This window comes from Bos taurus, chromosome 6, assembly GCF_002263795.3.
Source record: "Bos taurus isolate L1 Dominette 01449 registration number 42190680 breed Hereford chromosome 6, ARS-UCD2.0, whole genome shotgun sequence".
Classification (NCBI taxonomy): domain Eukaryota; kingdom Metazoa; phylum Chordata; class Mammalia; order Artiodactyla; family Bovidae; genus Bos; species Bos taurus.
The window spans coordinates 62,381,101-62,453,189 of NC_037333.1; the positions used below are offsets into that span (position 1 = coordinate 62,381,101).

The 72,089-nt window shown below is 38.1% G+C and overlaps 1 long non-coding RNA gene across 1 annotated transcript; it reads left to right on the forward strand.

Annotated features, from left to right (window-relative positions):
- Positions 1-40,345: 40,345 nt before the first annotated feature.
- LOC132345511 (uncharacterized) lies at positions 40,346-57,557 on the forward strand. The gene is made up of 3 exons (XR_009494887.1): positions 40,346-42,224; positions 42,605-45,552; positions 56,430-57,557. It is a non-coding gene; the product is annotated as an uncharacterized lncRNA (long non-coding RNA).
- Positions 57,558-72,089: the final 14,532 nt, after the last annotated feature.

The window sequence follows — 72,089 nt, forward strand, 5'->3', positions numbered from 1 at the left end:
GTGGGAAATGATAGAGCTGAAGGATTGTCAGCAATAGGAGCAGGGGTAGGGGATGCACCTGTTGAAAAACTGGTTTCACCCATGCCTGATCTTGATGGAACACACATCCCTATCTTTGAAAGTTCACAAATTGAAGGTTGGCATGTAAGGGACTTACATGCCAACATAAGATATAGTCTTATATCAATGTTCATTTTCTGGTATTGATAATTACACTGTGATTATGTCGATTGTTAATGTTCTCATTAAGAGAAGCTGAGTGAAGAGCAAATCAAAACTATAATTCCTTGTAACTTGTCTTTAAGTCTAAAAATACTTTAAAGTGAAAAGTTAATGAAAGTATATCTCAGGAATAAATACATAAATATGATATGTAATCTACTGCTAAGCTATTCCTGACCTTCCTACAAGTTATATTCATTGAAACTACTTTCATTCTTAAGGCTATTTACCAAATTCACTTATTTTTCAATGTGAACAAATGCTGAATCACATGGTACTTTTAAAATATTGGAATATTTTTTCTGAAATTTTTGTGTTTTTACAATGGAATAGCTAGACAAACATCAAACTTTTAAATAAAATATGTATTATTAATATTTTTCCATCACTCAGGTAAAAAATCCACAACAAAAACAATCAAACCCTAATTGGTAGCTTTGATTGGTTTCCACTAGGCAACTATTCTTCCACAATGGCCAGTTTTAAGCTGCTGCTGCTGCTAAGTCGCTTCAGTCATGTCCGACTCTGGGCAACCCCATAGACGGTAGCCCATCAGGCTCCCCCGTCCCTGGGATTCTCCAAGCAAGAACACTGAAGTGTGTTGCCATTTCCTTCTCCAATGCATCAAAGTGAAAAGTGAAAGTGAAGTCACTCAGTCGTGTCCGACTCTTAGCGACTCCATGTACTGCAGCCTACAGGGCTCCTCCGCCCTAAGCTGCTAACGTTATATCACTGAACTCAGTTGGAAAGAGATAGGCAGTAGTTACCTATTACCGGGGAATCTCACACAGACAAAATAGATGTAAATCATCTCAAGAGTACAAACAATAGTAAAATATAGTGAAATAATTAGGAAATGAGTGTTGGACAATTATTGCCTTTGTTTTTAATATCACTTATTTAATTGTAAGTTTATAAAATTCATTTCTTAATCATGACAGTATTTAAAAACTGGCTCACAACAATTTCTATAAATTTAACAATTGCATCTTGAAAGTCAGTTTGAATTGGCCATGGCACCTCACTATCGAGAATAGCAAGGCTTGGAATATCCAAAGGATAAGGAAAAAAGATAAGATGAAAATAAGAAACATCAATCAAATATGAGGAAGGGGAGAAATCAAGGTTAAATATTACAGTTATACTTAAGCTAGTTTCAGTTGCCCCTAGAAGAGTGTGGTGAGGATGACTGAAGTTCAGAGACTGGATCTTCATTATTTGAATGGCTAACTCATCCCCAGGCATTCTGTTCTGAATTATTTTACTACCAGGGCATTGTTTTGGATCCCTGTGTTGCTAAGAACCAAAAACACAATTCTCATGCATTTCACCTGCGTTAGAATGTTGAAAATTTGTCACAGATGTGCTGTCCTAAGGGGTCAGCAGTAGTGGAAATTATGTAACAGAATGGTTAACATGATAAAGGGGAGGAGAGAATTGTCATTGGGTTGATAAGCTCAATTTCTGGCAGTGGAACCAAATCTTTTAGCATAAAACAAAAATAGATGGCATATGGTTTATGTTTAACAAAATTAACATATTTTCCCACCCCTAAATTAGCATTATTAGGGCAAGTATTTGACTTTATTGTTCCCAGAGCCTAAAAAGTAAAAAGATACTGAAATAAATGCATGCAAAGATAGGAAAACTCCACCTAGGTGGCTCCACCTGGATTTTTCTCACCATCTGTGACATTTCTCAGCGAAAGCCTTCATCCTTTTATAATATCACGTGATGACTGATCTTTACACATCTGCATGGTTGGCTTCTCTTTTGTAAAGCAGTAAAGCAGAAAAGGCTGTAGGCCTGAGTTAGACCTGATTTTGATTTCTAATTCTGTCACTTACCCATATGACATTAAACATGGCATTTCACCACTTTAAGCCTCATACTCTTCATCTTCCATTTGGAGGATAAATATAATTCTGATGTCTGTAGTTTCAAAATTATATATATGGATAGATAGGTACGTATAGATATCTTAGCAAGTTGCCTAGTAGACAACAACTGAATAAATGACAACAGCCAACAGAATGTGTCATTTTGTGTGTGTGTATGTTGGTATTGGTATGTATGGTGTTGTTGATATTTTGCTTTTTTTGTGTGTGGCTACTGTTTTAATGCTAAAGCTCCTGCAATTAAGGAGTGGGTTGTCATTTCCTTCTCTAAGAGATCTTCCCAACCCAGGGTCACCTGAATTTCAGGCAGATTTTTTATGGAATTGCCAGATTTTAAATAGGAGAGTTGTATTGGAGGAATCAATACATTCTTGTCTGACAGTTAGCATCAGTGTTTGCAGTTGACCAGTGATGGATTTCTCCTTAACCTTGAAGCTTAATCCAAGGTGCTCTTCTCTTCTTATTCTATATCCTATCTCTGTCTCTCAGTGTGTTATCATTCACTCCCATGACTTTAGTAACCATCTGTTGACCCTGACAACCCAATTATATCTTATAATCTATTAATCTAACCCACATAGGTAACAAATAGCTGTCATTTACTGAGTTTTCCCTGCTAAGCATCATGCCAAACACTTCATATACCATATTTAATTTTATAATTACAAATACTTTTCACTACTTCCAAGCTTATAATGATTTTTGCAGTCTTGGCCATTTCCAGTGTATCACACTATATCCATGTTGTCCCAACCATGGTAGAAATTAAACAAATATTTGAATGATGAATAAATAAGAATTGCACCGTAGACAATGGCAATATTGTTTTTTTTTTTTCTATCCATGAAGTGTTATCCAAAATTATAGCATATTGTTCAAATCTGCTCTAAACTCTTCAATAGACCAAAATACTAATAACTCCCATTATGGTCTTATTTCCTACAAGAAAAAATCTCAAGAAAGCAAGTAAAATCTCAAGAATAGGAAATTCTTTTTCAAGGGAAGAAAGCTAAAGCATATTCCAAGTGTTAGATTAACTCTGTTATTTGTTTTATATTCAATGAAAAATTTTGCTACACTTTTTGTTGTCTTTTAAGCATGTGATTTCACATTTGAAAAGTTGAAGTCATGCTTCTATCAAAGCTGTAGCAGCAGCAACCCACTGTGCCCAATAATTCTGAAATAAGTACAATTTGCATGTCATGATTTCTCTGAGTACAGAAACCTTAATTCTCTGTTATTTTTGAGTTTGACTTCATTAAATTCAAAATTGAATTTTAGTATACTCTATGAATGTGCTAAAAATTCCCAACCACTTAGCAAACTTGAAGTATAATATTTGAAATAAGATGTTACAGAATTGAAAATACCTTTATCTCCTTTCCTGTAATCTCCAGCCTTATAGCTCACCAGGAAATATATTTTTAAAATGTATTCATTCTGAATTGCTCTTTTTCTTTCTAGTTATATCATGTAATGCATTACCTATAAGAGCCAAAATGTTTAATAAAATTTTTCTGGAGACACTTATTCTGTTGACTTTTGATGAAGGATTGTTGTTGTTGTTCAGTCCCTAAATCGTATACAACTCTTAACGACCCCATGGGCTGCAGCACGCCAGGCTTCCCTGTCCTTCACTATCTCCCGGAGTTTGCTCAAACTCATGTCCATTGATTCAGTGATGCCATCCAACCATCACATTCTCTGTTGCCCTTCTTCTCCTGCCCTCAGTCTTTCCCACTATCAGGGTCTTTCCAGTTAGTCAGCTCTCTGCATCAGATGGCCAAAGGATTAGAGCTTCAGCTTCAGCATCAGTCCTTCCAATGTATATTCAGGGTTGATTTCCTTTAGGATTGAGTGATTTGATCACCTTGCTGTTCAAGGGACTCTCAAAAGTCATCTCTAGCACCACAGTTTTAAGGCATCAATTCTTCAGCACTCAGCCTTCTTTGTGGTCTAACTCTTAACATCATACATGACTACTGGAAAAAAATCATAGCTTTGACTATATGGACCTAAAGTGACGTCTCTGCTTTTTAATGCACTGTTTAGATTTGTCATAACTTTTCTTCCAAGGGGAAAAGACCCTGATGCTGGAAAAGATGGCAAAGAACAGGAAAGCCTGGTGTGCTGTAGTCCATGGGGTCACAAAGAGTCAAACATGACTGAGCAACTGAACGACAGCCTCAGAGAACATGATGCAAACTTCCTATCATTCCAGTGAAGCCAGGAGAGCTTTCTGCTGCTCCATCATATGGTCATATTTTATTATCCTTATTTTTTATATGCTTCATATTCAGTTCCATATTTTATAATTTTTTTGTTTAACAAAATAAGTGTCCTTTCCTGAGTTGAGCCACTCTTATTTCCTTAAATAGCTGATTCAAAGGAAAAATAGGAAGGAAATCAAATAATTACTGCCTAAGAAGTTCTTTTATTTCAGTTAATGACATTATTTTGTAGTAATAAAATCTCTTCTTCATGATTAAACTTGAGTACAAATGGTGATTACCTGAAAGAGTGTGATTCCCTAGCAAATAGCACTTGACACTCAGTTTTGGTTCATTATCAAAAAACCAGAAAGCTCAAGGCATAAACTAAACATTTTGGAAAATATTTTAGTAGGGCTAAGGTCAAATCTTTCTACAGATTATTGCTTGGAATAGTTATGAAAGAAATTATAGAAGTAATGAACAAAAGAACCATGAATACAAGAGTAGAATAATTGCTACTTTATTTTCAATCATATAAAATTTCAGGCACCTTCGCTCCATCTTTCTCTTACCGTTATCAGGTACCATACATAGAGTAATATATAAGGAAGCTATAGTGGGACTGGCTGGTCCTTACTATCTGTGTGATACTGAGCAGGTTACTTAACCTTTTTCTCCTGTCTTCATCTTTAAAATGGTGAAACTAAAATCTACCCCTTGAGGTTATATGAGAATTAAACTAGGTAAATATATATTTGGTAGTTATCAGAAATGTTTACTGTCGAGTCTGGCTTGACAAGCAGGGTTTCCAAGAGCACGATATGGCAAAAGAAGGAGAAACAAGACATGAGAATTCAGAGAAAAGTGAGGACCAGGGGACCAACACCACTCGAAGGGGAAGGTGCTGAAACTGAATCCAAGCCGGCTTTATTATACTTTCAGCTGTGAATGAAAGAATATGCGGGGAGTTAAACTATAACTCCCGTGGCCTGCAGAGCCAAAGAACAAAATGATCATTAGCCATTGAGTAATTAGGAAACAGTAATCAATAACAAACCAGTAACTAAGACTAATATTTTTATCTATAGATTTTCCACCAGATACGTAGAACATGTGACCCTGAGACGCCAGTTGAGATACAGTTTGGGGTCGATTTTCCAACCCCAGGATCATATCTTGTTTTCAAGATTATGAACTGTTTTCTCTGGACTTGTTCCAAGAGTCTCATGCCTTATAGTATCTAGTTTTTCAATAATTATAAATTTCTTTTGCCGGGGCCCATTTTTCTTTTATTCTTCCTGTCTCCTACAGTTTACCAAATATTTCTGGTTCTCTCTCATTTAGGAACATGATAGCACTGACTTTCATAGTCTCCTTGTAATGGTTCGTGCATGCTGTGTGTACTAAGCCACTTCAACTGTGTCCAACTCTTTGCAACCCTGTGGGCCATAGCCCACCAGGTTCCTCTGTCCATGGATTCTCCAGGCAAGAACAATACTGCAGTGACTGCCATGCCCTCCTCCAGGGGATCTTCCCAATTTGGGAGTCAAAATTCCTTCTCTTACATCTCCTGCATTGGCAGGCTTTATTTAGCTTTTGAAGTGGTGCATATTACCTCTAGGTAACAAAGCATGTAATTGATTATACAAGACCAAACAGAGCTCTCGTTCCCTCTGCTGTAGCAACTGACAACATTTTAAATGGTTGCTGTCCTATTTTTCTGTGTCTTTGACTGACAATAACAATTGGGACCCCCTGAGAACTCATAATATACTTGTATAATAGATGAATAACAAACTTTTGTTGAGTTAAGCACATGAAATTTCTTTCTTTTTTTATCACTGTGTGATGCTCTCTATCATGACTGGTACAAATGTTGATAGCTAGAAGTGGAGAGCAGAAATGTGGAAACTTGCCATGGTCACAGAGCAAGATAGGCAACTCTTCTTATCTTCCATTTGTAACAATACACTAAGAATTCCTTTGAACAGCAGAGACCAATTACATATCACCCATTCCACAAGTATCAAATCAAGGTGTGACTAGTTTACTCATTTTTAAAACTTCTAAATAGATTAAAGCCCTCCACCAGTATCTTTTTCAGTAGACAAAATGGCTGGGGGAAAGGATGATGGCAAACTCAAAGTATCTGCAATTAAGTTGGAAATACTTCAAGTGTGGTTTCTGTAATGAGAACTAAAATAAGATATATATCTCATATTATGTTTTCAAGAAAATTGTGCTGTAAAAAAATCATGAACCTCTGCTAAAAAATCATTTGTTCAAGACATAAAACAGCCCTTGGATTCTAGAAAGAGGTTCCAGAAAGTTACCTAGTGCCTAAGAATACTGTCTTCTCCAACAGTTCAGATTTAGTAATAGAGAAGAAAGACTCATAAGGGAAACAGATTTTTTCCTAGGTTCATCATAAACAAAATATTGTGGGGCAGATCCCCCAAATAATATCCCTCAAATAATATCTAGTTAAGGAACAAGCCACATCCCAAAGGTAGAAAGTCTTTGAAATAGCTGTCCAGCTAGTTTTTTTAAAATGTTCATGAACCATAACCTTCTCTATCTCCATTTTTATCCTTCCATATGATGTCACTTTAAGTTGTCCTTTCCTTCTGCAACTGTGGTGAGTGATTTTGAACTAGTTCTCAATGATCTGTGCCCTACTGGACGTTCATGACCTTGTGAATTCCTCTCCCCTTGAATGTGAGCTGGGCCTGATTACTTGCTTCTAATAAATAGGAGACAGCAAAATATTTGGTATCACTTGCAACATTAGATTTTAAAAGAGCTAGACTTCCATATTCTTGCCTGGAGAATCCCAGGGACAGAGGAGCCTGGTGGGCTGCCGTCTATGGGGTCGCACAGAGTCAGACATGACTGAAGCGATTTAGCAGCAGCAGCAGCAGCAGACTTCCTTATCGCTTGCATTCTCTTTTGCTCTCTCACTTGCTAGCTTTTCTGAAATCAGATGCTCTGTTTACAACTACCTGTGGAGAGGTCTACACAGTAAGAAACAAATGGAGGTCACCAGCCAACAGCTTGGAAAAAAACGGTGACCCCAAATCCTTCCAACATTGCTGGGTAAATGTGGAAGTTGATCCTGCACCCAGTGAAATCTTGAGAACTGAGATCTTGGTTACCAGTTTTTAGCGGTATAACTTAAGGTTTTGGTAGATAATTTCTGCTTGGGTTTCACAACCCTCAGATGCCTGGTAACTCCAAACCAAGAGTCACAGCAAAGTTATGATAGCTTCTTAAAAGAAAGGGTTCTTTTTCTCTCAGTACATTCTGAGAGATGTGGTCATTATTAAAAAACAAAACAAACAAACAAAAAAAAATTTGCAGAATTGCCATTTCTCCCACCATCAGATGAGGCAGGCCCTTTTCTTAGAGAATTTTAACCTTCCACACAATGCCACTTTTCCTGCCCCCATTCTCTTCTCAATCTGGAGCTGAACTTTCTGAAATGGATGAAATGAACCTGGAATTCTTTGCTTGTCTGGGATGGGAATGCAGTAGACAGCCTCTCACATAATGATTCTTTTCTTCAACGTACCATAGCTTTATATAATTTTCTCCCCTTGAGTGTGGACTGGATTTACTGACTTCATTCTACCAAATAAAATATAAAAGTTATGGGATGCCATTTCTGTGGTTAGGATATAAAAGGATCATGGCTTCCTCCATATGGACATCTAGCCAAACCCAAAAAGAACAGGGCATAGAATAGGTGAGATCCCCTCATAAGAAGTAGGAAAAAGAAAATCTCTGAAGAAGGAAGAAAAGATACAGGTGCAGCACCATTACTGAAGGGATAGGTTTAATTCTGAACATCTGAATGTGGAAGATGAACAAATAAATGTATTGAGTTTACATTTTGTAGACTTGCCTGTCCTCTAAAATTTTTTGTCATTAAAAAGTCATTATATTAATTTTTGTAAATGTTAGTTCACTCATCTGTAAAACAGGGGTTATGTTGGTTAAATCCATTTTAAGATTTTTGTAAAGATCAAGTCAAGTAATGTGTAAGGATGGGCATAGGATACCAAGATTGATAAAGAAATTCAGTTGCAAATCAATAATGAAAAAGGCACTGTGGTAGGTAACGCTTATTGGATTATTTCCAATCTGCTTACTTAAATTTCCATATAAGACAATTTCTTTTTTTTTTTTTTTTCCAAGAACTAACAGATCTTTTTTTTTTTTTTTTTTTTAGTTTTCTGGGTTTTTTAAATTTAATTTAATTTTTAAACTTTACAATATTGTATTAGTTTTGCTAAATATCGAAATGAATCCGTCACAGGTATACATGTGTTCCCCATCCTGAACCCTCCTCCCTCCCCATACCATCCCTCTGGGTCGTCCCAGTGCACCAGCCCCAAGCATCCAGTATCGTGCATTGAACCTGGACTGGCAACTCGTTTCATACATGATATTATACATGTTTCAATGCCATTCTATTCCAGCTTTGTCCATTATCATCATGTCTTGGTTAGTAAAGTTGAATTTAATGTCATTTGCTTCTGTGTTAGAAGTGCAATTTTATCTTTATTCCTGTTTGGTACTTCATATTAATATGTAATGCCTGATAGTGCAAACCTCACAGCTATGTGAAAGTCTGGGAAACTTTAATTTTGTTCTAGACCTTGATGCTACAATAACATCAGGCTGTATGCCAGCCAAGTGTGACAATGATTTCTGTTTAATTTTCTAATTTCAGTCAGGACTACTTAGCTTGCCAATGAAGTCCATCAGTCTCAGAAGCCAAGGCAGCTACTTACAAGCAGTAATAGCTTGTAATAGTAGGTTTAATACTCTAGGGAAAGTAGAAGCCTCTATGGGCTCTTCAATAATTAATACAGGCTAACCTATAAATTTACTCCAATGGAACACACGTGGGACCTAGATCAGTGCTTAGCACATGATGAATACTATAATATTTGTTGACAGTATCTAGAAATAAATAACTGAAAGTGAGAGCATCTATGTACATTATTTTGCAAACTGGGTTGCTTTTGACAATCAAAGGGGGAGCTATCAGTGAAACTGGCAGAAGCAGGGTCGTTCTCAGATTAAACAGGATATAAATTCATGTTAATATATATATTTGCTTTTTGTGGTCCCTGTCTTTTGGTTATCAGACAATTATACTTCATAGAACCCAAACAATTAAATAACATGGAATATTTTCTTTAGAACTACTGTTTACTTTGAGAACTCAAAAATTGACATGTAAGATTTTCAGGTTTTGAAAGGTAGCACTTAAGTTATTTATTTAGAATAACATGATGATCATTGTGACTATCACTGAAAATGTGTAAAATACAGCTTAAAAATCAACCTATAAAATCTTGACTTCAAATCTTTGGACAATGCATATTCTTGAGATGAGTTAAACATAAATTTAAGAGCTAACAAAAGTTTTGTACATTTCTATGATTAGTTAAATCAATTTGATTATAGGTTTTCAGGGACTTTGAATCAAATTATTCAGAAAAACAGTTGTTCCAGATGAAGAGAAATTTTAATCTTGGATAACAGATGTTAATTTTGGAGTCTTTATCGGTCAGTAAATTTTCTTCTAAGAAAAATAAATGCTAGTCAATGTTGGTCCTTATTTTCTCTTTAAATTATTTTTTTGTTACACACCTTATATACTTGATGGATAGGTTTGCAAGTGAAACTTATAAGACTGTGTTGCTTTGGGATTGAGTGATTTGAGAAATGGACAGTTATTTCATGACCATTTTGGTAAACTGCAGCCTGAATATTGTCAAATTAAGGAGCAGTCCATAACTCTACTTCCTGGAGGGAACATATGGCAGCCTAGTCCTTTAAATCTTGAGGCTTTACAATTAAAATATTACTAGTGCCATTGAAATACGCGTTTGAAATTTCATCACCTGCCACTTCATGGTTACAATTTCAAGTGGTTTCCATATTTTGATTATGAAAGGCAGTACAAGTAGAATTACCAGTAACATTAAAAGCTTATTTTGTGTAATCAACTGTGATCACAGTTTGATGACATTTTTCTCTCACAGCAAATACTGCTTTAAAAAAAAAAAAAAACTTAATTAAATTTCAATTCAGCTGATATTTCCACCATTGTCCACCTTACTCTTGCTCTTTAAAATTTTTTCCTTTCATGCAAAGGTCCAGTAAAAATCTTTACAGAGCAAATTATCCTACTCTTACCATTTAATTATGCATTTCTTCTGCTTTATAATCAGATTGTGCTGTATAGTCTTAGCTAATTTAAAGTATATCCATAGTAATGTACTCCCTATTGGAGTTATCTTGCATGGAAAGATTCAAAACTGAGTCATGTGCATGTCTTAAGATTTTCTGAATTATGAGTCAGTTGAATTACTAATATTGAAGATACACTGATGATTTTAAATTAAAGTGCTCTGTTCATTTTAAACTCACATCAACAACAAAAAACTACAGTGTAATCCATATAGTTAACACTTACTTATTTTGAATTAAGCACTATTTTCAGCATTTTATGTATCAATTCAGGAGTTGGAAAACTATATATCATGGGATAAATCAAGCTTTTCTGCATATTTTTATAAACACAGTTTTATTGGCTCATAGCATTACACATTAGCCTTCATATTACATATTATGGGTCTCACAGGACAGTGACGAAGTTGATTGGGAGTTGCCATAGACATCTTATTGCCTATGAACTCATGAAAATTTGAAAAATTGTGGTTTTCATCCCCAAGAAAAAGAAATGCAAAAAAAAAAAAAGGCTGTCTGAAGAGGCCTTACAAATAGCTGTGCAAAGAAGGGAAGCGAAAAGCAAAGGAGAAAAGGAAAGATATACCATTTGAGCGCAGAGTTCCAAAGAATAGCAAGGAGAGATAAGAAAGCCTTCCTCAGTGACCAGTGCAAAGAAATAAGGAAAACAATAGAATGAGAAAGACTAGAGATCTCTTCAAGAAGACTAGAGATACCAAGGGAACATTTTATGCAAACCTGGGCTCAATAAAGGACAAAATGGTATGGACCTAACAGAAGCCGAAGATAATAAGAAGAGGTGGCAACAACACATGGAACTATACAAAAAAAATCTTCATGACCCAGATATGTGTGATCACTGACCTAGAGCCAGACATCCTGGAATGTGAAGTCAAGTGGGCCTTAGAAAGCGTCACTACAAAAAAAGCTAGTGGAGGTGATGGAATTACAGTTGAACTATTTCAAATCTCCTGAAAGATGATGCTGTGAAAGTGCTGCATTCAACATGCCAGCAAATGTGGAAAACTCAGCAGTGGCCACAGGACTGGAAAAGGTCAGTTTTCATTCCAATCCCAAAGAAAGGTAATATCAAAGAATGTTCAAACTACCGCACATTGCACTCCTCTCACACGTAGTAAGTTTAGTTCAGTTCAATTCAGTCTCTCAGTCGTGTCCGACTCTTTGCGATCCCAAAATCACAGCACTCCAGGCCTCCCTGTCCATTACCAACTCCTGGAGTTCACTCAAACTCACGTCCATTGAGTCAGTGATGCCATCCAGCCATCTCATCTTCTGTCTTCCCCTTCTCCTCCTGCCCCCAATTCGTTCCCAGCATCAGGGTCTTTTCCAATGAGTCAACCCTTTGCATGAGGTGGCCAAAGTATTGGAGTTTCAGCTTCAACATCAGTCCTTCCAATGAGCACCCAAGACTGATTTCCTTTAGGATGGACTGGTTGGATCTCCTTGCAGTCCAAAGGACTCTCAAGAGTCTTCTCCAACACCACAGTTCAAAAGAATCAGTTTTTCAGAGCTCAGCTTTCTTCACCGTCCAACTCTCACATCCATACATGAAAACTGGAAAAACCACAGCCTTGACTAGATGTGCCTTTGTTGGCAAAGTAATGTCTCTGCTTTTGAACATGCTATTTAGTTTGGGCATAACTTTTCATCCAAGGAGCAAGCGTCTTTTAATTTCATGACTGCAGTCACCATCTGCAGTGATTTTGGAGCCCAGAAAAATAAAGTCAGCCACTGCTTCCACTGTTTCCCCATCTATTTCCCATGAAGTGATGGGACCAGATGCCATGATCTTCGTCTTCTGAATGTTGAGCTTTAAGCCAACTTTTTCACTCTCCTCTTTCACTTTCATCAAAAGGCTCTTTAGTTCTTCATCACTTTATGCCATATGGGTGATGTCATCTGCATATCTGAGATTATTGATATTTCTCCTGGCAATCTTGATTCCAGCTTGTGCTTCCTCCAGCCCAGCATTTCTCATGATATACTCTCGAATAAGTTAAATAAGCAGGGTGACAATATACAGCCTTGATGTCCTCCTTTTCCTACTTGGAACCAGTCTGTTTTCCCATGTCCAATTCTAACTGTTGCTTTCTGAACCTGCATATAGGTTTCTGAAGAGTAGGCTCAGGTGGTCTGATATTCCCATTTCTTTCAGAATTTTCCACAGCTTATTGTGATCCACACAAAGACTTTGGCATAGTCAATAAAGCAGAAATAGATGTTTTTCTGGAACTCTCTTACTTTTTCCATGATCCAGCGGATGTTGGCAATCTGATCTCTGGTTCCTCTGCCTTTTCTAAAACCAGCTTGAACATCTGGAAGTTCACAGTTCACATATTGCTGAAGCCTGGCTTGGAGAAGTTTAAGCATTACTTTACTAGTATGTGAGATGAGTCCAATTGTGTGGTAGTTTTAGCATTTTTTGGCATTGCCTATCTTTGGGATTGGAATGAAAATTGACCTTTTCCGGTCCTATGGCCACCGTTGAGTTTTCCAAATTTGCTGGCATATTGAGTGCAGCACTTTCACAGCATCATCTTTCAGGAGATTTGAAATAGCTCAACTGGAATTCCATCCCTTCCACTAGCTTTGTTCGTAGTGACACTTTCTAAGGCCCACTTGACTTCACATTCCAGGATGTCTGGCTCTAGGTCAGTGATCACACTATCGTGATTATCTGGGTTGTGAAAATCTTTTTTGTATAGTTCTTCTGTGTATTCTTGCCACCTCTTCTTAATATCTTCTGCTTCTGTTAGGTCCATACCATTTCTGTCCTTTATTCAGCCCATCTTTGGATGAAATGTTCCCTTGGTATCTCTAATTTTCATGAAGAGATCTCTAATCTTTCCCATTCTGTTGTTTTCCTCTAATTCTTTGCATTGATCACTGAGGAAGGCTTTCTTACCTCTCCTTGCTATTCTTCGGAACTCTGCATTCAGATACTTATATTTTTCCTTTCTTCCTTTACTTTTCACTTCTCTTCTTTTCACAGTTATTTGTAAGGCCTCCTTAGACAGCCATTTTGCTTTTTTGCATTTCTTTCCATGGGGATGGTCTTGATCCCTGTCTCCTGTACAATGTCACGAACCTCTGTCCGTAGTTCATCAGGCACTCTATCTCTCAGGTCTCGTCCCTTAAATCTATTTCTCACTTCCACTTTATAATCATAAGGGATTTGATTTAGGTCATACCTGAATGGTCTATTGGTTTTCCCTACTTTCTTCAATGTAAGTATGAATTTGGCTATAAGGAGTTTTTAATCCAAGCCACAGTCAGCTCCTGGTCTTATTTTTGATGACTGTATAGAGCTTCTCCATCTTTGTCTGCAAAAAATATAATCAATCTGATTTTGATGTTGACCATCTGGTGATGTCCATGTGTAGAGTCTTCTCTTGTGTTGTTGGAAGAGGGTGGTTGCTATGACCAGTGCCTTCTCTTGGCAAAACTCTATTAGCCTTTGCCCTGCTCCATTCCATACTCCAAGGCCAAATTTGCCTGTTACTCCATGTGTTCTTGACTTCCTACTTTTGCATTCCAGTCCCCTATAATGAAAAGGACATCTTTTTTGGGTGTTAGTTCTAAAAAGTCTTGTAGGCCTTCACAGAACCATTCAACTTCAGCTTCTTCAGCGTTACTGTTTGGGGCATAGGCTTGGATTATCGTGATATTAAATGGTTTGCCTTGAAAAGGAACAGAGATCATTCCATCATTTTTGAGATTGCATCCAAGTACTGCATTTCAGACTCTTTTGTTGACCATGATGGCTACTCCATTTCTTCTGAGGGATTCCTGCCCGCAAGAGTAGACATATGGTCATCTGAGTTAAATTCGCCCATTCCAGTCCATTTTAGTTAGCTGATTCCTAGAATGTTGACATTCACTCTTGCCATCTCTTGTTTGACCACTGCCAATTTGCCTTGATTCATGGATCTAACATTCCAGGTTCCTATGCAATATTGCTCTTTACAGCATCGGACCTTGCTTCTATCACCAGTCATATCCACAGCTGGGTATTGTTTTTGCTTTGGCTCCAACCCTTCATTCTTTCTGTGGTTATTTCTCCACTGATCTCCAGTAGCATATTGGGCACTTACCAACCTGAGCAGTTGCTCTTTCAGTATCCTATCATATTGCCTTTTCATACTATTCATGGGGTTCTCAAGGTAAGAATACTGAAGTGGTTTGCCATTCCCCTCTCCAGTGAACCACAGTCTGTCAGACCTCTCCACCATGACCCACCTGTCTTGGGTGGCCCCACACAGCATGACTTAGTTTAATTGAGTTAGACAAGGCTGTGGTCTGTGTGATCAGATTGGCTAGTTTTCTCTGATTATGGTTTCAGTGTGTCTGCCCTCTGATGCCCTCTCGCAACACCTACCTTCTTACTTGGGTTTCTCTTACTTTTGACGTGGGGTATCTCTTCACAGCTGCTCCAGCAAAATGCAGCCACTGCTCCTTACCTTGGACGAGGGGTATCTCCTCACAGCTGTCCCTCTTGACCTTGAACATGGAAGTAATGCTCAAAATTCTCCAAGCCAGGTTTCAGCAATACGTGAACCATGAACTTCTAGATGTTCAGGCTGGTTTGAGAAAATATAGAGGAACCAGAGATCAAATTGCCAACATCTGCTGGATCATGGAAAAAGCAAGAGAGTTCCAGAAAAACATCTATTTCTGCTTTATTGACTATGCCAAAGCCTTTGACTGTGTTGATCACCACAAACTGTGGAAAATTCTTATAAGGCAGACCACCTGACCTACCTCTTAAGAAATCTGTATGCAGGTCAGGAAGCAACAGTTAGAACTGGACATGGAACAACAGACTAGTTCCAAATAGGAAAGGGAGTATGTCAAGGCTGTATATTGTCACCGTGCTTATTTAACTTATATGCAGAGTACATCATGAGAAATGCTGGGCTGGGTGAAGCACAAGCTGGAATCAAGATTTCCAGGAGACATCAATAATCTCAGATATGCTGATGACACCACCCTTAAAGTGAAGAAGAATTAAAGAGCCTCTTGGTGAAAGAGAAAGAGGAGAGTGTAAAAGTTGATTTAAAGCTCAACATTCAGAAAATGAAGATCATGGCATCTGGTTCCGTCACTTCATGGCTAATAGATGGGGAAACAATGGAAAGAGTGACAGACTTTATTTTCTTGGGCTCCATAATCACTGCAGATGGTGACTGCAGACATGAAATTAAAAGACCCTTGTTCCTTGGAAAAAAGGTTATGACCCACCTAGTCAGCATATTAAAAAGCAGAGACATCAGTTTGCCAACAATGGTCTGTCTGGTCAAAGCTGTGGTTTTTCCAGTTGTCAAGTATGGATGTGAGAGTTGGACTACAAAGAAAGCTGAGTGCTGAAGAATTGATGCTTTTGACCTGTGGTGTTGGAGAAGACTCTTGAGAGTCCCTTGGACTGCAAGGAGATCCAACCAGTCCATCCTAAAGGAGATCATGTTGGGTGTTCATTGGAAGGACTGAAGCTGAAGCTGAAACTCCAATACTTTGGCTACCTGATGGGAAGAACTGACTCATTTAAAAGACCCTAATGCTGGGAAAGATTGAAGGCTGAAGGAGAAGGGGAAGACAGAGGATGAGATGGTTGGATGGCATCACTCACTCAATGGACATGAGTTTAAGTAAACTCTGGAATTTGGTGATGGACAGGGAGGCCTGGTGTGCTGCACTCTGTGGGGTCACAAAGAGTCAGACATGACTGAGTGACGGAACTGAACTGATGAAGACTCAAATACCTGCTATCAGAAAATATTTGCCAATTCCTGAATTAAAAATGTTTTTTAGCCTTTTATTTTGCATTGGGGTATAGCTGATGAACAATATTATGACAGCTTCAGGTGAACAGCGAAGGGATTCAGTCAGACATACACCTGGATTCATTCTCCCCCAATCTCTCCTGCCATCCAGGTGTCCACATAACATTGAGAAGTGTTCCATGTTAAAACTTTTGATTTCCTTGATAGCCATATAATAGTATCACTCTTATTTTAATGTCTGCTTCAAGATAAAGGATATGGGACAATGAGAGCTTAGGTGCTTTGCCCAAGGTCATATGCTGCTTATAAATGCAAGAGCAAGGATTAAACCCAGAAAACTGTCTCCACAGTTTTTATTGCAACTGTGCTAAACTGCATTCAAATGGAGAATTATGTTTACTGCCTACGATTAAGCAATTATTTAAACATATTTCTATTAACAAAAATTGATTAGGTACTAATAGCTTTTCCCCAAAGCATAAAATACTTCACAATTGTTGACTAATGTGAATTTTAAGACTAAATCTCTATCTGCTTTCTGTTATTCATGGTGGATTTCAGACAGTGAAATTCATTCTGTCGTGTAAAGCAGAACTTTCAACCAGTCTCTATAAATTCTACTAGAGAGAGGAATTTTATGTGAATGAAATATATGAATTTTAGTTAGCCTAAGGTAAATAGCAGTGGATAAAATGATTTTAAAATCTCTGTGTCCTCAAACATGTTCCCGTCCTTACAGCTGTTGTAGGAAGTGTTTAGAAAATTATACTAATTAGAGAAGATAATGGGTAATGGTGTCATCAAGACTAAAATTTTAGATTATGACTATAGCTTTTGAGGGGAGGCCTCAACAATATTTAAACCATTCATCCATACCCAATTCCTTTGGGAAATTAAAGTTTTGCACTAATCAGAGCAGGTTTTCTGCCACTACCAGCACATGATGGACTTTGCAATAATAGGTGGGACAAACGTTCTTTTTCACACTTGTAACAGGGTTCCCATGGCAACACTCCTTGTATGCATTCAAATGAAACTTTTCTTTTTCCTTCAAGAATCTTTCCTTTTTCTTCATTCTATCTAATCTTTTTCATTAAAAATAAATACCTTGATATTTAAGAGGCTAAAACCTACCAATGAGCCCTAGTTCTCCATTTTCCCTAGAAAATGTTTAGAAGAAAAATACACACACTGGACATTGTCTTTCTTTCTTATTATATCACAAGTAATAGTCAGAACTAGCTTTGTACAAGGAAGATGATTATGAGTGTTCAGACAATTCTGAATTACAGACCTGAGTTAGAAGCTTAGGGCATGTGATTTCTGCAACCATGCAGCAATATACTAAGAATTCTTATTCTAATGCCCAAAGATAAGGTAGTATAATATGGGGATTGTGCTGAGACCAGACTCTGTTGTGCATATTGGAAGCCATCTTGATTTATCATCAGGTGATCTGTATATTGATAAGGCACAGATTCTGCTGTTAGTAGCTGGCATTTGGTAAGTGAAAGTGAAAGTTGTTCAATCGTGTCCCACTCTTTGTGACCCCATGGACTATACAGTCCATGGAATTCTCTAGGCCAGAATACTGGAGGGGGTAGCCTTTCCCTTCTCCAGGCGATCTTCCCAACCCAAGCATTGAATCCAGGTCTCCCACACTGCAAGAGGATTCTTTACCAGCTGAGCCACAAGGGAAGCCCAAGAATACTGGAGTGGTAGCCTATCCCTTCTCAAGTGAATCTTCCTGACCCAGGAACCGACCCAGGGTCTCCTGCATTGTGGGCAGATTCTTTACCATCTGAGCTATCAGGGAAGCCCAGCATTTGGTAAAGACATAAACTATTTCTAGTAAATAACTCCATAGGAGAAATCTGGGCTTGGGAGAATTTGCTGGGAGAGTTTTACTATAAAATAATTAATCTAGAGCAAAAATAGAATAAATACAGACAGTAAGACACAGAAAGGGAGAAAGTTAGCTGATGTGCACAGAAATTGATCCTTATAGATACACTCAGTGAAATATTCCATGCAGAATAAAATGCTGCAGTACAGTGCTATCTGATGTGTGAGTGATGGGGTAGTGCTGGTTTGCCAGCTGTTTGTTAGTGGTACTCAACAGGATAAGTTCAGTCCGTACACATTGCCAGTGCACACACTTTGTATGACTGTGTATTTTTTTTAATATTTTCTTCTCTGTTGTGTTTGTTATATTTATTGAAATGTAATGGTCTATGTAGGGGCTTTTGTGGCTCCGTGGTAAAGAATCTGCCTGCCAATGCAGGAGATATGGGTTTGATCATTGGGTTGAGAAGATCCCCTGAGGAAGGCATGGCAACTGACTCCAGTATTGCCTGGGAAATTCCATAGACAGAGGAGCCTGGCATGCTACAGTCTATTGAGTCATGAAGGGTCAGGCATGAAGTAGCAACTATTCAACAGCAATGGTATATGTATTGAATCTAATAATAAAAAAAAATGGGGCTTCTACTTTTCATGATTTTGGTTTAATTTTTTTTCTAATAATTCATGAATGCTTTATCCTATTGAAGTATTATTGTAATAATACCATCATAATTCAGTTCAGTCACTTATCATGTCCAACTCTTTGCATCCCCATGGACTGTGGCATGCCAGGCTTCCCTGTTCACCATCAAACTCCTGGGGCTTGCTCAAACTCATGTCAATCGAGTCAGTGATTCCATCCAACCATCTAATCCTCTGTTGTACTCTTCTCCTGCCTTCAACCTTTACCAGCATCAGAGTCTTTTCTAAGGAGTCAGTTCTTTGCATCAGGTGGTCAGAGTATTGGAGCCTCAGCTTCACCATCGGTCCAGCCAAAGAATATTCAGGATTGATTTTCTTTGGGGTTGACTGATTTCATCTCCCTGCAGTTCAAGGGACTCTCAAGAGTCTTCTCCAACACCACAGTTCAAAATCATTAATTCTTTGGTGCTCAGCTTTTTTTGTGGTCCAACTCTCACATCCATACATGAGTACTGGAAAAACCATAGCTTTGACTAGACAGACCTTTGTTGGCAAAGTGATGTCTCTGTTTTTTAATATGCTGTCTAGGTTGGTCATAGCTTCTCTTCCAAGGAGCACATGTCTATTTTCATGGCTGCAGTCACCATCTGCAGTGATTTTGAAGCAGAAGAAATAAAGTCTGTCACTGTTTCCATTGTTTTCCCATCTATTAGCCATGAAGTGATGGGACTGGATGCCATAATCTTCATTTTTTGAATGTTGTTTTAAGGCAGCTTTTTAACTCTCCTCTTTCACATTCATCGAGAGGCTCTTTAGTTCCTCTTCACTTTCTGCCATAAGAGTGATGTCATCTGTATATCTGAGCTTATTGACATTTCTCCTGGCAATCTTGTTTTCAGCATAATAGTCTATTCTTTAAAATAGTACAGGAAATATTATATAGGTGACATTAGGTCATACTGGATGATTGAGGTTCTCTGTCTCTGTGTGCTTTAATAAGTTAATTTCTTTTTTTTTTCCTGAAAAAGTTCTTTGTGTGTATTGTTTTACATCATTATCATAATATATTTATGAAACAGATTTTATTTTCTCCATTTTACAAATAAAGCAACTAATGCTTAAGAAGATTGCAATCCGTTGTCTGTGTCTGTCTTGGTCAAGATGACTTTGGAAGTAGAACATACCTCAGATGATATCAGGCATCTTAACAAGGGGACTCCTTACAGACAGGTGAGCAGAATCAAAAGAATTAAGAATGGATGTTGAAGTATCCAGATGCCGGAAAAGGTAGAAAGTCATCATCACATGTAGATCTAAATAGGCAATGGAAGAAAGCTGTTACTGGAGTGACAGCTATACCAACAAGCTGCACTACTGGACCTGGGTCCTGAGGTGGAGAACTACAGCCACTGCCAACCTGTAGCCTGAGTAATAAGTACCCAGCCTCTCTCTCCAGAGAAAACTGGAGATGTAAAAAGAGGGGCCATCCAACAAGAGTGATATGAGTGAAGGACACAGGCAGCCCTGGAAGCCATCCCTCAGAGCAGAGAGGAATCAGTAAAGAAATGCGCCAAACCTTTTCCTCTCCCACATACACATCTCTTGCCTGGAGACACAGGTGCTCAAACTATTATCAAGCTCTGTCTCAGATATCTCTCTGGCATAAGTCTCTTCCATGGCTTTGGGAGGGAGTCTACCAATGTATTTAGAAATCATTTTTGGTAAAATTTGAAAAAGTAATTTTTTAAAAAATCACTACTCATAAAGAATTCTTTTTCCTCTCTAATTTCCCTTCACCTACTGATTGGTGTTTTGGAGAGGTCACTGATATTTTGGGGACTTGGTTAAGTGGAAACAGAGTTAGAGATCATTTCAGAGTTTTTTCATGGAGTATATTTTTATAGCTCATAATCCCTTTTGAACATAGTTAAGTCATTTATAGTGTTGCAACTGCAGGAATGGTTTCCAGAAATCCCCCCTGCTACCTCTGTGTCAGTTCACCAGTCTTCAAAACAGGAGGTGCAGGATCAGAGGCTGTATTACATAGGAATGAGTCTAAGACATCTGAGGCAGGAAGTATGGAGGTAAAGAAGAACCAACATTTAAAAGGAGCATCAAACTTAAAATATTGAAATCTAGTTTTAAAAAAATGTTCCAAATCTTATACTTAATACATGAAACAAAAACCTTATTTTTTTGTTCATATCTGACAACAATTCTAAATATTTACACAATAGCAGTGAAAAGAATGTGTCAGGTTAAATAACCTTTTTTAAACTTTGTATGTAGTAAAAGGCAAAATCAAATTTTATTTACTGTATAAGAATAAATACATAATTATCTTTCTAGTCTCTCTACAGAGAATGTTTTTATTAAAATCACTATCATAAGGAAGCATGCAGGAAATAATAAGGCAAAAACAGTGAAGAGATAGTTAACTAAATTAGGCTTTTCTCCTGGATTTTGTGATATCTATGATATTGGAACATTTCTAATGTAAACTATGCATTCTTAAAATATATAATTTGTTATGATTCCCTTCCTCAGTCTAAATACATATTCACTTTCCTACCTAATTTTGTGTTTGTGTTCACTGTCAGGTACTCAAAGTTTCAGGCCCCAGAGAGCATGACCTGATTCTTCTGAAGCTTCCTCCCACTGACCAAACTCAAACAGAAATCAGCTTCCAGGTTGAGTTTGTCCGAAGGAATCAGCGGGGATGTAGACGGTGGTCAAGGCTAAGAAGAGGACACAGAGAGACAAGCCCATGGTCCAAGTTTACGTAGCTACGAACAGTAGGCTCAAGAATCAAACTCCAGATCTCTGATTCTAAAGCACGTGCTTTTTTTGTTTGTTTGTTTTTTACCTGTGCAAACTTTGTTCATGACATACAAAAGGGCTGGGAGTGGGTGGTGCATTCTGATTTAGGTCATCCTCTATATTCAATTTAGCTCCAGTCTCAAAATGGGTATTAGATCATTATCCTTAGAGTTTATGAAAATTAGTAAGAAATTCTGTAGAACTGCAAATAAAAATAGTTATCTGTTTTTTTTTAATGTAAAAACAGTTATTTTTTTATCCATTATATAATCCACATGGCTAACAGCTTGCTTCTGAAATAATTGGTTACTTGTAAACAGGCCCCCTTGTTTAAGAATATTACTTATTAATAATAGAAGTTAGTTATTCTTAAAAATATCCTTGACAGAGCTTAGGTAAAAAACAAGTTTAAGAAACTTAAAGGATAAAGCAAAATAAAGGAGAAATAAATTATCAGTTAAGATTTAGTTTTCTTCTTCTCTTCTTTCAAAGCAATCTTCAAATTATGACACTGATTCTGGGGCAAGCTGCTTGTGTGTTAAACATCTTATATTTGGGTACTATGAAATCTTTCCCCTTGACCAATTATTCTGAAACCTGAAAAATGTTCCTCTCATATCATAACTGAAAAATATATGTATTTTACTCATGCATTTCTGTGAATCTTGTTTCCCTATTTGTGATGTCTCCTCTGAGACAGTGATCTATAGGCATTGCTAAAAGAAAATAAAAAAACACAAACAAAAAAACAAGATGAAGAGAGTCAAGAAGAGTTGTCAGTCTTTCAGCTGAAAGGAACATCTGCTAATAGCTAACATGCTTGAACCAGCTAGACTATGCTTATGATAAAGTTCATTACTTTCTAAAGATTGAGAGCGCCCACTTCAACTGAACAGAATTAGCTACATTATCAACCCAGGATGTATAAATTGCATTTAAAGTTAGAATAGCAACAAAAGCAAAATGATTACATTATCTACAATAGTATAATTAGGGATCACCATCATTGTGAAGGTCATGTGGAAAGAAAAACAAAAAGAATTAGGCTATTCCTGCCCATCTGGATCATCTTCTAAAGGACCAAACACTCTCATATTTCATGGACCTGACCCATTTTCACACAAGCAAAAGGAAGGTATCACTGATAATTAGCACACATGACAAAGATGTCTACTGCTCATATCTTCTTCTTTTCTTAGTAATAGAAGTTTTGCATTGTAGCTGAATATGTGTCCTAGATTAACACCCATTTGTCTAGACTATTTTATGTCCTTGTTGTTGTTCAGTCACTCAGTCGTGTCTGACTCTTTGCAACCCCATGAACTGCAGCATGCCAGCCTTCTCTGTCCTTCACTATCTCCCAGAGTTTGCTCAATCTCATGGCCATTGAGTTGGTGATGCTATCCAACCATCTCATCTTCTGTTGCCACCTTCTCCTCCTGACCTCAAACTTTCCCAGCAACAGGGTCTTTTCCAATGAGTCACCCTAGAAGTGTCCATATAAATATATTCTAACCAATGAGATGTGAGTGGAGCTAATTTATGCACCTTCTTTATCTTGCCCAGTTTTTGCTTTTTACTTGCCTTCTTGAAGCTTCTCTATCTTGATCTTGGTAACGCACCACCTTAGACCATGTAGACAAGGACAATATTTTTTTTAATTATTTTTAGAACTTTGAAAATAAGGATTTTATTTAATTGATAGATCCTTGTGTATTGAACATCTATTCAAGAATTTTTTTTTTTATCAAGTCTGAAAGGTTGTTGCTGAACCATGAAAGATGCCGGGTTTCTTGGCCTCCAGAGGAGAAGAATTCAATCAGGGGCCAGAAATGAGGCTTGATTGCTCAAAACTTTTGTGTAATAAAGTTTTATTAAAGTATAAAAGAGATAGAGAAAGCTTCTGACATAGACATCAGAAGAGGGCAGAAAGAGTGCCCCCACAAGGACAATATTTTAAGAATGGCAGAAAATAGAATGTACTTAGGACCCCATTATATCAGTCCTGGATTGCATAAACTCAGGCTACTAGATATGAAAGAGAGAAACTCTTCTTCTTGTAAATCTTTCCATTATTTGTTATCTTTAAAAGTAAAATCTACATTCTACTTTAAATAAAGCTTTTAATAATTCAGGGCTTCCCTGGTGGCTCAGACAGTAAAGAATCCACCTGCAGGAGACAGGTCTGATCTCTGCTTGGAAGATCTCCTGGAGTAGGAAATGGCAACCCACTACAGTATTCTTGCCTGGAGAATTCCATGGACAGAGGAGCCTGGTGGGCTACCGTCCTTGGGGGTTACAAAGAATCAGACATGACTGAGCGACTAACACTTTGACTTTCTCATGATTCTCATTAAATATTTTTCTAAAATATGTATTTCCCCACCACTTAGAAAGAAATTGCCCTTAAAATACTCATTCCTGCTTAACCAGTGATTCCAACTTTCTAATAATTAGATCAAGGAATTTCTACTATGATTCCTAGATGTCCCTCCAATTATATTAAAGTAAACTAAACTAGTTAACAAACATGGATCACCTACAACATGTTAGGTACTATGCTAGGTAGTTCAAATGTATAAACACATTTAGCCTACACAGAGAAGCTGTAATTATCCTCATTACAAATCCTTTGACCAAGATCATATAGCTCTTAAATATTTGAACTAATATTCAAATTCAAGTAGTTGAAGTCTAGATATTTTGTATGTAACCACAATACTCTACTGACTCTGATTCTTTTCTTCAAATTTTGCTTACTCTGATTTTTTTTTCTGAAGTGCATTTTTTCTTGGGATTTAAATTTATTATTAAACTGAATCATGCTGAGAATATATGCAGCATGGATACTTGTTGAACAAGTTATATGTGCAAGGCATTATATTTAGCACATGATCCTTGGAAGGAAAGTTATGACCAACCTAGGTAGCATATTCAAAAGCAGAGACATTACTTTGCCAACAAAAGGTCCGTCTAGTCAAGGCTATGGTTTTTCCTGTGGTCATGTATGGATGTGAGAGTTGGACTGTGAAGAAGGCTGAGCACTGAAGAATTGATGCTTTTGAACTGTGGTGTTGGAGAAGACTTGAGAGTCCCTTGGACTGCAAGGAGATCCAACTAGTCCATTCTGAAGGAGATCAGCCCTGGGATTTCTTTGGAAGGAATGATGCTAAAGCTGAAACTCCAGTACTTTGGCCACTTCATGCGAAGAGTTGATTCATTGGAAAAGACTCTGATGCTGGGAGGGATTGGGGGTAGGAGGAGAAGGGGATGACAGAGCATGAGATGGCTGGATGGCATCACTGACTCGATGGATGTGAGTCTGAGTGAACTCTGGGAGTTGGTGATGGACAGGAAGGCCTGGCGTGCTGCGATTCATGGGGTCACAAAGAGTCGGACATGACTGAGCAACTGAACCGAACTGAACTGAATTGAAGGACTCAATATGTTTTATTTCAATAAAAAGTGAGTGCTGGAGCCAGATATCTGGGCTCTCCAAAACCAACCTGCCCAATGCTATGTTCAGCTGAAGCTAGGGTGGTCACTGAAAATGTGAAGTGATGGGAATATTTATACTGCAGAAATGGGCAAACCCCATATATCAGTTTTTGTTTCCTTTGGAGAACCCAATATTAGCAAACCACTTATTAAGAAAGAAGAGAAAAATTGTAAAGTTTTATACTCAAGAAGATAATTTTCTGTCCAAGGTTACTAGCTAAACATGTAATCTTAAAACAGGATAAATATAGGAATATTATTAAAATTTATGAGTACAAAATTGAGGAAACCCCTTAGGTGAAATATGACAGATGTCAGAAAGCCAATGGAGACATGGTATTTTTGCTAGATTCTAGTTCAAATCAGAATGAAGATCCGGTATTAAATTTTCTGTGTGCTTGTTATTTAAAGGCTGAATATAAGGGAAAGTTCCAATTCTGTTTGTTTTTATTCATATATTAAGATACATGAGGAACTTAACTTTACAGTTAGGAGAATAAAATGGTTATCTATGTTTATGTATATTGAGTTTCTGCCTATAAATATCTTTATCATTTCCTGATCTAAATTTAAAGATTAATTTCCTAGAGTGCTGAATATTTCTCTTATTAAAATGCAAATACATTGGAAAGTCATTTTCCTGTAACATCTTATCACTTATTGCTTTTGAAGCTCTGACTGATTGGCAGCCCACATAACTGGCCTTCTTGACCCCGAACTATAAATTCAAGATAATCAGCACTTTGGAAATAAGCATGCCCTTGGTTAAGTATGGAAATGGAAACTTCAATCAATACTTCAAGAGTCTTACCATACACTTAATCTCATACATTAGTCCTTCTTTTGACTCATTCATAATTATTAATACCAAGTACTTAAGCGGATTTAGTGGCATTTGTCTCTGTCATTTTTGTACCGTGAGTTTATACATTCAGTGATAAAATATGTTCTGTAGCAAGAGTATATAGTCTAGACCTTTTACATTTTATGATTACCTGATTAAAAAGTTGGCTTTCAGTGATGGTATTCAGTTCTGAGATATCTGAATTTTTGTCTGAAATATATGCCCAAAAAATGTCATCCTGTCTTGAGGGGTCCAGTCATATTCTAAGATTGCTATGTTTCCTTGACTCCTCAGTTTCATTGGGCTAGAATGGTTCACTTATCTTTCACCCTATGGTGAAAGACTCTGTTTCTCAGACCTTTCGAAAGTTGAGCACTAGCTTGTTGACCTGGGCCTCTGTATGTGGCCTACAGTTAAATTCAGTTGCTCAGTCATGTCCGACTCTTTGTGACCCCATGGACTGCAGCACACGAGGCCTCCCTGTCCATCACCAACTCCTGGAGCTTATTCAAACTCATGTCCATCAAGTCTGTGGTGCCATCCAACCATTTCATCCTCTGTTATTCCCTTCTCCTCCTGCCTTCAATCTTTCCCAGCATCAGGGCCTCTTCCGATAAGTCAGCTCTTCACATCAGGTGGCCAAAGTATTGGAGTTTCAGCTTCAGCATCAGTCCTTCCAATGAATATTCAGGACTGATTTCCTTTAGGATTGACTGATTGGATCTCCTTGCAGTGTAAGGGACTCTCAAGAGTCTTCTCCAACACCACAGTTCAAAAGCATCAATTCTTCGGCATGATCCAACTCTCGCATGCATACACGACTACTGGAAAAAACCATAGCTTTGACTATAAGCCACTCATGGGGTCGCAAAGAGTCGGCCACGACTGAGCAACTGAACTGAACTGAACTGAACTGAACCTTTGCTGGCAAAGTAATGTCTCTGCTTTTTAATATGCTGTCTAGGTTGGTCATAGCTTTTCTCCCAAGGATCAAGCATCGTTTAATCTCATGGCTGCACTCACCATCTGCAGTGATTTTAGAGCCCAAGAAAATGAAGTCTGTCATGATTTCCATTGTTTCCCATCTATTTGCCATGAAGTGATGGGACCAGATGCCATGAGCTTAGCTTTCTGTATGTTGAGTTTTAAGCCAGCTCTTTCACTCTTTTCTTTCTATTTCATCAAGATGTTCTTTAGTTCCTCTTTGCTTTCTGCCATAAGGTTGGCCTACACCCAGATTAACAATTCATAGATTTGTTAATCCAGGTCCTTCAACTCATGGGACATACCATTCTTTGCTGGACTTTCCAGAGGGCAAACATCTACTCAGTGTCTATCTGTTGCTGTTACCAAACTAACCAGACCCATCTACTTCCATATCTTGAATTCCTCCCATAACCTACATCTAGTCCTATGCCTTAGCAAATGTACCTAAATCAGTAGAAATAAACTGCTCTATGAGTTTTAAGTCTTTCCACACTACCTTTTCCCATGTCTTACTCAGACTTAAAATTAGCTATTTTTTTTTAAGTGGGACATGTCAAAGTTGCCAAGTAAAGAGAATAGACAAGACAAGTGAATCTAATGGTGTTAGAGGCATCACAATGTGAGAAAGGAAGACAAATCTTGAAAGAAGAGATCTATTACTTTCTACTTCACAATTTTGCCATACTAGAGCTTCTTGATGAAAGTGAAAGTAGAGAGTGAAAAAGTTGGCTTAAAGCTCAACATTCAGAAAACGAAGGTCATGGCATCTGGTCCCATCACTTCATGTGAAATAGATGGGGAAACAGTGGAAACAGTGTCAGGCTTTACTTTTTTGGGCTCCAAAATCACTGGAGATGGTGATTGCAGCCATGAAATTAAAAGACGCTTACTCCTTGGAAGGAAAGTTATGACCAACCTAGATAGCATATTCAAAAGCAGGGACATTACTTTGACAACAAAGGTCCATCTAGTCAAGGCTGTGGTTTTTCCAGTGGTCATGTATGGATGTGAAAGTTGGACTGTGAAGAAAGCTGAGCACCGAAGAATTGATGCTTTTGAACTGTGGTGTTGGAGAGGACTCTTGAGAGTCCCTTGGACTGCAAGGAGATCCAATCAGTCCATTCTAAAGGAGATCAGTCCTGGATGTTCTTTGGAAGGACTGATGTTGAAGCTGAAACTCCAGTACTTTGGCCACCTCATGTGAAGAGTTGACTCATTGGAAAAGACTCTGATGCTGGGAGGGATTGGGGGCAGGAGAAGAAGGAGACAACAGAGGATGAGATGGCTGGATGGCATCACTGACTCGATGGATGTGAGTTTGGGTGAACTCCGGGAGTTGGTGATGGACAGGGAGGCCTGGTGTGCTGCGATTCATGGGATCGCAAAGAGTCGGACACAACTGAGCGACTGAACTGAACTGAAGACCTAGAATTCATTTTAACCCTCACCTTTACATATAAGGAAATTCATTCAAAGAAATTAAAGTAGTCTGGTAAGTTTACATACTTTATGCAGCTAGTAATTGCAGAAAACTGTTCCCATAGTATTATGAAAATTAAATTATCTCCTATTAGTTATCTTTTAAATTCAGACTAAAAACTAAAGTAATTGATGACAAAAACATAAAACTAAAACAATCTTGGGAAATGTCTACATTGCCACCTGAAGCCTAATGAATATCTATAATAGATAATTTTTCTGAAATGCTTTTTAAGATTCTTTAATGCAATTCAAATTTTAATCTATTGATTAAACTTGTAAGATCTATTGATCTTAACTTGTGTTCAGTACATTTCTAATATTTAAAGCAATGTTTAAGGTTTATGAGAGTACTGTCAAAAAGCCCTTGAGCAATGAGCTCTTCTTGTTGAAAAGTCCGCTGGTTCTTACTGGCAGTCTGTCTTCCTAGCCCTTCTTCCTTGCTTAATACCTAGAATTCTCAAAGTACATTTTATTGGCCTCCAGTCAGAGAAAGACAGTCTGCTGATAAAACACTCAGTGTCATTTACCATCTGGATAGTCTTCCCTGACTTACCAAGTATGCAGTTTGTTTTTTGTCATCAGAAATTTTTTCAGTGTCAAAAGACGATCTTGTAGAAACATGAAAAAATGTTGCCAGTCATATGCAATCTAAAGTGCCAAACAGAGAATATATATTCCAGTTATTTATCAAATTATATAGACTTAAGTTTCTGGAAAGCTCTCTTTGTGTACAGGTGGCTAACACATAGGTGGTGCAATAGGAAATAGAAAGAGAAAATGAGGTTATACCAGCCTAAACCTAACCGGTTTTCAGCACTTTTCTCCAAGCTTGGAGTTAACAGAATTGAATAAGTTACCTATAAGCTTATTAAACATCTTAATTAGGCAAAACTCTTCTTTTTTAAAAGTTATTTATATTTAAAAAGCAAAGGGTATTGTGAAAGGTCTGTTTTGAATTCAGTAAGCTTCATAATAGGGGCTTCCCTGGTGGCTCAGATGGTAAAGATCTGCCTGCAATGCAGGAGGCCCAGGTTCGATCACTGGTTTGGAAAGATCCTCTGGAGAAGGAAATAGCAACCCACTCCAGTATTTTTGTCTGGAGAATCCTATGGACAGAGGAACCTGGTGGGCTACAGTCCACAGGGTAACAAGAGTCAGACACAACTCAGCAACTAAACCACCACTGCCATCAAGCTTCATAATAAGTTTAATGTGTCTTTAAGTTGAAAATTAAGTTGAGTACATTGAAAATCTGAGATTGACATGTATCAGCTACCCTGAGAAACCATGATGCAGAAAGGCAGATGAATGTCAAGACTGAGAAAAACATCTTTGCATGAAATTTCAATTGACTCCACATAAACATGGAGAAAGTGTGGTAGGAAGAGAAGCATGGAAATCCAGAAGATTATACTTTTGAAAAGGTGCACTCAGAATTTCTTTTAGTAGAAGGAATGAGAAGGGATTGAATTGAACGAATACAATATTGTAAAGTAATTGGCCTCTAATTAAAATAAATAAAATTTAACAAAAAAGAAAATCACTTGAATAATAACGTGAATAGTATGTGACATATCAAGCCACTTTAAGGAAACAATTGCTCTAGTTATGGATTAACAAAATTTGCTCTAAGTTGTGGATTAACAAAAATGTACTTAATTTCAGTCAAGGGACCAAGGTTAACAGCACTCAGGTTTTAGCTGTGCAAGCTCCATGTTCAGTCATTGTTTCTCTTGTTAAACCTCCCTTCTTTTAAGACACATGATTCTTCTAGATAGAGGTGGTTAAGATGGTTAGTTACATAAACAGCTTCTGTATTTAAAGATTCGTTGACTTTTGTGGAGTTCTGTTTTATTGTTGCTGTTTGTGCCTGTTTTTGTTTGTTTTCTTGTTTTTGTTTTTGTTTTTTTTGGTGGGGGGGAGGGTTGTGTGTTTTCTTGCTTTCATGGGCTATCCTATTGTTGTCTACCAGGACCTAGTTATCTTGGGTAATAATAATACCCCCTCACATGACTCACTTTGACTGCATTGTTCAATAATGGATGCTCTATCTTGCTATGGCTATGACTTATGACTAAACCCTAAAGTATTAAATATGCAAGACTCTAAAATTAATGTTAACCATTAACATTATCATCATCAGCAGCAATTTATGTTTGTTTTTGTTTTTTTTTTTTAAGAAACATCATAAGGGAAACCATTTTAGTTTCTCCTCATTTACTTCCACTGAATAGGATATGATCATTTTTGGAGTCAACAGTTGTCTACGGCAATCCTGAGGGTTCCCAGGGGCTCAAGGTTTAGGGTCCTTCCTGAGGCATCTCTTCTACTCCCCTCCTGGAATAGCTAACAGTGCTCATTCTTTAGACTTTCACCCCCAACCAGTTAGCCCTCTCCCTCTGGCTCTAACAGGAAAATTGTTATTCATCAGTAAGGTCAGTTCACAAGTGGGTCATTGTAATATCAATAGATTCAATAGAGGAGATAACATGGAAGTGCTAATTAATTGACTAATCAGTTTGGCAATGAAAACAATTTTAGTGGCTTAAACATTTTTGAATCTTCATATAAAATATTTTATTAGATTCACACCTTTGTAAATCAAAAGATAGTTATAATTTTTAAGAATCCAGAAAGACATATCTTCCTAGCTTTTGTCTTCTATTTCCCTTTATTCCTTAAATATGTCTGAACTTTTAAAAAAAATTACATTTTCCCTTTTTCACATGGATATTCTTATTAGAACTTATAATTAAATATCTCTTCAGCTTTATAACTAAAGGAGCTTGAAGCAATATAGCAATGTACCAAATTTCCATTAAGTTGTCTTGCTCACAGTTTTTAACATAAACAGAATAGCATATTTTCCTCAAGCAATTTGAATAATTTTTCTTCAATTTACAACTTCAAAAAGCTATATATGAAATTCATATGTGACCTGCTTGTTAGTCTGCCATAAATCCAGTTTTCTAAGCAATTCAGACTTTGACAGCTAAAATTTATTTTAATCTTAAAAAGTGTTAGTGATGCTGTTTGATTATTTTTTCAAAAAAATTAAGCAAAAGATGTTATCATTATCTACATCAAGGAAACAATTTCATCAGAATACTATTCTCTTTGTCTCCAATTAAATTAAAAAAAAACAAAAATCAAAAAACAAACACAAATGTTCATAATGTTATTTCTTTAATGAAAGAGAATTCTAAGGAAATAAAAATTTACCTAGCATATATTGATTAAAATATATCCGTAAATTACTTTAAAACTATACATTCCAATGTGAAGATTTTGTTGAATTCCATAGCTCAGTTGGGAAAGAATCTGCCTGCAATGTGGGAGACCTGCGTTTGATCCTTGGGTTGGGAAGATCCTCTGGAGAAAGGAAAGGCTACCCACTCCAGTATTCTGGCCTGGAGAATTCCATGGACTATATAGTCCATGGGGTCGCATACAGTCCATGGGGTCACATACAGTCCATGGGGTCACAAAGTGTTGGTCACAACTGAGCAACTTTCACTTTCACTATGTAAAATTTGAATATTTGCTTAACTATCACTTTTTAAAAATCCCTTAAAACACGTTTATTGACTTCCCACTATGCAAATCATACAATTCTTAACTCTTACATGTGTACAATTTTTTGACAACTGAAAGAAACCATGGATGCCTTTATGTTTAGTGTTTGTTTATGTTAAAGCACTATGTCCTGATATATGAAAAGTGTAATTTATTTTTTAAACATTACTTATATAAGAAATTTATCAAATACTTGTCCTTTAACTTGAATTAAATACTTATTGCACGTGTGTGTACTAAGTCACTTTAGTCATATCCTACTCTTTGCAACTCCATGGAACCTGCCAGGCTCCTCTGTCCATGGGATTCTCCAGGCAAGGATACTACAGTGGGGTGCCCTGCCCTTCTCCAAGGGATCTTTGCAACCTGGGTTTGAACCCATGTCTCTTATGTCTCCTGCATTGGGAGAGGATTCTTTATGCCTAGTTTCACCTGGGAATATTTTACAAATATGTGCATAAAATATCCTTGGAAAACTATAAGGGTAATATGAAATTGAAATAAATCTTGGACAAATACAGTAAATGCTTTAATAAACCTATAAGTTTTATTTTAATAATAATAGTTGAATAATTTGCACATGGATGTTTTTATCATTTAACATTTTTTCCCTTTATTTTTCTCAATAAATAAGCCCCCAGTCCTAGTTTAAGACTGAGAAAAACACTCTCCTAAGAGTTCCTAGCTGTTGTATTATACTGGTCTTAGTTATACGGGTATCTGAAAACTAAGGCCAACTTTCTCCTTTACAAACTTATCTGTAAACCAAGATGATTTTGAAATGCCAACCATAGTTACTTTCTTTTCCAGACAATTAAGTAGAACACCTTTGTTAAAATAACACATTTCCCAACCTTGAACTATTTCATAAATCCTGGAAAATTATACACATTCAGATGATTTTTAAGGCCTGGCATAGAGTATCAAGATACTTAATAAAGCTCAGTATCTTCCTCTTTAATAGTTGGATCCTAAAAAGCACAAAATGCTAAAAGCTATGAGGTTAAAGAAGAACATGAGATAAGGCTGAACAAAGGGCAGAGATAAGCACAACAATCTGACTCTGTAGATAAGGTTTTCTATGCTTAGGATCCAAGTTTTGTTGTTTTTGGTTTTTTAAATTATGAAGTTATACCGAAGTATGTAATTGGTTGATGACATATGAAAGTTAGTATATTTGTAATTCCTTATAACATTTTGCAAGTTTCTCTGAGTTAGGTTGGCCTGTCTTCCAAGGTGTGGAAAATTTCATGCAAACAATTAGGCTTTCATGAATTTTAAAGACTGGTCATTTCCAACACTGTTAATGCTGAACCCTGAAATTATTTTTATTCAGAATTCAAATTGGCAAAGATTTAGACCATACTCTGAAATTCAAAATTTACCATGGCATCACAAGTAACTATATCTCAAGGGACACTGACAACCTTGAATATGGCTACTAGGCTGGATAGGGTGGAGTTGTTAAAAAAGTAGTATGACTCTAGAAACGAGTATGAGAAAAAGAAAAAAGTACAGAGAAAGAATGCATGAGAATATCTCTCTCATATTTACATATAAGACTGTCCTCAAATATCATCTTTCTCCCATTCTGACTTTCTCAAACCTAGGTTGATGTTCAGTTCAGTTCAGTCATGTCCGATTTTTTGCGATCCCATGAACCGCAGCATGACAGGCCTCCCTGTACATCACCAACTCCCAGAGTCCACCCAAACCCATGTCCATTGTGTCGGTGATGCCATTCAACCATTTCATCCTCTGTCGTCCCCTTCTCCTCTGGCCCTCAATTTTTCCCAGCATCAGGGTCTTTTCAAATGAGTCAGCTTTCTGCATCAGGTGGCCAAAGTATTGGAGTTTCAGCTTCAACATCAGTCCCTCCAATGAACACCCAGGACTGATCTCCTTTAGGATGGACTGGTTGGATCTCCTTGCAGTCCAAGGGACTCTCAAGAGTCTTCTCCAACACCACGGTTCAAAAGCATCAATTCTTTGGACATCAGTTTTCTTTATAGTCCAACTCTCACATCCATACATGACCACTGGAAAAACCACAGCCTTGACTAGACAGACCTTTGTTGGCAAAATGATGTCTCTGATTTTTAATATGCTATTTAGTTTGGTCATAACTTTCCTTCCAAGGAGCAAGCATCTTTTAATATCATGGCTACAATCACCATCCTCAGTGATTTTGGAGCACAGAAAAATAAAGTCAGCCACTGTTTCCACTGTTTCCCCAACTATTTGCCATGATGTGATGGGACCAGATGCCATGACTTTGTTTTCTGCATGTTGGGCTTTAAGCCAACTTTTTCACTCTCCTCTTTCACTTTCATCAAGAGGCTCTTTAGTTCTTCTTCACTTTCTGCCATAAGGGTGGTGTCATCTGCATATCTGAGGTTATTGATATTTCTCCCCACAATCTTGATTCCAGCTTGTGCTTCCTCCTGTCCAGGGTTTCTCATGATGTACTCGCAGAATATAAGTTAAATAAGCAGGGTGACAATATACAGCCTTGACGTAGTCCTTTTCCTACTTGGAACCAGTCTGTTGTTCCATGTCCAGTTCTGACTGTTGCTTCCTGACCTGCATACAGGTTTCTCAAGAGGCAGGTCAGGTGGTCTGGTATTCCCATCTCTTTCAGAATTTTCCACAGCTTATTGTGATTCAAACAGTCAAAGGCTTTGGCATAGTCAATAAAGCAGAAATAGATGTTTTTCTGGAACTCTTTTGCTTTTTCCACGATCCAGCGGATGTTGGCAATTTGATCTCTGGTTCCTCTGCCTTTTCTAAAACCAGCTTGAATATCTGGAAGTTCACGGTTCATGTATTGCTGAAGCCTGGCTTGGAAAAATTTTGAGCATTACTTTACTAGGGTGTGAGATGAGTGCAATTGTGCGGTAGTTTGAGCATTCTTTGGCTTTGCCTTTTTTGGGGATTGGAATGAAAACTGACCTTTTCCAGTCCTGTGGCCACTACTGTTTTCCAAATTTGCTGGCATATTGAGTGCAGCACTTTCACAACATCATCTTTTAGCATTTGAAATAGCTCAACAGGAATTCCATCACCTCCACTAGCTTTGTTCATAGTGATGCTTCCTAAGGCTGACTTGACTTCACATTCCAGGATGTCCGGCTCTAGGTGAGTGTGAGTGATCACACCATCGTGATTATCTGGGTCGTGAAGATCTTTTTTGTACAGTTCTTCTGTGTATTCTTGCCACGTCTTCTTAATATCTTCTGCTTCTGTTAGGTCCATACCATTTCTGTCCTTTATTGAACCCATCTTTGCATGAAATTTTCCCTTGGTATCTCTAATATTCTTGAAGATACCTCTAGTCTTTTCCATTCTATTGTTTTCCTCTTTCTTTGTACTGATCACTGAGGAAGGCTTTCTTATCTCTTCTTGCTATTCTTTGGAACTCTGCATTCAGATGGGTATATCTTTCCTTTTCTCCTTTGCTGTTTGCTTCTCTTCTTTTCATAGCTATTTGTAAGGCCTCCTCAGGCAGCCATTTTGCCCTTTTGCATTTCTTTTCCGTGGGGATGGTCTTGATCCCTGTCTCCTGTACAATGTCATGAACCTCCGTCCATAGTTCATCAGGCACTCTATCAGATCTAGTCCCTTAAATCTATTTCTCACTTCCACTGTATAGTCATAAGCAGTTTGATTTAGGTCATACCTGAATGGTCTATTGGTTTCCCCCACCTTCTTCAACTGAAGTCTGAATTTGGCAATAAAGAGTTCATAATCTGAGCCACAGTCCACTCCTAGTCTTGTTTTTGCTGACTGAATAGAACTTCTTCATCTTTGTCTACAAAGGCTATAATCAATCTGATTTCAGTGTTGACTATCTGGTGATGTCCATGTGTAGTCTTCTCTTGTGTTGTTGTAAGAGGGTGTTTGCTATGACCAGTGCAGTCTCTTGACAGAACTCTGTTAGCCTTTGCCCTGCTTCATTCTATACTCCAAGGCCAAATTTGCCTGTTACTCCAGGTGTTTCTTGACTTCCTACTTGTGCATTCCAGTCCCCTATAATGCAAAAGACATCTTTTGTGGGTGTTAGTTCTAGAAGATCTTGTAGATCTTCATAGAACTGTTCAACTTCAACTTCTTCAGTGTTATTGGTTGGGGCATAGACTTGGATTACCATGATATTGTATGGTTTGCCTTGGAAATGAACAGAGATCATTCTGTCGGTTTTGAGATTGCATCCAAGTACTGCATGTTGGACTCTTGTTGACTATGATGGCTACTCCATTTCTTCTAAGGGATTCCTGTCCACAGTAGTAGATAAAATGATGATCTGAGTTAAATTCACCCATTCCAGTCCATCTTAGTTCGCTGATTCCTGTTCATGATGTTCAGAATGTCAATGTTCACTCTTGCCATCTCCTGTTTGACCACTTCCAATTTGCCTTGATTCATGGACTTAACATTCCAGGTTCCTATGCAATATTGCTCTTTATAGCATTGAATCTTGCTTCTATCACCAGTCCCATCCACAACTGGGTGTTGTTTTTTCTTTGGATCCATCCCTTCATTCTTTCTGGAGTTATTTCTCCATTGATCTCCAGTAGCACATTGGGCACCTACTGACCTGGGGAGTTCATCTTTCAAGGCCCTATCTTTTTGCCTTTTCATACTGTTCATGGGGTTCTCAAGGCAAGAATACTGAAGTGGTTTGCCATTCCCTTCTCCAGTGGACCACATTCTGTCAGACCTCTCCACCATGACCCGGCCGTCTTGGGTGGCCCCAAACAGCATGGCTTAGTTTCATTGAGTTAGACAAGGCTGTGGTCTGTGTGATCAGATTGGCTAGTTGTCTGTGATTGTGGTTTCTGTCTGTCTGCCCTGTGACTCCCTCTCTCAGTGCCTACCATCTTACTTGGGTTTCTCTTACCTTGGATATCGGGTATCTCTTCATGGCCACTCCAGCAAAGTTCAGCCACCGTTCCTTACTTTGGACATGGGGTAGCTCCTCTTGGTCCTGCTCTGGCCCTGTCGTAGCAGCCATGCTAGGTTGAGGTTAGCAATACTTAATACTTTAATACTTAAAGCAAGTATATACTTAATACTTGCTTTAATATAAAACATATAAATATAAAAATATTTTCTTAATATATACAATATAAAACATATTTTCTTAATACTTGCTTTAAATTACCTTTTGCACAAAGTTCCTAGTGGTTAGAGATGCAAGGAAGGGCACATAAAACTCAAGGAACCAAAATTTTGACATATACATTATATATATATTTTATAAAGCATGCATTTTAATTATCATCATTTCTTACAATCCAGCTATCTGGAGTTTGTAACATATATCATGAATGTTTTTACATTTAGAAAAGGAGTGTGCAACTAAGGATTAAACAAATATTTGTGAGTCAGATTATTTTTTTCATTGTTTGGCACTGATATATTGTTGAAATGTATTAGAATATTTTTACAAGTGACTCTTTCACAGTAGAATTGAGAATGCAAAAGAGGAAGTAGAAGGAAAGAAAGCAACTGGAAAAAAATCTTAAAAACTTGAGATTATTACAGAGAAAAATCGTCCTGTGACTTCTTCTGAAGATAAAGTGGTAGAATAAAGTTAGAAATTTAAATCTTAGATTAAGGCAATATTAAGTGTTTTTATAGATCAGAATAAGATGCCAAGATAGAGTTTAAAGTCCCTTTCTGGAAATCTCTTAGAAGTGAAAAAGATTATTATGCACCTAATTGAGGTATAATTTTGCCTGAGATGTAAAAGATCAACTAAATAACCTCTCAAGGTCCTTTTGTTCCAATCTTTCAATAATTATTTAAATGAAATCAAGAATTAAATGCTTGCTTTGACTTGCAATATCTTAGTGCACTGACCTGGGCTTTGTAACTTAATATCTATGAGTACTAATCTATTTTAACTAGATGGGAACAGGAAAAATGAATTGCAAAACATGGTAATGAGATCAAAGATCTCAATATATCTTGCTTGGTTCCAAGACCCAGAGGTCAAAATCTTATCTCAAGAGAAGTGAAGTGGAGGAGGATGAAAAGGAGGAGCATCATTCAGAGTTGAGCTTTTAGTACATGCTGTGGATAACAAAGCGAACTTAATTTTACTGTGTGTGTGATGAGAATATACTTTAGTTGAAAAATTTCCTTCCTATGGGTGGTTGTAATTGAACGAAGTTACATTTCATCTGAATTAATGACCTAACAGTAGCCGCTGTTTCTAATTATAAAAATCACCTTCTGAAAAGCAGTGATAATTAATTGAAACTGTAGTCCTTACAAATGAATAATTATCACTGACTTTGATTCAAATCCTTCACATTAATAATCAGGAGCATTTTTTAAAAGTACAATATTTCAAGATTCTTCTTTAGCTATTGTCGATATCACAGGTTGATCTTTAAAAAAAGGATGGAACATCAATTTTTGGAGATATAGACTCATTAATTAATTTATAATTTTGCATTTAAAAGACAATCTTGATAATACCTCACAATTTAATTCTTAGACTAATTTTCTTTAAATCAGCCTGATTTCATTATTTTTCTTATAAGGATAGCTATAATGATACATTATAATTTTTAAAAATCCCGAATAACTGAAATTTGAGAGGAGAGGTTTTAGGGAGGGGCAGATACTTGAGAAATCTATGCAGAAGGAATATCAATTGATTTACATTTTTTCTTACTAAAATCCATTTGGTTATCTCTGTGTACGTTATGCATTTACATGCACATTTGATCATTAAGAATTCTTCCATAAAATGTCCTCTAGAAAGGCACAAAACAATATGCTCCTTAACTTAATTCTTAACTTCAGCTCAACTTCCTGAATTCCTGCCAGACAAGAATTGTTCTTTCTTATTTCTTTTTTTCCCTGTCTGCTTCTTAGGTTCCCGGTATCCAAATATCATCTTATTCCTTCATTCCTACTATCATCTGGAGACTGTACTGCACTGTTCATCTCTGTATCTCTTTTTTCATTGTCTTTTGCACAAACAAATCTTGACCTTTTTACAACCCATATATGCCAACTGCCCTACAGTAGTCTAATATTTCTGTTTCGTGTACAGAGTCAATGATTGCTATCATTGTTTGCTCTGTCAAACATTGTTCTTAACCATTACATTATTATCTTAATAATCACAGCCACTGTATTAGGTAGGTTCTATTATTACTTTTAACCTATAGATGAGAAAATTGAGAGGCAATAGTTTTAAGTAAATGGGCCAAGGTTACTCAACCATCAAGTGGAAGAGCCAGGACTGGAACCCAGGCAAGGCTTAGTCCTTCTCTGACCTGCTGCACTGCATACTTTACCCATACTGCCTTCTTTGAGGACATTGAAATTACACTTTCAGTAGAAGAATCAAAAGATCAAATTTGGTTCAAATGACTGGCCACGAGTTGCAGCTGTAATCTGGAAGAGAATAGAGGTAATTTCCTACATAAGAATAAAAATCATTGACCTTGCAATTTTAGTATAATGCTTTCACATGTTGCACTCAACTCTCTTCTGAAGATCTCTTCATCATTACTGTTCCACCATTTTCTGTTCATTGTTACTATTTCCAATACTTCTCTTTTTGCCCATCAACTATTACTTCATTTTACTTCCTCAATTGTTGAATCCAACACATTCTTTTAGCTAGAACTCTTGAATAAGATAAGGTAATTTTTTCTTGGGCTTCCTAGGTGGCTCAGTGGTAGAGTCTGCCTGCCTGCCAGTGCAGGAGACTTGAATTCCATCCCTGGATTGGGACGATCCTTGGAGAAGGAAATGGTAATGCACTCCAGTATTTTTGCCTGGGAAATCCAGTGGACAGAGGAGCCTGATGGGGTACCATCCATGGGGTGGCAAAACAGTTGGACACAGCTTAGCAAGTAAACAATAGCAACAGTATTTCCTTTGTAATTATCTTTATTATTATTTTGAGAAGTCAGTGAGATTTAGAGATTAGAACACTGGATTTGGAATAAAAATCCATGGATTTTAAAGTTAGATCTACCATCAAGCTCTGGGTGACATTAAGTAGATGACTTCTCTAAGACTTAACTCCCCATCTATAACTTACCTCTAGTTTACCTCACAGGATGGTTACAAGTTTCAAATTCAATAGAACACACAAAAAGCAAGAATACTTATAAAATTTTAGAATTTTTCATTGGTCCTATTATTGTGATACAGGTTATCTTTGATATATGATTATTTTGATGTTAATCAGTTTTAACCTTTGTCAAAAATCCACCATCTGAAAATGAGATTTTACATATGTGCTACATCAGAGTTTCTAACACAATTAAAAGAAATATATAAACATAAAGTAATCTCTCATTGTTATTTCTTAATATGAAGGTAGCAGTAAGATGGTCCAGCTATTTGGCTTCCTGTATCTAGGTTTTATTTTATCTAATGTGAGTTGGCTTATTTCATCTGTTTACTAAACGTTGTAGAATAATTGATTTGGTTCAGATACTTGGTTTGGCTTACTGAAATATGATTCAAAGTTGCAAAAAGCCATTGTTGAGTGAGTTAGCAGACAGTTTTATCAGAACACTTTCAACTGTTGTGTGCTATTCCAGGTGGGACAATTAGCTATTATTTTGAACAGTTTTACAGGCATGCTTTACTTAAGTGTTATACTCAATCACAGTTCAGTCATTACTTTGCTATTCATGACCAATTATCCTGAAATACACTGAACTTTGTAGGCCAAACTGAACTACTTTATACATAAATTCTCAATTTTTTGAAAATGTTTTCAACTCAGAGACAAAAAGAATGTTTACATTTACTGAAAATGATGATTTTCAACAATCATTTAAAATCTGTTTCTATGAAGCTTTAGTATATGTAGAGCATTCAGTTCAGTTCAGTTCAGTTGCGCATTCGTGTCCGACTCTTTGCGACTCCATGAATCACAGCACACCAGGCTTCCCTGTCCATCACCAACTCCTGGAGTTCACTCAGATTCACATCCATCGAGTCAGTGATGCCATCGAGCCATCTCATCCTCTGTCATCCCCTTCTCCACCTGCCCCCAATCCCTCCCAGCATCAGAGTCTTTTCCAGTGAGTCAACTCATTGCATGAGATGGCCAAAGTACTGGAGTTTCAGCTTCAGCATCAGTCCTTCCAATGAACACCCAGGACTGATTTCTTTAGGATGGGCTGGTTGGATCTCCTTGCAAACCAAGGGACTCTCAAGAGTCTTCTCCAACACCACAGTTCAAAAGCATCAATTCTTCGGCACTCAACCTTCTCCACGGTCCAACTCTCACATCCATACATGACCACTAGAAAAACCATAGCCTTAACTAGATGGACCTTTGTTGGCAAAGTAATGTCTCTGCTTTTGCATATGCTATCTAGGTTGGTCATAACTTTCCTTCCAAGGAGTAAGCGTCTTTTAATTTCATGGCTGCAAACACCATCTGCAGTGATTTTGGAGCCCAAAAAAGTAAAGTCTGACACTGTTTCCACTGTTTCTCCATCTATTTCCCATGAAGTGATGGGACCAGATTCCATGATCTTCGTTTTCTGAATGTTGAGCTTTAAGCCAACTTTTTCACTCTCCTCTTTTACTTTTATCAACAGGCTCTTTAGTTCTTCTTCACTTTCTGCCATAAGGGTGGTGTCATCTGCATATCTGAGGTTATTGATATTTCTCCCCGCAATGTTGATTCCAACTTGTGCTTCCTCCAGCCCAGTGTTTCTCATGATGTACTCTGCATATAAGTTAACTAAGCAGGTGACAATATACAGCCTTGATGTACTCCTTTTCCTATTTGGAACCAGTCTGTTGTTCCATGCCCAGTTCTGTTGCTTCCTGACCTGCATATAGGTTTCTCAAGAGGCAGGTCAGGTGGTCTGGTATTCCCATCTCTTTTAGAATTTTACACAGTTTATTGTGATCCACACAGTCAAAGACTTTGGCATAGCCAATAAAGCAGAAATAGATGTTTTTCTGGAACTCTCTTGCTTTTTTGATGATCCACCAGATGTTGGCAATTTGATCTCATGTTCCTCTGCTTTTTGTAAAACCAGCTTGAACATCTGGAAGTTCATGGTTCACGTACTGCTGAAGCCTGGCTTGAAGAATTTTGAGCATTACTTTACTAGCGTGTGAGGTGAGTGCAATTGTACAGTAGTTTGAGCATTCTTTGGCATTGCCTTTCTTTGGGATTTGAATGAAAACTGACCTTTTCCAGTCCTGTGGCCACTACTAAGTTTTCCAAATTTGCTGGCATATTGAGTAGAGCACTTTCAGGGCATCATCTTTTAGGATTTGAAATGGCTCAACTGGAATTCCATCACTTCCACTAGTTTTGTTCGTAGTGATGCTTTCTAAGGACCACTTGACATTCTGGCTCTAGGTGAGTGATCACACCATCGTGATCATCTGGGCTGTGAACCTCTTTTTTGTACAGTTCTTCTGTGTATTCTTGCCACCTCATCTTGATATCTTCTGCTTCTGTTAGGTCCATACCATTTCTGTCTTCTGTCCAAGGTCAGGGGCAGCGGCCTAGAGGAGCTACCACAAGCCTGAGGTCAGGGCGGCGCCTGAGAGGAGCAACCCTACGTCCAAGGAGAGGCGGCTGCGCTGGAGGGCTGAGAGGAGCTACTCCACGTCCAAGGTCAGGAGGGGCGGCCATGAGGCGATACTCCTCGTCCAAGGTAAGGAGCAGTGGCTGCGCTTTGCTGGAGCTGCCGTGTCCCTTGTCCAAGGTAAGGAGCAGTGGCTGCACTTTGCTGGAGCAGCCGTGAAGAGATACCCCACATCCAAGGTAAGAGAAACCCAAGTATGACGGTAGGTGTTGCGAGAGGGCAAATCACATAAAACTAGCCAATGTGATCACATGGACCACAGCCTTGTCTAACTCAATGAAACTAAGCCATGCCGTGTGGGGCCACCCAAGACTGGAGGGTCATAGTGGAGAGGTCTGACAGAATGTGGTCCACTGGAGAAGGGAATGGCAAACAACTTCAGTATTCTTGCCTTGAGAACCCCATGAACAGTATGAAAAATGCATTCAAGTGTCTACTAAATATGTCTACAAATTGTTTCTCTTTCCTAGTGTAGGAATGATAGAGAATTCCCCGAATAAGTTTCAAAAGGCCAAAATGTGAGTCCAAACAGTTTAGCTGTTGGTAGAAACATTGCTATCACAGAGGCTCACTTTGACTCTGTTAAGACAGATACATAAGAAAATATGATGCACAGTGAGAAATGTAAAATTAAGGCAGATAGAAAGAGCCATGGCACACAGTAAGTAGGATTTGGTTTTCATTGGAGGAATGAGATGGGTAGTCACATTATAAGATGGTCCTGAAGAAGGCAGTCCAGCAGGCATGCAAAACAAACAACCAACCAAATAAACAACAGAAATGGTTTTCTGGAAAATGGAAATTAAACTAGAGGAGAAAAGATCAAGTAGGGGCTTCCCTGGTGTCTCAGTGATGAAGAATCTGCCTTCCAAGCAGGAAACAGGTTCAATCCCTACATCGGGAAGATCCACTAGAGAAGGGAATAGCAACCTAATCCAGTATTCTTGCCTGGGAAATCACATGAACAGAGGAGCATGATGGTCCATGGGTTCACAAAAGAGTTAAACACAACTTAGCAACTAAACAAACAAAGAGAAGATCAAGTAGGATATTGACTGAAAAGTCAGCCTTCTATATCTCCCAGGTCTTACATTCAATTAAGGAATCCAATCTGTGGCTTTGCTATGTTGATGTCCTTATTTTTTCAATCCTGCTTGTGTGTTTAGAACTGGTAATTTCTTACCTAGAGTATAATAATATCTTTCTTCCTTCTGTTCTAGTTTTCAGCCGGTATTCTCTCCTAACAATTTCATATACTTTTGACCAAATCATAATCTTGACCTAGCATGTCATCAATTAAAATCCACTTATTACTACCCTTTAATAACCATTCATAATGGCCTTCTGTTAACCTCATCCCACCTGTCTCACTTTATACTGATGCTTGTCACTTATCTGTAGCATTCACTATACTGCAAACCCTAGAAGGGCAGAGAACAGGTCAGTATTGTTTACAATTGTAATCCTATTATCACTAACAATGTCCAGCACATAGTGACACACAAAATTTTGTTTTTGAAATAAATGCTTGTCTGCCTAGCTTCAATTTTATATCCTTCCTTCTGATGAAACTGTCCATTTTACCATCCTGTATAATAGTTTCTATTGTTCCCATCTTAGCATGGACTTTAGCCCACGAAGTGATTATGTCTCATTATTTAAATTTTGTCATAAGTGAGGTGTGCACTCAACACTATAGGACTCTTTCTAAATTATTGTTCATTTTATATTCTGATGTACAGTAACCAATTTCCTACTGTTATGCCAATATGAAGGATTTGAAGAGAAGCCAATTAAGATTCTTCCTAAGCATCACCTATAAAATACTTCAGGATATTTGCAAATTCTATACACATACACATCCCTCTATTAATGCTTATAAATAAGTGAGAATAATAAAACTTTGAGTATAGGCATGTTGTATTAGTTATCTAGGGCTTCTATATTGAAATAAATAAAATGGATGGCTTAAACAATAGACATTTATTTCTCACAGTCCTGGAGAATGAAGAGTCTGAGATCAGAGTGCTAGCATGTTGAAAGCCCTCTTCTTGGCTTGCAAACTGTTGTCTTCTTCTTGTATTTTCACATAGTAGAGAGAGAATTGTCTGTTCTTATAAAGATACCAATCCCTAATGAGGACACCACTGTCATGAACTAATTACCTTCCAAAGGTCCCCATCTCAAAATACTATAAGACTGGAGGTTAAAATTTCAACATATAAAATTTAGAGGGACTCAGTACAGTCCATCACTTCAGTTCAGTCACTCATTCATGTCCGACTCTTTGCAACTCCATGGGCTGCGGCATGCCAGGCTTCCCTGTTCATCACCAACTCTTTGAGATTACCCAAACTCAAATCCATCGAGTTGGTGATGATATCCAACCATCTCATCCTCTGTCGTCCCATTCTCCTCCTGCCTTCAATCTTTCCCAGCACCGGGGTCTGTTCTAATGAGTCAGGTCTTCATATTAGGTGGCCAAATTATTGGAGCTTCAGCTTCAGCATCAATCCTTCCAATCAATATTCAGGACTGATTTCCTTTAGGATGGACTGATTGGATCTCCTTGCAGTCTAAGGGACTCTCAAGAGTCTTCTCCAACACCACAGTTCAAAAGCATCAGTTCTTTGGTGCTCAGTTTTCTTTATGGTCCAACTCTCACATCCATACATGACTACTGGAAAAATCACAGGTTTGACTAGATGGACCTTTGTTGGCAAAGTAATGTCTCTGCTTTTTAATATGCTCTCTAGGTTTGTCATTGGTGATGGACAGGGAGGCCTGGCGTGCTGCGATTTATGGGGTCGCAAAGAGTCGGACATGACTGAGCTACTGATCTGATCTGAGGTTTGTCATAGCTTTTCTTCTAAGAAGCAAGTGTCTTTTAATTTCATGGTTGCAGTCACCATCTGCAGTGATTTTGGAGCCCAAGAAAGCAAAATCTGTTACTATTTCCATTGTTTTCCCATAGTTCAGTCCATAGCACATGCATTTACAAATGGACTCGATGAACATGAGTTTGAGCAAGCTCTGGGAGTTGGTGATGGACAGGCAAGCCTGGTGTGGTGCAGTCCATGAGGTCGCAAAAAGTCGGACATGACTTAGCGATTGAACTGATCTAAACTGATGTAAATCCATGCACGTACATAAATATACAAACATATATACGTATTTTCTTTTTCCTGCTTTAGTGCTGTGTATTAGTACTACTTATCAGTCTAGAACAATGTATGTTGGTGGACCCTGGGAGTCTCTGAGGCATATTCAAGGCTACTAGGTCAAAATTATTTTAATAATAATAGTAAGACATTATTTGTCTTTATTATCTTATTGATATTGGGTTAAGGTGAAAAAGTATCATTTGTGAAATTGTTGGTGGCCTGGCATATATCAAGATATATATGAGGAAATGCACTTCTAAAATTGTTGATTGTGACCTGAATAGTCATTTTTTTTTAATAGGATACCATTTTTACTTTAAAAAACAACTGACAGATAAACTGGTTAATCAGATTTGGGTACTGAGCAGGTAGTTTGTAAAAAAAAAAAAAATCAAATAAGCCTGTCACTTCAAGGAAAAGAACTGACAGGACTTATTGCTAATGATAAAATTCAAACTTTCAAGCAAAAGTTAGAATTTTTGAAAACTTGTTTGCACCATTGTAAGTCTGACAGCTTTAATATTCTGATGAGTTTGATGATTATATTAATAATACAATATTTTTAAATCGTATGATGAAATGTACCCACATTTTGAAGACTTGTGTCATTTAGTGAACCAATATTTTCCAAACAATCAGTAAATGATGTCAGAAAATTATACAAAGGTAAAAGATATTCAAATTGCAAAAGGGACAATACATTTTTTATTGAATTTTATAATTTTTAATTACATTGTAACAATATGAAAATTTTAAAATGTTATTAAAATATTTTCAGAATCTCAATTGCAATTAACTTATAATAATTGCTACATGTAAAAATTTGATGTACTATCAAGGAAGAATATCTCAAATTATTGAACAAAGCTATTAAAGTATTACCCTCTTTTCTAACTGTATATCAGTGGGAACCAAATTTTATTTGTGGATACCATCCAAAATATATTGAAATACATTGACCACAGGAGTAAGTGAGAGGATCTACCTGTCTTCTATTCATCTAGGTATCAAAGAAATAAACATACAGAAATGCCATACAGTATTACTCTTCTCAATTTGGGGGAGCATTGAAAAATATATTTTAATAAAAATATGCTACATATATTAACATGTAATAGATTCATTTTTGAATATTTAAATAACTTCATTAATAAATATATTTTTAAAATTTCTAATACAGTAATATTGTTAGATATAATTCTCCAAATAAAAGTTTTTAAATAGTCATCGATTTTAAAGAGTATAAAGTGCTTCTATTATCAAAATTTAGAGAACCTCCACTTTAGAATGAATTTGGCTTTGTTCTAAATTTAACAAACAGAACTTGCACATATTTTTGCTCCACCATCAAGATTTATGAAGTTTAAACAAATTCTTAGAGGAAAAAATATTGGGATATTCCTGTATTCTCTCATTGTCTTAATTTATTTTGTTTTCTATCTTTCTACAAGTTTTCTAAATCTTCTCAAGTAACTTGGGTCTACCATCCATATTTCTAAACTGTGATTAATGTTGCTTTTTATTTTTTGTGTGTACATTTATGCATATGTGTGTTGTGATTAATTCAGCCTTTCCTAACATGTTTTAAACAGCTCATTAGACATTCAGATCTCACTATTACCAGCATTTTAATACCTCAGTCCTCTTTGTCAGTGCTTTCCCAAATCATCAGTATTACCATTTCTGTAAAAATAAAATATGAGTCCATATAGTCATTTTCCTTTCTCATCATCTTTACTTTTCTCTAATAATACAACTCTATATCTTTTCTACCCTACACCATGGCTGAATGCTAACATTGCTAGTCCGCTGTAAACACATTTCCTACTTCCTATGAAAATTTTTGTAGTCTTCCAGAATTCAATTTGTAGACACATAAAAATTGTAAAATTAGAGAATCATCAAAATAAGAATAGAGATGATAATTTTAGCTTTCTCTTTCACCAAAAACTTTGCTGATTGTTCTGTGGCTGACCAAATTGCTCTCTGTGCATATTCAGTATCTAATATTTTTTTTTTTACTCATTTACCTGCTCCATCAGGCTACATGTATTTTAGGGGCAGAGATATATCTTCTTCATTTAATTACATATCCTAGCACAGAGTCTGGAATAGAGACACACAATTCCATAAGTATTAACATACTCCATAAGCAACAAATGAAACAGAGAATTGAACTAAATCATCCAGTGAGAAAGCCAAAGTGACGTTTGCATATTTTTGAGGCTTTTATTTTCTGGAATGTCTGCGTTCTATTTGGGTTTGAAAGTGAAAGTGAAGTCGCTCAGTCGAGTCCGACTCTTTTTGATTCCATGGACTATAGTCTGCCAGGTTGCTGCATCCATGGGATTTCCCAGGCAAGAATGCAGTGGGTTGCTGTTTCCTTCTCCAGAGGATCTTCTGGACATGGGGACTGAAACAGAGTCTCCCACTTTGCTGGCAGACTCTGAAAAGTCTGAGCCACCAGGGAAGCCCCTATTTATGTTTACTTGCTGTAATAAGAACCTAAGAAATGTATATTAAGCGCTTGAATACACTTCAGAAGCCAGTTAAGTTCAGTTCAGTTGCTCAGTCCTGTCTGACAGTTTGCAACCCCATGGACTGCAGCATTCCAGGCTTCCCTGTTCATCACCAACTCCCAGAGGTTACTCAAACTCATGACCATTGAGTCAGTGATGCCATCCAACCATCTTATCCTATGTCATCCCTGTCTCCTCTTGTTGAGGTCTTTTAATGGACCGGAACTTGGTGGTCCAGAGTCAACCTATAAGAAAGTAAAAGAGAGAGAAAGAGGCTGATATTCCTTGGTTTACACAGAAAGCCAATAAAGTCCCTGACACGGGGCTTGCTCTGTTCACGGAGGCCTCAGGCGCCCCCTCAATGGGGTGAAGGTGCAGAGCGCCTTCTAGAGAGGGTCTTAGAAGCCCAGGCAAGAAAGTGAACTTAAAGAACCTCTGCGCTCCAAAGAAATAGCCTGAGAAAGAGAGAGAGAGAGAGGAAGCAAGACACGGGGACTAAAGCTCTGATGGAGCAAAGGTATTTTAATCAACATGGTGTGGGCATATATACTGTAGTTATTCTAGCACAGATAAAGATTAAAATTCCAGACTTACAAAACATAGGTGATCCATATTAAAGAGAGAGAGAGAGTTGTAAATAATCACTTTTACCATATGGTTCATAAAAAGGAAGAGGGTACTTATCACCATATAGAAAAACTAGCGAAGGAAATGCCTGGATTCTTCAGCCCCTGGGAAAGGCTTGCCTCTCCTCTTAATTCCTGAATATTCAGGAATTAATAAGGAATAGAGAATTCCTGACAGATCCAAAACAGCACACAGGAAGCCTCCTGTTAAATGCTTCCTGATACCTTCCACCTTCAATCTTTCCCAGCATCAGGGTCTTTTCAAATGAGTTAGTTCTTTGCATGAGGTGCCGAAAGTATTGAAGCTTCAGCTTCAGCATCAGTCCTTCCAATGAATATTCAGGACTGATTTCTTTTAGGATTGACTGGTTTGCTCTCCTTGTAGTCCAAGGAACTCTCAAGAGTCTTCTCCTACACTACAGTCCAAAAGCATCAATTCTTGGGCACACAGCTTTCTTTAGAGTCCAGTTTTCACATCCATGCATGACCACTGGAAAAACCATAGCTTTGATTAGATGGACCTTTGTTGGCAAAGTAATGTCTCTGCTTTTTAATATGCTGTCTAGGTTGGTCATAGTTTTTTTTTTTTTTTCCCAAGGAGCAGATCAGATCAGATCAGTTGCTCAGTCATGTCTGAATCTTTGCAACCCCATGAATCGCAGCACGCCAGGCCTCCCTGTCCATCACCAACTCCCAGAGTTCACTCAAACTCACGTCCATCGAGTCAGTGATGCCATCCAGCCATCCCATCCTCTGTCAAGCATCTTTTAATTTCATGGCTGCCATCACCATCTGCAGTGACTTTGGAGCCCAAGAAAATAAAGTCTGTCACATTGTTTCCCCATCTATTTGCCATGAAGCGATGGGACAGGAGATACCAAGGAGAGATAAGAAACCCTTCCTCAGTGATCAATGCAAAGAAATAGGGGGAACAAATAGAATGGGAAAGACCAGAGATCTTTTCAAGAAAATTAGAGATACCAAGGAAACATTTCATGCAAAGATGTGCACAATAAAGGACAGAAATTGTATGGACCTAACAGATGCAGCAGCAGCAGCAACAGATGCAGATGATATTAAAAGAGGCGGCAAGAATACACAGAAGAACTATACAAAAAACATCTTCATGACCCAGATAGTCATGATGGTGTGATCACTCACCTACCTAGAGCCAGACATCCTGGAATGCAAAGTCAAGTGGGCCTTAGGAAGCATCACTATGAACGAAGATATTGGAGGTGATCGAATTTCAATTAAGCTATCTCAAATTCTAAAAGATGATGCTATGAAAGTGTTGCACTCAATATCCAGAAAATTTGGAAAATTCAGCAGTGGCCACATGACTGAAAAGGTCAATTTTCATTCCAATCCCCAAAATGAGCAATGCTGAAGAATGTTCAAATTACTGCATAATTTCTCTCATCTCATATGCTAGCTGGAGAAGCCAATGGCATCCCAGTCCAGTACTCTTGCCTGGAAAATCCCATGTGCAGAGGAGCCTGGTGGGCTGCAGTCCATTGGGTCGCTACAAGTTGGACACGACTGAGCGACTTCACTTTCACTTTTCACTTTCACTTTTCACTTTCATGCATCGGGGAAAGAAATGGCAACCCACTCCAGTATTCTTGCCTGGAGAATCCCAGTGACGGCAGAGCCTGGTGGGCTGCCGTCTATGGGGTCTCACAGAGTTGGACACGATTGAGGCGACTTAGCAGCAGCAGCAGTATATGCTAGCAAGGTAATGCTCAAACTCCTCCAAGCCAGGCTTAAGCAGTATGTGAACCATGAACTTCCAGATGTTCAAGCTGGATTTAGCAAAGGCAGAGGACCAGAGATCAAGTTGCCAACACCCATTTAATCATAGAAAAAGCAAGAGCATTCCAGAAAAAACATATACCTCTGTTTTCTTGACTGTGTGGATCACAAAAAACTGTGGAAAATTCTTAAAGAGATGGGAATACCAGGAGGTATCCCATCTGAACGCCTCCTGAGAAATCTGTATGCAGGTCAAGAAGCAACAGTTAGAACTGGACATAGAACAACAGACTGGTTTCAAATTGATAAAGAAGTACGTCAAGGCTGTATGTTGTCTTCCTGCTTATTTAACTTCTCTGCAGAGTAAATCATGTGAAATGCCAAGCTGGATGAAGCACAAGCTGGAATCAAGATTGCTGGGAGAAATATCAATAACCTCAGATATGCAGATGACACCACCGTTATGGCAGAAAGCAAAGAAGAACTAAAGAGCATCTTGATGAAAGTGAAAGAGGATGATTTGGGAGAATGGCATTGAAATATGTATAATATCATATATGAAATGAGTCACCAGTCCAGGTTCGATGCACGATACTGGATGCTTGGGGCTGGTGCACTGGGATGACTCAGAGGGATGATATGGGGAAGGAGGAGGGAGGAGGGTTCAGGATGGGGAACACATGTATACCTGTGGTGGATTCATTTTGATATATGGCAAAACCAATACAATATTGTAAAGTTAAAAAATTAAATTAAATTAAAAAGAAAAAGAAATCCCATACATTCATGAGGTTTAAGCATTCTATGAAGATAAAGTAATAGCTGTGTCCCCTAAAATTTTTAGTCTCATTGCTGGCTGTAAATCTGTACCAACCATTAGTAAGCAAGTGACTGAGGAGAGGGAGGAAAGGTCTCCAGATGTTTGAGAGCATCCTTTAAATATACACATTTATTGAAATGCAGTGTTACCTCTTTTAAGAGTTTAAGTCCTTGATAGTGGTACTTACTAGTACCTTGCAGCATAGCATGGAAAGTAAATAAAAAAACAAAATTACTGAGTGGATGTTAATAATATGAAGCATGATTTCCGGGGGGGGGGGGGGGGAAACTCAGAAATCAGATACTAGGCAAAGTTTCATCACAAAAGACACACACTGTATTTACCTCTAAGATCTTTATAAACTAAAAAAAATAATAATTTTTAACACATAAACATTAATATTTTTTCTATTTTCTTTAGACACCATTAAAATTGAATCTGATCAACCCTCGTTTATTTCTAATTTTTTTTCTGACACTAAGTGACCAAGAACTCTGTTATGTACCTTTTCCTTATGTCTTTTTAACAGGTACACTGTTCTAGGCTTTGTTTTCACACCTTAGATGGAATTTGAACCCATAATCTCCAACTTAAGAAGGATCTCAGACCCACAATCTCCCAGCTGAAATTATTACACACCTGGTCACAGGACTTAATGAAGCTCAGGTCCTTTATGTCTCATCACAGAAGGAATTTAGCAAAAGGCAAAGTGAGAGATAAGAAGTAGATTTACTGAGAGAGATACACACTCCACTGACAGAGTACAGGTCCTTTCAGAAGACAAGAGAAGCCCCCAAATATAGGGTGGTTAGTTTTTATGGGCTGGGTATTTTCATAGGCTAACAAGTGTGAGGATTATTCCAACTATTTAAAGGAAGGGACAAGGATTTCCAGAAACTGAGCCACCACCCACTTTTTCCCATTTTATGGTCAGCCTCAGAACTGTCATGGCACCCGGCAGTGTGTCATTTAGCCTACTAATAAATTACAATGAGCATATAATGAGACTCAAGATCTACTGGAAGTCAAATCTCTCACCATTTGGGAGTTACTTGGTTCTAACCAGTTTATGTCTTATCCTCAACAACTGTGTCATTCTTTCAAAAGTTATGCATTGCCCACTACCCTCCTGTTGAACTATGATCAGTAGTTTTAAAATACCCAAGTAATTTGAGAACCCTAAGGTAGGGCAAGAAAGGTAAAAATTAGCATCCTTGTCTAACATCTTTGAACTGGAAATAAAACACTGAAACATGGGTTTCAATGCAAACCTATCTAGTTTTAGAAACATCACACTTTTCTGCCACTCATAGTAAAAAAGAGATGAGAGGGACAGAAATACCTCTGGTATAAGGTATGAAAACAATAAATTTAGAGAAGATCAGAAAAAAACTATTAATAGCATTGCTTAATGCTACTATTTTGACTACCTCACAGATGGCTTCATGGTGTAGTAAGATTTTATTTTTGGTAATATAGTAGAAGAAAAGAGTAACAAAGGTGAAAATAAAGAAGGGTGATATTACTGTGTATTTATTGGCATTTTGAGGAAATCTCTATTATTAAGAAAAATTAAACTAAATATTGACTGCAAGTCTTGGAAGTAAGTTTTGTAAGTCTGTCTGATTGCAATAGAAAACCACAGACTGGGTGTTTATAAATGACAGAAATGTATTTCTCACAGTTATAGAGTCTGGAAGTCTGAGATCAAAATGCAAGCATGGTCACATGAGAATTCTCCTCAAGATCAAAAATTTCTTCTTATATCCTCATGTGGAAGAAAGAACAGAGTTATGTGAGATTTGTTTTATAAGAGCACTGTCAACAAAAACGAGACCAGGAGCTGACTGTGGCTCAGATCATGAACTCCTTATTGCCAAATTCAGACTTAAATTGAAGAAAGTAGGGAAAACCACTAGACCATTCAGGTATGACCTAAATCAAATCCCTTATGATTATACAGTGGAAGTGAGAAATAGATTTAAGGGCCTAGATCTGATAGAGTGCCTGATGAGCTATGGAATGAGGTTCGTGACATTGTACAGGAGACAGGGATCAAGACCATCCCCATGGAAAAGAAATGCAAAAAAGCAAAATGGCTGTCTGAGGAGGCCTTACAAATAGCTGTGAAAGAAGAGAAGTGAAAAGCAAAGGAGAAAAGGAAAGATGTAAACATCTGAATGCAGAGTTCCAAAGAATAGCAAGAAGAGATAAGAAAGCCTTCTTCAGCGATCAATGCAAAGAAATAGAGGAAAACAACAGAATAGGAAAGACTAGAGATCTCTTCAAGAAAATTAGGGATACCAAGGGAATATTTCATGCAAAGATGGGATCAATAAAGGACAGAAATGGTATGGACCTAACAGAAGCAGAAGATATTAAGAAGAGGTGACAAGAATACACAGAAGAACTGTACAAAAAAGATCTTCTAGACCAAGATAATCATGATGGTGTGATCACTCATGTAGATCCAGACATCCTGGAATATGAAGTCAAGTGGGCCTTAGAAAGCATCACTACAAAAAGCTAGTGGAGGTGATGGAATGCCAGTTGAGCTATTTCAAATCCTGAAAGATGATGCCATGAAAGTGCTGCACTCAATATACCAGCAAATTTGGAAAACTCAGCAGTGGCCACAGGACTGGAAAAGGTCAGTTTTCATTCCAATCCCAAAGAAAGGCAATGCCAAAGAGTACTCAAACTACGACACAATTGCACTCATCTCACATGCTAGTAAAGAAATACTGAAAATTCTCCAAGCCAGGCTTCAGCAATATGTGAACCGTGAACTTCCTGATGTTCAAGCTGGTTTTAGAAAAGGCAGAGGAACCAGAGATCAGATGGCCAACATCAGCTGGATCATGGAAAAAGCAAGAGAGTTCCAGAAAAACATCTATTTCTGCTTTACTGACTATGCCAAAGCCTTTGACTGTGTGGATCACAATAAACTGTGGAAAATTCTGAAAGAGATGGGAATTCCAGACCACCTGACCTGCCTCTTGAGAAACCTGTATGCAGGTCAAGAAGCAACAGTTAGAACTGGACATGGAACAACAGATTGGTTCCAAATAAGAAAAGGAGTACATCGAGGCTGTATATTGTCACCCTGCTTATTTAACTTCTATGCAGAGTACATCATGAGAAATGCTGGACTGGAAGAAACACAAGCTGGAATCAAGATTGCCAGAAGAAATATCAATAACCTCAGATATGCAGATGACACCACCCTTATGGCAGAAAGTGAAGAGGAACTCAAAAGCCTCTTGATAAAAGTGAAAGTGGAGAGTGAAAAAGTTGGCTTAAAGCTCAACATTCAGAAATTGAAGATCATGTCATCTGGTCCCATCACTTCATGGGAAATAGATGGGGAAACAGTGTCAGACTTTATTTTTGGGGGCTCCAAAATCACTGCCGATGGCAACTGCAGCCATGAAATTAAAAGACGCTTACTCCTTGGAAGGAAAGTTATGACAAACATAAATAGCATATGCAAAAGCAGAGACATTACTTTGCCAACAAAGGTCCATCTAGTCAAGGCTGTGGTTTTTCCTGTGGTCATGTATGGATGTGAGAGTTGGACTGTGAAGAAGGCTGGGCGCTGAAGAATTGATGCTTTTGAACTGTGGTGTTGGAGAAGACTCTTGAGAGTCCCTTGGACTGCAAGGAGATCCAACCAGTCCATTCTGAAAGAGATCAGCCCTGGGATTTCTTTGGAAGGACTGATGCTGAAGCTGAAACTCCAGTCCTTTGGCCACCTCATGCAAAGAGTTGACTCACTGGAAAAGATTCTGATGCTGGGAGGGATTGGGGGCAGGAGGAGAAGGGGACGACAGAGGATGAGATGGCTGGATGGCGTCACCGACTTGATAGACGTGAGTCTGAGTGAACTCTGGGAGTTGATGATGGACAGGGAGGCCTGGCGTGCTGCGATTCATGGGGTCACAAAGAGTTGGATATGACTGAGGGACTGAACTTAACTGAACTGAACTGAATCCTATTCGTGAGAAATCAGTTTAACAACCACTGTTAGGGAGCAAAGTTTGCTACCCCAAAATGTCTTTTCAGCATGCAAAGTATTTCCAGCTGTAAACAATCCAGGCCCAGATGCCTGGGTGCAGGGCTGATAGGGAGGGACTTTCCCTTTAGCTATCTCAAGAATTTAAACAGAAGGTCTATTCCCAGAATAGACCAGAATAGACCAGACACATCTATAAAGAACTCTAGATAAGTGTTCGGTTCAGTTCAGTGGCTCAGTCGTGTCTGACTCTTTTCGACCCCATGAATCGCAGCACGCCAGGCCTCCCTGTCCATCACCAACTCCCAGAGTTCACTCAAAGTCACGTCCATTGAGTCAGTGATGCCATCTTATCTTCTGTCGTCCCCTTCTCTTCCTGCCCCCAATCGTTCCCAGCATCCGGGTCTTTTCCAATGAGTCAACTCTTCGCATGAGGTGGCCAAAGTACTGGAGTTTCAGCTTTAGCATCATTCCTTCCAAAGAGATCCCAGGGCTGATCTCCTTCAGATAAGTGTGGTGAGGGGGAATTTTAGGCAGAGCCTAAAAGTCAGTCTATTCTATGTCCCATTGTCTTTGCCTGGCCCAGTGAACATTTTTTCTTTTTCAACCAAACATTTGCTTTTACATCTCTGTGTCAGTTGCCTTCCTCACCTTTGAAGTCCCAAATCACTACCCTCAACATTCTTTTGTCTTTAGCAGAAGATGGTGAGAGTTTTGGCCATTTTGGTGAGTTACTTGGTTCTCCTAGATCTCTCCCCTTTAAGCATACTATTAAGGTTTGGTTTGATTTTCTCCTGTTAATCTATCTCATGTCAACTTAATTCTTAGATGAACCAGAAGAACCTAGAAGGATGGACGAGAGTTTCTTCCTCCACAATGCCACTCAAAGCTTCCACCTTCGTACACTACCACATTGAGCATTAGATTTCCAACATGTGAACTGATGGTGAACAGAAACTTTCAGACCATAGCATTATTCACAGAGATTGGAACTTTCCAACAAGCCACCATTCTGACTTGGACTAAAGAAAGATGTCAAAACTGATTAGTCATCTTCTCAGTCAGTAAAGAGTCTCCCTGCAGTGCGGGAAACCCGGGTTTGACCCCTGTATTGGGAAGATTCCCTGGAGAAGGAAATGGTGACCCACTCCAGTATCATTGCTTGGAAAATCTCATGGATAGAGGAGCCTGGTGGGCTACAGTCCATGGGGTTGCAAAGAGTTGGGCACAACTGAGTGACTAACACTTACTTACTTACTTATGAAGGTAATGTTTTAAGCAAATGGCAATTATTTGAGAAAGTTGGACAACATAGAAGAAGTTTGATGAAAATGGAAGAAGATCTGTCATTGAAGAAGAGTACAGTATGACTAAATCTAAAGATCATGAGATTCCAGATACAAAGAGAAATGACAGTGTTGTCATTTATAAAAGACAACAAAGATGAGTGGTAATAGGATGTTATTTGATTTGCCAAGAAGATGGTTATTGGTAATATTCTTAAATGATAGTATCAGAGAAATATTGGAGTTGGGAGCCTGATTGAATATTCTTAAGAATTTAGTTATGAACAAGTAACAAAAATGAAAATATTCCATTCTATAAAGAATATTGACTGTCAAGAAAAATAGAAAACAGTAAGCCAATAAGACAGCATGTTGATGGAGGATGTTTTGGGGAATTAAGGAATCATATTTGCTTTCTCATGTCTCTCCCCTAACTGCATAATTATATCCATCTGCACTAGATATTGTAACCATCACTTTTATCCTCTCTTTGCACACCTGAATAGAAGCTCTTATATCCCCAGAACTTTTTGTATGGACCCACATGATAATCTTCCATTTTATATTTTCTTTTTCCATGTACATTTCTCCAACTGAACTATAAACTCTTGAGTAAGAGTTCTATGTTTTATTTGCCTCAATAGTCACAGAAACTCATTAGAGATCAATAAATGACTCAATCAATTATTTTTCATATTTATTATATTTAAATTATTTCTATGTTTACTTTTGATCAATAAAAGACTCAGTCAATTAATTTTCATATTTATTATAGTTATAATTATTTCCAGCATTTACTTCAGATAAATGTTTATGAAAATGGTAGAAAATGGAAAAACTGAGATATTGAAAATTGTATTCTACTTAGATGCATAAAAGTTTCACGATATACAAACTGTAAAACAAATGTGGTGCTGGTAGTCCAAATGCAAAGTTCTATTTTTTGACAAACCATTATGTACTTCTAATATAATCTACATTTCACTCTTCCCTAGGTTACACTATAAATCTAGAGGTTCCATTGGTTTAGGCACTGGGGTTGCTGACCTGATTTCCTGAAAAATATTTACTTTTACAAATTAAAAAAAAATAAAGATCATGAAAAATACTCATAAATTCTTGAAAAACATCAAAATAAATTAATGTAATACAATATTGATTCAGGAAATTTAGGTCGGGAGGAAAGCTGAAGTCTCCTCATGTTTACAAGTCAACTTCAAGAATGAGGTGACTCTGATTATATTAAAGTGTTAATGCATCTGTAACAAGCAGAGAAAGAGATCTCTTGGCAGACGATTTTCACAAGAACTTAGAAACACTAACCCGACGACAGACTCTTAGACTGATGAAAGAATGCTGGAAATGAAGCAAAAGGGTCATCACCAATTCATCATCTCCAATTCACCACCAATTCATCATCTCCAATTGATTCATCATCATTAGATGATGATGATGAATTCCCTTCTGTATGATCTCAGGTGGCCTTGGCCTGCAAAGGCTTGGAGTGAGGCTTGGGTTCCTAGACAGAGATTGGGCTAGGTCACAGTGGTGAAAGCATCAGATCCTAGCCACTAGACCAGTGGTCAGTGACAAGGGAACTGGCCCTTCATCTTTGCAGAAAAGAATTTCCACAAAGACACAAAGTAGTGAAGCAAGTAAAGTATGTATTAAGAGGGAAAAAGTACAGTACGTGTGAATAGACAAATGGGCAGACTCAGGGAGAGAGAGTCACTGAGTAGCACCCTCGGGGCAGTTTGAATTACTTTTGTGAGGTATTTCTTCCAGGTTTCCTTTGGCCAATCATTTTGAGTAGCCTGGTTCACAGTTCATATTTGGTATATATCAGGATCTTCCCATGGGTACACATGCCATCTCTTAGTCAACATGGATTTTACTGAAAAGGAAATGGGCATCCCTTGATGTAATTCCCCTTTGGCCTCCAAGGAGGCTTTCTGTGAATGTGTGTTCAGGGAGGTCTCCTGACTTTGGGAACAAGAAATATATGGTCTGGGCAGGGCCCAGCCTCCTCCCTTAATTGTCTGTTATTCTGGTTTTGGAGTTTCAGTCCATAGGGAATGCATCTCCAATTGTTTTACCTTGAGGGGAGAGGGGCGCATCTACCTCCAACCTCACATGTATGGTTGAATAGAAAATAAATCAATCAAGATAACTCCCCAGAGAATTAAGTCTAGGACATTGGCATGGTCTTTACTTTTAAATGTTGTAACATTTAATTCTATGTAGAAGTTTACTATACACTTATTATCTGTTGACTTAGAGTTGTCTCTGCATTAATTGAAGACAAATATAAAACAAAACAAAAAAGGGATTATATTTTAGAGATAACATCTACATCCAACTTTAAAGGCTTTCATCAGTGACTGAGTGTGAGCTGTTCTGTACATGATCATGCATATTAAAGGTTAGTTGATAAAAGACTTTCCAAAGCAAACAAGAGTTTGAAAGCTTTTATATAGGCTAGAAAAAATTGTCTTCATGTTTGTGTCCTTAGGACTCCATACTATGTTCATACACAGTTGATACTTAACAAGTACCTGAAAAATTGAATGGACAAATTTAAATTATAGAAGTCAAATATAAATATTTGAACAAGAGAAAAGTTGAATACTCTCCAACTATATTTGCTGCAGGTTATAAAGAGATGGGATAAGGCATCTGAGTTAAATGTGTGCAGAGGTAGGAGAAATTCTGGACTATGAAAGACACAATCATGGCAGCACTTGGTGAGCAGCTGGATATAAAGGGAAAGAAAAGAAAATATCAAAGAGAAGGCAAGTTTACTGACACAGTAAGCCATTACATGTCATTAAAAAATGATGAGTTGCTCTAGTTTGGGAGCAAAAATATATTGAGTCAATTTCCAAGAAATAATCTCCTAAATCACATTGAATGTTGTGTTTGCTATAAAAGCATGCTGGGTTTCTTTCATTTCCAGATGCCATAGCTGTTCTTTTTTTTTTTTTTTTTTCAAAAATACAGCTACTATAATTCAATAATCTAAGCATTCAAGTTCCATTTGTGTCCTCTGGCCTGTCTCCAAAGCCAAATTGAGTCACTAGACTGGACAACTATTTATTATATGACTGACCAAGCTTAGAGTCTGGCATCATAGAGAAAGAGCTAATGATTTCTAATTTATACTCTTTCTATAATTATTAAAATTTTTACAAATGGGACACAATAGTGGAAGTTTCTATGATCATATTCAAACACAATAAAATAACTTGTCATCATGTACTCTTACATGTTCTGTTGAGAACCTCTAATAAGAAATCAGTTCAGTTCAGTCACTCAGTCGTGTCCGACTCTTTGTGACCCCATCAATCGCAGCACACCAGGCCTCCCTAACCATCACCAACTGCCGGAGTTTACCCAAACCCATGTCCATTGAGTCGGTGATGCCATACAACCATCTCATCCTCTGTTGTCCCCTTCTCCTCCTGCCCCCAATCCCTCCCAGCATCAGAGTCTTTTCCAATGAGTCAACTCATGAGGTGGCCAAAGTACTGGAGTTTCAGCCTGAGCATCATTCCTTCCAAAGAACACCCAGGACTGATCTCTTTCAGAATGGACTGGTTGGATCTCCTTGCAGTCCAAGGGACTCTCAAGAGTCTTCTCCAACACCACAGTTCAAAAGCATCAATTCTTTGGTGCTCAGCCTTCTTCACAGTCCAACTCTCACATCCATACATGACCACAGGAAAAACCACAGCCTTGACTAGATGAACCTTTGTTGGCAAAGTAATGTCTCTGCTCTTGAATAAGCTATCTAGGTTGGACATAACTTTCCTTCCAAGGAGTAAGCGTCTTTCAATTTCATGGCTGCAGTCACCATCTGCAGTGATTTTGGAGCCCCCAAAAATAAAGTCTGACACTGTTTCCCCATCTATTTCCCATGAAGTGATGGGACCGGATGACATGATCTTCGTTTTCTGAATGTTGAGCTCTAAGCCAACTTTTTCACTCTCCACTTTCACTTTCATCAAGAGGCTTTTGAGTTCCTCTTCACTTTCTGCCATAAGGGTGGTGTCATCTGCATATCTGAGGTTATTGATACGTCTTCCGGCAATCTTGATTCCAGCTTGTGTTTCTTCCAGTCCAGCATTTCTCATGATGTACTCTGCATAGAAGTTAAATAAGCAGGGTGACAATATACAGCCTTGATGTACTCCTTTTCCTATTTGGAACCAGTCTGTTGTTCCGTGTCCAGTTCTAACTGTTGCTTCCTGACCTGCATACAGGTTTCTCAAGGGGCAGGTCAGGTGGTCTGGTATTCCCATCTCTTTCAGAATTTTCCACAGTTTATTGTGATCCACACAGTCAAAGGCTTTGGCATAGTCAATAAAGCATAAATAGATGTTTTTCTGGAACTATCTTGCTTTTTCCACGATCCTAGAGGCAACATATTCAGGTACTGTACTGATTTAAGTCTGTTAACTAGTTCAGGCTCATTCTGCTCACTGTACGATAGACCAATAAATCTGAGATGGTGTTGAGCAAAGAATATGACTTTACTCAGGGAGCAGGCTGACCAATGAGATGGCAGACTAATATCTCAAAATAACATCTTGTCAGGGCCTGGAAACCAGATTCTTTTATGGATCAGAGATGGGGGCAGTTGAAGAAACAAAGTAAAATGACCATTTAAAATTTTCAAATATCCACTAGAATGTCAGCCCTCAGGCAGGGGGATGTTTTAGTTTCACTTTCTCAGTCATTTCACAGGTGGTATGAAATGGAATATCACCTGTCATATCAATAAACAAAGATGCCCCAGCTATTTGCAATTCTAGCACCCCCACATATGAATTTCTGAGCCATGCTAGTAAGCAGCAAATGAGGTGCACCATTACTACACAAAGGACTCAAGAATGTCAGAGTCCTTCACAGGTGGGCAGGGTCAGGCTATCCCTCTGTAAGCCAAACAAAGGCACCCTAGCTCAAGGGTCTGTGGTGGGGGGTTGTGGGGTGGGGGTGTGGGCAGGGCTCCCTGAGGCAGGCCATCATGTATGACTATAATAACAAAAGCAGCAGAATAAGAGTTAAAGTCACAGAAGCAGATTCCAGTATGGAGTCAAAATTAACCCTTCCTAGTTACAAATCCATTAAATTGTCGACTAAAAAAGATGCACAACTTGAGAACTGTGAGTTAAGTTTTATTCAGGGCAAAATGAGGACTGCATCCTGGAGGCAGCATCTCAGATAGCTCTGAGAGACTGCTCCAAAGAGGTAATGGGGGAATACATAAGGTTTAGGTAAAGGGAGAGTTCAATGCCATTAAGCACCCAGTGTACAAAAGATTTGTTGTTAATCATATGGATCTGATGTCACCATGAAGGGATTTAGTGATTCTCCAGATATGAGGAAATGCAAGGATTGAGATCATAAAATCTGTTCCTAAAAACATCCAATTATCTAAAGACCTGTCTCACCAGATTCCTGAGAGCACAGAGTACCTCACTGCACTGAACTTCCTCAGGGGCTGTTGGAGGTCAACAGCTATAGCAGCCCGGGGTTCAGTCTCCCTAGAGATTGAACAATGCAAATGCCTTTTTTGTTCAGTCATTGGTCTTTGCTCTTGGTAAGTTCCAATTTGTAGTTGACAAAACATAGCATAGAAATGATAGTATTGAGGACTTATCTCACTTTTCTGCCTTTTCCCCAAAAAAGTTTTGTGAACCCTGTGAAAAGTAGCCAAGAAGTCAAAACACATCCTGAGAAGGAGAGTGGCTCTAAATACCTAAGGTCAGTAAAGCTAAGATTTAAAATCTTGTTCTTTGCATTTGTTCAGTCTCTACCTCAACTCCTGAAGCCAAGAACTGTGAATGAGCAAGTTACTCATTCTCTGTGGTATTGTTTCCTCATCTATGCTGCTGCTAAGTCACTTCAGTCGTGTCCAACTCTGTGTGACCCCATAGACGGCAGCCCACCAGGCTCCCCTGTCCCTGGGATTCTCCAGGCAAGAACACAAATGTTGATTATTCTTCATTCTTACTTCACAGTTCTATAACTGGAAGTTGTAAAATGTGATAACAAATGCCATTGACTCCTGGTATTCAGAAACTAAGTCCACCCCTTACCAGATGCGTGACTTTGAAAAATTTGCCTGACCTGCCTTTGTTTCAGTTTCCTCATTTAAAAAAAGGGGGGAAAAAAACCAACTACATGTTTCATTGATTTGACAGAATCAAATATCAAAATTCTTGTGATGAATATAGTTGAGAGCCTAGCCCAGGGAAGCACTCAATAAATGTTGGTCATTGAAACATATGTTCATTTTCAGACCACACTCATGGAAATATTAATTTCTTTGCTTTCTATAGTTTAACTTATTCTTGGGTTTTAGCTTTGCTCAAGAGCAGAATTAAATTAATCATGATTGAAGCTGAATCTAGTCTCTGTATAATTACAATGAATTAACTTTTGGAGACAGAGTTTTGGGTGAAGTAGAAAACAATAGCTTTATTGCTTTACCAGGCAAAGCGGGCCACATCAGCCTAATGCCCTCAAAACTGTGTCCCAACCTGGATTAGATAGTGAGAAGTTTTAGAGTAATGGTTCAAAGAAGGATTTATCAGTTCATGGATATTTTTCTGATTGGTTGTTGGTGAGGTAAGTAAAAGCATCATCAGCCTGGTTCCAACCAGTCTGGGATTTATGTGCTTGTTGGCAGCATACTTGTTAATTTCTCCCACTTGGTGGAAGTTTCAGTATCTGCAAAACATCTCAAAGATATTGCTATGTATGCCTTGATGGGAAACCATGACTTTTGCTCCAAGGCTGCACTATTGTTTCTCTTAACTGTTTCTCCCTCATCTCTGCATCCCTTTCCTTCCCCCATTAACAACTGTATGAACCCATTCCTTGCAACTTAGGGAAGGTCTAAGAGGCTGAATGAAGTCTATTTCCTGTAATCAAGAAATGGGGGACACAGAAAGGCTTTTTTTGTTCCCAAGAGCCCCACAAGGTCCTGTTAGGTATTACAGTCATTGGTGTGTGTGTGTGTGTGTGTGTGTGTGTGTTAGTCACTCAGTCATGTCCAACTCTTTGCGATCCCATGGACTATAACCCTCCAGGCTCTTCTGTCCATGGAATTCTCCAGGCAAGAATACTGGTTAGGTTCACTTCAGTCACTCAGTCGTGTCTAACTCTTAGCGACCCCATGGACTACAGCACACCAGGCTTCTCTGTTCATCACCAACTTCCAGAGCTTGCTCAAACTCATGTCCATTGAGTCAGTAATGCCATCCAACTATCTCATCCTTTGTCGTGCCCTTCTCCTCCTGCTTTCAATTGTTCCCAAATTCAGATCTTTTCAAATGAGTCAGTTCTTTGCATCAGGTAGCCAAAGTATTGGAGTTTCAGCTTCAACATCAATCCTTCCAATGAACATTCAGGACTTATTTCCTTTAGGATTGACTGGTTTGATCTCCTTGCAGTCAAGGGACTCTCAAGAGTTTTCTCTAACACCACAGTTCAAAATCATCAGTTCTCTGATGGTCAGCTTTCTTTATAGTCCAACTCTCACATCCATACATGATTACTGGAAAAACCATAGCTTTGACTAGACAGACCTTTATCAGCAAAGTAATGTCTCTCCTTTTAAATATGCTGTCTATGTTGGTTATAGCTTTTTTTCCAAGAACCAAGCATCTTTTAATTTCATGGCTGTAGTCACCATCTGCAGTGATTTTGGAGCCCCCCAAAATAAAGTTCCATTGTTTCTCCATCTATTTGCCATGAAGTGATGGGACTGGATGCCATGGTCATAGTTTTTTGAATGTTGAGTTTTAATCCAACTTTTTCATTGTCCTCTTTCACTTTCCTCAAGAGGCTCTTTAGTGGTTCTTCACTTTCTGCCATTAGTGTGGTGTCATCTGCATATCTGAGATTATTGATATTTCTCCTGGAAATCTCCTGAAGAATACTGGAGTGAGTATCTATTCCCTTCCTCAGTGGATCTTCCCTACACAAGGATTCAACCTGGATCTCCCATATTGCAGGCAGATTCTTTTACCATCTGAGCCACCAGTTGGTAAACTATATTTCAGTAGGCGGCAAGTTTTCAGTATTTGAAAATTGTGTTATATCTTATCTTGCTGAGTGCTACTGAAGTAAGTCACTCTGTATGTGTCTCCTTAAAAAATAAAATAAAATAAAAAATAAACAGCAAAAAAAAAAAATCACAAAAAACCCTCTATTGCTTCTCTAATGAGAACCATGGTGGGCTTATGGCTTATCTAAGAAACTTAGAATCCCTCTAGATTATAACACAGGAATTGAGATCCAAGTCCCCTCTGCTCTAGAACTGACTCAAATTTACTCATTGTGGAAAAGACCCTGATGCTGGGAAAGACCGAGGGCAGGAGGAGAAGGAGGTGACAGAAGATAAGATAGTTGGATGGCATCATCAAGGCAATGGACATAAATTTGAGTAAACTCCAGGAGACAGTGAAGGACAGGGAAGCCTAGTGTGCTGCAGTTCATGGGGTCACGAAGAGTCAGACATGACTGAGCAACTGAATGGCAACAACAACTCCTTTTGGAACCAATATCCTTCTTGTCTAACCCTGTCACTCATAGCTCTGTCTCGGGTAAATATTCCCTCTTTTTAGGAAAAAAACATTTTTCTTTCTTTTCTCACCTTGGTCAGTAAAAAAAGAAAATTGGATAGACATTCTTTTTCCAATTCTGAGGCATGAGGTAGTTGAACTCCCCTTATCCCTCAGGGTAAAGCAATTGGAGATTCATTCCCTATTGACTGAAAATCCAAGACAAGAATAGCAGGACAATTAAGGGAGGAGGCTGGACCTTGTCCAGATCACATATTCCTTGTTGCTAAAGTCAGAAGACCTCCCTGACCACACATGTGCAGAAAGGCTCCTTGAAGGCCAGAGGGGAGTGGTGTCAAGAGATATTCTACCCATACACCTTTCCACTAAAATCCATCTTGGCTAAAACATGCATGTGTATGCATGAGAAGACCTTGAGATATACCAAATATGAACTGTGAACCAGGCAAATCAAAATGATTGGCCAAAGGAAATACAGAAGAGATACCCCATAAAAGTAATACAAATTACTCCAAGGGTGCAACTCAGCAATTCTCTCTCTGCCTGAGTCTGTCTGTGTGTCTATCCACATATTCTGTACTCCTTTTTCCTCTTAATACTTTACTTGCTTCACTACTTTCCGTCTTTGTGGAAATTATTTTCTGCAAAGCCAAAAGGCCAGGGTCCTTGTCACTGACCATTGGTCTAGTGGCTAGTATCTAGTGCTTTCACCACTCTGACCCAGCCCAAGCCCCACTCCAAGCCACTCCAGGAAGAGGCCATCTGGGATCATATCTATTTTAATTTCTCTGAAAACTCCTGTATGATTATGTGCCTCCAGGCTTCCTTTCCTAGTACCTTAAGTTTTCTTTTTCAAGTGAAACGTCTTAGATTCATCTTAAACTTCTTTCCATTTTCCACTTCTATTATTCAATCCATCAGTAATTTTTTTTCTGTCTTTTCCCTCTGGATGTGTACAGAATCTGACCAATTCTCAATTCTCCATGCCATACTGTGATCCATGCCCTGCCTGCATCATGACAGTATTCTCTAAAAACACCAGATGGTCAACACTAAAATCAGATTGATTACATTCTTCATAGCCTGAGATGAAGAAACTCTATACAGTCAGTAAAAACAAAACCTAGAGCTGACTGTGGCTTAAATCATGAGCTCCTTGTTATAAAATTCAGACTTAAATTGAAGAAAGTAGAGAAAAGCACTAGACCATTCATCTGAATCAAATCCCTTATGATTATACAGTGGAAGTGGCAAATAAATTCAAGGGATTAGATCTGATAGAATGCCTGAAGGACTATGGACAGAGGTTCTACATTGTACAGGAGGCGGTGACCAAAGCCATCCACAAGAAAAAGAAATGCAACAGGGCAAAATGGTTGTCAAAGGAGGCCTTAGAAATGGCAGAGAAATGAAGAGAAGCAAAAGGCAAAGGAGAAAGGGAAAGATAAACTCAATTAAATACAGAGTTCCAGAGAATAGCAAAGAGAGATAAGAAAGCCTTCTTGAGTGAACAATGCAAAGAAATAGAGGAAAAGAATAGAATTGGGTAAGACCACAGATCTCTTCAAGAAAACTGAGACAGGCTTATTTGATTTTTTTTTTTTTACAAACTACCTGCTCAGTACCCAAATCTGATTAACCAGTTTATCTGTCAGTTGTTTTTTAAAGTAAAAATGGTATTCTATTAAAAAAATGACTCAAAATCCTTCAAGTAACATGAACAGTACATGAACTGAGAACTTCCAGATGATACAAGCTGCGTTTAGAAAAGGCAGAGGAACCAGAGATCAAATAGTCCACATCCGTTGTACCATAGAAAAATAAGGAAATTCCAGAAAAATATCTACTTCTGCTTTATTGACTACACTAAAACCTTTGACTGTGTGGATCACAACAAACTGTGGAAAATTCTTAAAGAGATGGGAATACCAGAACACCTTACCTGTCTCCTGACAAACTTGTATGCAGATCAAGAAGCAACAGTTAGTACCAGACATGGAACAACGGACTAGTTGAAAATTGGGAAAGCAGTATGCCAAAGCTGTATATTTCCACTCTGTTTATTTAACTTTTATGTAGCATACATTATGCAAAATGTTGGACTTGATGAATCGCAAGCTGAAATCAAGATTGCAGAGAGAAATATCAGTTACCTAAGATATGCAGAAATACCACCCTATTGGCAGAAAGAACTAAAGAGCCTATTGATAAAAGTGAAAGAAGAGAGTGAAAAGGGTGCTTAAAACTCAACGTTCAAAAAACTGAGATCACGGAATCCTGTTCCAAAATTTTATAGCAAATACATGGGGAAAAAATGGAAACATCGACAGATTTTATTTTCTTGGTTTCCTAAATTATTATGGGCAGTGGCTACAGCTATGTAATTGCAGCCATGAAATTAAAAGGAGCTTACTCCTTGGAAGGAAAGTTATGACCAACCTAGATAGCATATTCAAAAGCAGAGACATTACTTTGCCAACAAGGGTCCGTCTAGTCAAGGCTATGGTTTTTCCAGTGGTCATGTATGGATGTGAGAGTTGGACTGTGAAGAAAGCTGAGCACCAAAGAATTGATGCTTTTGAACTGTGGTGTTGGAGAAGACTCTTGAGAGTCCCCTGGACTGCAAGGAGATCCAACCAGTCCATCCTAAAGGAGATCAGTCCTGGGTGTTCTTTGGAAGGAATGATGCTAAAGCTGAAACTCCAGTACTTTGGCCACCTCATGCGAAGAGTTGACTCATTGGAAAAGACTCTGATGCTAGGAGGGATTGTGGGCAGGAGGAGAAGGGGACGACAGAGGATGAGATGGCTGGATGGCATCACCGACTCAATGGACGTGAGTTTGAGTGAACTCCAGGAGTTGATGATGGACAGGGAGGCATGGTATGCTGCAATTCATGGGGTCACAAAGAGTCAGATATGACTGAGTGACTGAACTGAACTGACAGCTATGACATTAAAGACACTTGCTCCTTTGAATAAAAGCTATGACAAACCTAGACAGCTTATTAAAAAGCAGAGACATCACTTTGCCAACAAAGTTCTTTCTAGTCAAAGCTATGGTTTTTCCAATAGTCATGTACAGATGTGAGAGCTGGACCATAAAGAAGGCTGAGCACCAAAGAATATATACTTTCAAACTGTGGTGCTGGAGAAGACTCTTGAGAGTTGCTTGAACAACAGGGAGATCAAACCATTCAATCCTAACAAAAATCAACTCTGAATATTCATTGGAAAGACTAATACTGAAGCTGAAACTCCAATACTTTGGCCACCTGAAGTGAAGCACCAATGCATTAGAAAAGACCCTGATGCTGGGAAAGATTGAGGACAGGAGAGGGTGCAGGGTCCATCCTTGATCAGGGAGATAAGATTCCACATGGCTAAGTGTTAAAAAAAAAAAGCATAAAACAAAAGCAATATTGTAACAAATTCAATAAGACTTTAAAAATGGTCCACGTTAAAAAAAAACCTTTAAAATTAATTCAAGAAATAAAAAGTTTGTGTTTGATGAGAAGACTATATAAGACTGTGAAACCCCTTTCCTGTTTATTAGAGGAAAGTCCAGTGTCTAAGGTTGGCTTTCTACTGCTGGAGAAACTTGAAAGTATTACAGCTGCTAAGGATCAGAAACTCTTGAATTAAGTAAGAATGGGTTCCTGAAAGGGCTTCCCAGGTAGCCCTACTGGTAAAGAATCCACCAGCCAATGCAGGAGCTGTAAAACACATGGGTTTGATCCCTGGGTTGGGAAGCTTCCTTAGAAGAGGGCATGGCAACCCAGTCTAGTAGTCTTGCCTGGAGAATCTCATGGGCAGAGAAGCTTGGTGGGCTACAGTTCATGGTGGTGTCACACAGAGTTGGACATGACTAAAGTGACTTCGCAGGCATGAAAAAACAGGTCTCTGAAAGAGCAGGCTTGGAGAGTAAAACAAAAAATTCTGTTTTATATTTTCTCTGAGCACCCTCACAACTGCTCTAATTCTATGCCATGCACAATACCTTTAAAAATAAAGGCATATATTCATTCATGTGGAAGATTAATTTACGATTGGCTAAAAATTATCGTATTTTAAAACATTAAAGACCACCACTTAAATACATAATCAGAAGGAATATTGGCCATGTCCTTTAACTCTCTAATTAACTATTGGGCATTTGAGTTCCAAATCAATGTATGGAGAAGTGACAATTAGCCTAGATGAATATTTTCTGGTGTCCTCTTTCATTATATTTCATCTTTTGCTTCGCAGTTGACTTAGTTTTATTTTTTTCTCTCTCTTCTTTGTTAATAAACTGTGATTGTGTCTTGTAATGAATGTACTCATAAACCATCTGGCAGTTGTCTCATGGCTCATTACATGCCATGGGCCACTCTGAGAAGCTGTCTCGGGTGACATTTAAACTGGTGCATGCAGAGAAAAATCACTTTTCGTTATTGAAATCAAATTTTGGTAAAAGGAGAGCTCTCCTTCTTGACATCAGTATCTAAGATGAAGGTATGGTTAGCCAAATAATAAGCCAACCCATAACTGCTATTTGGGGGTTTTAAATGACAGTTCTCTGCATGAAAATATCTGTGTTTTTATGTGAGCTAAGGAGATAATGTTTACACACTAGGACTGTTGTGATTTCTAACATATTTTTCATTTCTTAATTATAAATTATTTATTTCCATATTACCACATTGTTCTGTAAAGTGTTGTGAATATTTTATGGGGACTAGGAACTGGGGGTCTAAAATGGCATTCTGATATTCTTCCTGGGATGAAATTGTGCCCCTAGAGATCTCATCATCATGGGCATGTGAGGTTTTTTTCCCCAAGATATGCTACTATGTGTTGGAGAAGACTCTTGCGAGTCCCTTGGACTGCAAGGAGAGCCAACCAGTCCATCCTAAAGGAGATCAGTCCTGGGTGTTCATTGGAAGGACTGATGTTGAAGCTGAAACTCCAACACTTTGGCCACCTGATGCGAAGAGCTGACTCACTGGAAAAGATCCTGATGCTGGGAAAGACTGAGGTCAGGAGGAGTAGGGGACAACACAGGATGAGATGGTTGGATGGCATCATCGACTCAATGGACATGAGTTTGAGGAAACTTCGGGAGTTGGCTATGGACAGGGAGGCCTGGCATGCTGTAGTCCATGGAGTCGCAGAGAGTCAGACGCAACTGAGCAACTGAACTGGAACCATGTATTCCAATTTTGGGTCAGAGCCTCCCCGTTTAATACTGGGCTCTCTCGTGTGCATGCTATTTCTTCTTGACAAAAATCAAAATTAGTACTCTAAGTGGCAGTCTGTCGTTCTGCTGTCAGTTAATGCTAAGCTTGCTGTGGTAGGGAAACTATGTGGAAACTATATTTTCAAAGGATAAAGCTTAGAAGGAAAAGAGCATCCAAAGTGTTCACAACACACAAACGAGATATTAAATTTTCATTCAGACAGATTGTGTCATAACACTGCTATGTAGCCATGAGATAGAGCCACAATCCAGGTAAATGAAAGCAAATCTGCAAAGGATATGTGTGTAAATGATATTTTAAATGTATTTGTCCAATAGAAATAAAATTTTAAAATCATCTTGAAATTATCAGAGAGAACATAAATTTACATGACTTATGAAAATCGGAGGGCAGAGTATTTAAAGAAATGGCTCTGATATCATGAGTATTGAAAAGCAGTTTTCAAATTTCAGAGAAGGTGATTTTGACAAAAAAAAGTTTTCTTCTAAAAGTTTACTAGATGCTTAAAAACACCAATTTAATAAGCTCCTTAAGTTATGGTAGTACTTGCTAATGAACTTATTTATTTTATGGGACAAGGACTTGAAGTAATTACAGTTATAAAAAACATTGGTAGTTTATTCTGACCATCATTGCATAGTTGATTTCCAAACGGTTATGGAAATATACACATAAGCATGCACAAAGTGAGAGAGAGAAAAAAGGAACATACAATGACTAAAGAGGTCTTAATTGTTTAACAAATATTGGGAAGTAGAATTATTGAAGAAATGTTGTAATAAAGGGAAAAGTCTAGGTGATTTTCTTTTAGGGTCAGATGACGTATTGGTATTATCTACATATATCCATATGTGAATGATATTCTTTGCAATAATATGATTTAGTGCAAATATTAAACAACTCTGACTGAGAATCCTGAAGCTTTAGACCCTATTCTGTTTCTTTTTGACCTTAGACAAAGTCATTCTCCACAATTCTGATGGCTTCTTGGACAAAAGAAGATAATACTGTACCTACAATAGAGATAGCCACTTAATGGATTTCTGGTGAGACTAGTTGAAATAGTTAAAAGCATTTTTAGAATTGGCGACATGTTTCAAAATAAAATTTAAGGGGTGAGGGGGAGATGCTTTAGTTTTAATCCAGATTCTGTCACTTCTTAATTACCTTAGGCTGGTTTTGTAATACTGTGTGTCTGTGTGAGTGAACATGGGTATATCTTTTACACATTGTCAACCTAACGTTCTTCCTCAAATGCAAATATAAGCCTGACAGTCCCATATTTTCCCTGTAAAATAAAATCCATATTAATTAGAATACTAAGATAGCACGTTCTGAATCTCTTCTGCTTCTACAGCAGGCATCT